The sequence below is a fragment of the Desmodus rotundus genome, chromosome 2, assembly GCF_022682495.2.
Source record: "Desmodus rotundus isolate HL8 chromosome 2, HLdesRot8A.1, whole genome shotgun sequence".
NCBI classification, from domain to species: Eukaryota; Metazoa; Chordata; class Mammalia; order Chiroptera; family Phyllostomidae; genus Desmodus; species Desmodus rotundus.
This window is the reverse complement of record NC_071388.1, coordinates 3,208,718-3,259,776: the sequence shown is the minus strand read 5'-3', so window position 1 is coordinate 3,259,776 and position 51,059 is coordinate 3,208,718. Positions and strand designations below refer to the sequence as shown.

The 51,059-nt window shown below is 54.7% G+C and overlaps 1 protein-coding gene and 1 long non-coding RNA gene across 2 annotated transcripts; one reads left to right on the top strand and one right to left on the bottom strand.

The window, feature by feature from the left end:
- Positions 1-11,534: 11,534 nt before the first annotated feature.
- CLIC6 (chloride intracellular channel 6) lies at positions 11,535-48,274 on the bottom strand. The gene is made up of 6 exons (XM_024559698.4): positions 46,690-48,274; positions 19,517-19,626; positions 18,925-19,050; positions 18,199-18,305; positions 17,526-17,707; positions 11,535-13,691 (listed from the first exon to the last, which is right to left on the bottom strand). The coding sequence occupies exons 1-6, from the start codon at positions 48,127-48,129 to the stop codon at positions 13,530-13,532; spliced, it is 2,127 nt and encodes a 708-aa protein (XP_024415466.3). The 5' UTR covers positions 48,130-48,274; the 3' UTR covers positions 11,535-13,529.
- Positions 27,958-45,701, top strand: LOC123479741 (uncharacterized). Its single transcript, XR_006655465.2, has 5 exons — positions 27,958-28,034; positions 30,834-30,973; positions 41,278-41,519; positions 44,222-44,365; positions 45,325-45,701. It is a non-coding gene; the product is annotated as an uncharacterized lncRNA (long non-coding RNA).
- Positions 48,275-51,059: the final 2,785 nt, after the last annotated feature.

The window sequence follows — 51,059 nt, the reverse complement described above, 5'->3', positions numbered from 1 at the left end:
GTGCGGAGGCAGTGGCCAGAGCAGGCAGTGGGGCCAGTAATATTGCCACGAGTTTGCACAGTGAAGGGGGTGCTACTGGACTTAGCAGAGAGATCACACCGGAAGGCCTGTAAATGTTGCGTCACCATGTTGTGCACCCGAGACTAATATAATGTCCTGTGCCAACTACACTTATTTAAAAATCGTTGTGTTTTAATTAAAGTAATTGAGAAAGTTCGTGGTGAGCCCGATAACTGTCGACAAAATTTGGCGCTGCCCCTTGAAGTTTTCCAAGCGTTGTCCTGCGTCATCACGCTGCTTCATCGTGATCGATTTCCCCAAAGATCCGTTGTCGTGGCTCCCGGTGGCTCACAGCCTCGACGACAAGGAGGGACCATGACGGGCGGGACGGCAGGAAGACGGTCTGCGTCCGGCCGACCTGACCCTGACGAGAGGAAGGGGACCAGGCCGCAGGTGCTCCTGCCCGGCCGGTTCCGAATCGGCCGCACCTGGAGGCCTCCTCCTCCCTGGATCCCAGGTCGGGGGCTCCTTGAGGTGCTTTTCCAGGGACAAAGGGCACCAGAGCCTGGCAGTCAGCCTTAAAAATATTTTTGGAGTGCCATAGCTTCCCTTCACACGGTTTTTTAGACAAAGTCAAAATGGTTTCACTTCCACTTTCTGAAAAAGACCAGTGTGATTCTTCGTATTGGCGCTGGGGAGGAGATGGAGCCGGTTCAAGGCCTCCCGACCAGTGAAGAGCTGGGCTCCCTGCATACCCCTGACTGTGAGGCAGCTCCTCCTTCGGACTCCGAGCCCAACGACCAGGAGGAAACTAGGGCGATCTCAGCTTTTACCTAGCGGGTCCTGTTTTCACGTATTTCCCCGTGCTTTCTCGTGACAGTTCTCAGAGCTAGGCAGCACAAGCCTTTTACAGGGGAGCAACTGAGGTTCAGCAAAGGTCAGTGATGTGGCACCCAAGGCCACACAGCCCTTGCGCAGTTATCTGAAGTCCCAGCTCACGGAGAAGGTAGTGGGGCCGGGTGGAAAGCAGCCGCAGATGGAGACTATGCCGACTGGGAAGGAAAGACCTGGGCGTGAGCTCGGTCTTCAGGAAACAGCTCCCTGGTTTGGTGGACTCAGTGCCAGGCTGGCCACCCTTGCGGTCTTCACTCAGGTAAACCGAGTTACTTCTGAAGTCGCTATGAAAGGGGGGAGGCTTGGGCCTCTCTTGTTATCTTCAAAGGGCTTCGAAAACATTAAATACTGGGCTTGTGATAATTAATTGTCTGAGTTAACCCCGAGTTTCCTGCCTTGACTCCTGGGGCAACCGAAGACCACGTGGAGGGGACCCTCAGGAGCTCATCTCTGCAGGGTTACCGCAGCCAGGGCGACCACGCCCCTGGAAGCGCTCTATTGGTCGCTGTTGGCTACCTCTCTGTGGGCTTCTGATTTGTATTTGCATTTTCTGCCTGACAAAGGAGGTACTGTTCTTCGCTAAGGTGCTAAGATGCCTTGATTAAATATCCAAGTGTTGAGTCATCTTGCTGCTTCCACCCATTCCACACCCTCCCCCATTGCTCAGTTCCCGCCCACTTCCACGCCCCTCCCAGGCCCCCCACACACCCCACCAGAAGGTGGGGCTCCAGGGTCCACCTGTGTGCGGTCTAGCCTCATTCATATACAGACCCGGGGCCAGTGGCAGCCCGAGGCCTCGGGCCGGCGAGCTGGGAACCGCCTTTCTTCTGGTGGTACTCAGTTCTGCAAAAAACGAGCTTCAGGCGCTAACCACTCCCCGGGCTCGGGTTCCAGACCCAAACCGCCTCTGTCGTCGTGGCTCAGGGTGCCAGAGAGCCAGCGCCGGCTCACCTCCTCGGAGCATGCTGGGAAGGCATGCTGTGCCCCCCCCCCCCCCCCCCCCCCCCCCCCGGCAAACCCTGCTGGGTGTCACTGGTAGCCCTCCAGGGGCTGAAGGACCCTGGCCTGGTGTGGTTGAGGGGGTGGCCTCCCAAACTGTCACCTGTGAGTGTCGCTGCGCGTTTGAAAAACCTCTCCTCTTTAGAAGTGGAAACCGGTCTGCAGGCTTCTCAGAAAAACCAAGTAGCAGTCTTTTCACAGGAAAGTCACAGTCACTGACCAGATGATCTAATCCCTTCCGGCTTCCGGGCGGGGCCTCCCCCAGGTGTCCTCCTCCACTGCAGCCCCCCCCACCACCACCAGGGACCCTTCCTCTCCGAAGGGCTTTACGGAGCCAAGTCAAACGCCCCTCTTCCTGTGGAGGGCATGTCTGGGGCCCGGGGCTGAGGATGGGGGAGCATGACCCTCCCCGCAGGCAGGTCACCTTCTCAGGAAAGCCCAGAGCCCGCAGAAAACGTGCTCATCCACCCAGAGAGAAACGACGTCGCCCGTGAAGACGCACTGTGGCTGACGCGGCACACTCATTTCTCACGGGGCAGCTGCTGTGATCTCATTCAGCATTCCGGAGTGAGCGCGCCGCTGAGGGCGCAGTCAGCAGGCCTTGACTGTATTTATCTTCCTCAAAAACAAAATCATTTTGTTCCAAGGACATAAAAATGCAAGAATAAAAATCGACAAAAAACACTTTTTTAATTTTTTAAAATAGTGACATCGTGTCATTTAATTAATACCTCTCAGGAGGAGACAGCCCAGGACAAAGGAGAACCAACCCAAACCTGGAGAGTCAGTCATTTCCGCTCCTCCGGGTGAGATATTCATGATTTATGTGGTGGTGGCCCCTTGTGGAAGTCAGAAAGTCATGTCGGCTCAGGCGACGTGAAAAGTCCAAGGTTACGTAAAATCAGAACATTGGAGATTACACAGGCCAAGCTCCTCTCTTGGGGACAAGACGCCTGAGGCCAGAGGGCCACAGGACGTCTCTCTGCTGACCCGGATTGAGCGCACGTGGTGCCCTGCTCTCACAAGCCCGGAGTGACGCTTTCCCTCCACTCCCCACACAGCGATGCTGTTTGGACAGAGATCTCATGCTCCCGTGGGCCCATGACTCCCGAGTGCCTTACAACACAGGCGACAGAAAGCAAATCCACATCCCCCACCACCTGCGTCGCTTGAAAGACGGCCTGGTTTGCACGGATAAACCAGGAGTGTCCCCAAAAGACAAAATAGAACCTGCATCAAAGTGTGCAGCCTCCGCCCTGATCCACAGGCTCAGCTGGGCGGACGCCGTAACGCAGAGCGAAGGGCACATGCCCCGGTTGCGGGGCTGGTCCCTGGTGGGGGCGCAGAAGGAGGCAACGGAGGGATGTTTCCCTCTCACATCAGTGTTCCTCTCCCATGCTCTCACTCTCTCTGTCTCTCTCTGTCGCTCTCTCTCAAATCAATGAATGTAGCCTCCGGTGAGGATTAAAAAAAGCGCAACCTTCCAACAGGCTTTGGCGAATGACACAGAAAGAAACTCGAAGAGAACGGAGAAGAATTGGCATGTTGTTTTTTTGAACTCCCTGGGACTTCTCTGAGATTACGTGTTTATTTCTAAAGATAGGTTTCCTACCGCAGGAGAAAGTGTAGCCTTTAAAAAAAAAATTCTTCTTTTTAATCTTTACAGCTGGCCTTTGGGCTGAACAGAGGGGAGGCCAAGGGAGGGCAAACTGTCTACCTGTGCCTGGGCCACCTGGCCACCTGGCCACCTGTACGAGGCGGAGTGGAGCCATAACAAAGCGTTGCGTTGACCTGCTGCAAAAGAATCCTTCTTCCTGCCCCACCCTCTCCCAGCCCCTGGGCAAGGGCCTGAGTAAACACATACATTCACTGCCAGGAACTGGAGTCAACAAACTCCTGCTTTGTCACAGGAACCTGGGAATCAAGTCAACGGGCTTCACGGAAACGCGTACCTGCTCACACCACGGGCATCCGAGCCTAAGGGTTAGGAGTAGAGTGTTTCAGGGAAACTGGCCAAGAACATGTGCCACAGACACCCAATGCCACGGGGAGGCTCGGGGCCTCCTGAGAGGTTTGGCAATGCCGTCCCAGCTGACCTCGGCCCACGGGCTGGGCACGGCCAGGCAGTCTTCCCTGGGAATGTCTGTAACAGATCCTCAGACTCACCCGAGGCAGAGTTCTAAGATGCCCCCAAGGTTCCCAGACCCTGGTGGCCAGCCCTGTATCATCTGCCCTCTGTTATGGGGTATGGTGGCGGGAGGCTGGAACTATGATGGACCATCACCCCCATGATTAGGTGAGGGGATTTTGCATACGTCGTTAAAGTCCTTCATCAGCTGACTGTAATTAAGGACAGTGCCCTGTGTGGGCCAAACTTCATCAGGTGACTTGAATCCAAAAGGAGAGGACCCTGGTGGGCTGATTTAATAATCAGATGAGCCCCTTAAAAGAGGGCCTGGAGGTCACAGGTAGAGGAAGTCAGAGAGCCTGGAAGCAGCAGAGACACACTTCTGTCGGCCTCGGTGACGCAAACTGCCGCATCAGGGAGCAGGCCCCCCAGCCAGGAACGGGGGGGTGGGGTCGCTAGAAGTCCCACAATTGTGAGAAGATGGATTCTGCCAACAACCAATGAACTTGGAAGTCCCTGAGCCTGGGACCAGAATCACAGCCCTGGCTGACACCTTGCCTTCAGCTTCCAAGACCCTGAGCAGAGAACCACCTCTGGCTAGATCCCTGGCCCCAGGACATGGCACACGCGTGTTGTGGTAAGCTGCTGGGATGATGGCAATTTGTGAGAAAGCAGAGGACCCTGATGTGTCCACCTAGGAAGTGCGGAGAGAAAACATGCACCCCGCTTTTTCTTGTCAAGGTGAATGGTCAAAGTCAGGACTCATTCTACTTGGGGGGTGGTGGGGGGAGCAGGAGGGGTGGCGGGGGGAGCAGGGTGCCACACAGCTGAGAGGGCGTGGGGCGGGAGGGGTACTGGGAAAGGCTCCTAAGGCCTCTGCACCTGGCGGTTTGGGCTTGTAGCACGTGTTCTGAGAAGAGGCAGCTCCCGAGACCCATGGCCGGTGAATAATTCTGCCTTCGCCATCCGTGCTCAGGTGATGAGAGGTTGCCCACTTGGCCACCAACTGCAGAGATGCCCTAAATTTGGGGAGTGACATCACCAGAAAGGAGCACATTCACCCCAAAACCCTAGAGTAGGTGGCTAACGGGCCTGAACCTAGAATCGGGCTGAGGCCTGGGCTGCTGGGGGGCGGTGATGCCCCTCGGTGCCTGAGAGCCTTAAGCGGTCTCACTGACTCAGGGTTTGTAGCCGAACAGCTGGAAATGACACAGAAGATTGTGCCGCCCAATCCCTGCATTTGACGGGTGAGGAAACTGAGCCCCAGGGCGGTTAGCCATCCTTCCCAAAGCCTCCCGGCCAGAAGCAGCAGGGGAAAGGCTGAAACTCCGGCTTCCAGCTGTTTCCTGTCTGGTCCCCCTCCTCTTGCGCAAAACGCCCCCAGCACTGCCTGGGGGTGAAGCTGCCAGCTCCCTTAGGTAGGATGTTGGCTTCATTCAGATCCGGGTGCCGCGGGCACCGCGCTGTCCCCGCTCTGCTGGGAGCATGACACCCACTCTCCCCACTGGCTGACCCGCCTGCCACTCTCGCTGCTTCGTCCGCTCTAGTCTCTCACGGCTCAGCAGGGCTGAGGTGACCCAGCCACTCTGAGATCCAAGCCGCCCTGGGCAGAGGCGTCTCCTGTGGCCGCAGGAGCAAAGGACTGCGAGGTGGGTGCCTTAAAACAACAGAAATGTGCTCCCTCCCAGTTCTGAGGCCAGGGGTCGGAAATCAGGGTGTCCGCAGGACTGTGCTCCTGCTGGAGGTTCCGGGGAGGGGCCTTCCTGCCTCTCCCGGCCCTTGGCAGCAGCTGGTGCCTCTGGGCCCTTGGCCCTTGGTGGTTGTTGCTGCCTCGCTCCAGCCTCTGCTTCTGCCTCCACTTGGCCTCCTCCCTCTGTGTCTGTGTCTCTGGGTCTTCTCTTCTTACTAGCACACCCGTCACATGGGACTTAGATGGGACTTAGGGCCCACCTGAATCCGGTATGATCGCATCTTCACTCAATGACATCTGCCAAGACCCTAGTTCCAAAAAGGTCGCCTCCTGGGGTTCTGAGTGGCCATGATTTGGAGGGACACTGTTCACCCCAGGTGGATGGGTTTTATAGGCATGCCCATGGCTAGTTCAGCCAAGTGCCTTAGGAGCAGGGTCCCTTAGCGCGCCCCTCGCCCTCACCTGCCTCCCTCCAGGATGTGGGTAACCCAGGACCCAGAAATTAGAGTGTGAGTGCTAGAAACTCCTCCAAGGGTGTCTGGCCACAGCTGAGCAGGAGGACTGCCCGGGGAGAGCAGAAAATGCCGGCATCCAGGCCGATGTGGGAGAGAAACTCAGTTGCCTGCTTCTCACATGTGGGGACTGAACCACAACCCAGGCACGTGCCCTGACTGGGAATCGAACCAGCAACCTTTTGGTACATGGGATGGCACTCCAACCTGCTGGGCCACACCAGCCAGGGCAGCATTGGTAGTTGTTACAGCTACCAGATGATTCTGACGTGCAGTCGAGGTTGGAAAGCCACCCACCCAGCCAAACCCCTCAGTCTTCAGAGGACGGACCTGCAGCAGACAAGCCTTTAGCGATCCCCTCCCTTCGCTCACTGCCGCCTCCAAGCCTGTAAGCTGCCAGCTCCGTGACTACCAGGACCTGCCCCTTCTAAACGGCACCAGGCCCCTGGAGGGGACAGCCCCCTCCACTCATGAGAGAGAAGCAAATACGTCCCCTCCATAACCAGGAGGCAAAACGGCAGCCCCCACTGCTGTCACAGCGTCCTCCTCCACAACCCATGCGCGGCCATGACCTGCGGCACCGCCGCACTCGCTTGCACAGGCTCTGTGAACTGTGAAGTGCCCCGGAAAGGTGCCACATCGCTGCTGAGCCTTCATATGCAGCGGGGGCCCCCGCAGCAGCCCCATGCGGAGCGAGATCCGCAGGGGTGTACTTGGCCCCCCACCCATTTGCTTCCCATCATACGTATTCTTGGGCATCTTCTGGCCGCTATTCTACGTTCTCACTGGAACTATTTTTTAAAGCAAGAAGCGTTGTTTTTGTCTCTCGAGGAAGCGTTGTTTGTTCCTTGAGAGGGAGGAACCTTGTCACCGTGCCCTGTGCTCTTCCTCCGTTTGCTTCTCTCAGCTCAGGCCATGCCACTGGGGCCAGTGCAGCAAGGGTGACGACGACAACGGGCACGTCTCAGCTGCGTGGCCACCCGACGGGACGAGAAGGGGCTGGCGTGGTGACAGTGCCCCCGTTTGCAGACCCAGCACTAGGCCGTTGGGAGCTGCTGCGGTCACCCAGTGTTTTCCTGTCATTTCCCTGGGCTTCCTGAGAGGGCGGGCAGGCACCAGAAAGTTCTCTCACACCCGCGGGGAGTGCCGGTCACCCCGACCCTTCTGGGGGCCTCTCTCTCTCTCTTCCTTCTTGGAGTCCTCTCCCTGGGAAACCCGCGGTCTGTCTCCATTCTGGATTCTTTCTGTTTTTCCCTGAGCGGAAAGACTCGGGGAAGATCTGCCTGTTCCGCTTGCTGTGACAGTGAGGAAGCCGCCCTGGGGCCTGACGTAGGCGGGCGGGTGCCCTGTCTGTGTTCAGGACCATGGTCAAGGTGTCAGAGGGAGGTGGGCTTTGGTGACAGGCTGTCAGAGGGCGCTGCGTCGTCACGATAAGGTCACGGAGCCGTCGTCAGGGTTTCCTTCCTCTCGGGCAGCAAAGAGCTGAGCCCGGGACTGGACAGCAGGCCGAGGCCGGTGACCCTCCAGGGGCCAGATCCAGGCTGCCGACTGCTTTTCCGCACCGTTCTGCAGGGACACCACACGCGTGGATTCATGGATGGCTGGGCAGTTGACTCAGGAACAAGTAAGGAGGCTGAAGTCTCTGTCCCAGCAGGCCCACCAGCCGCAGGAACCGCGCCCCCACCTTCTGCCCTGCTCCCCCCGCCCCGCAGGCGAGGGGCCAGGAGCAGGGGTGGGGGCGCAACCTGGAGACTCCCTCCTGCCACCGGCCCCTGCAAGTGCCCGCCCACCTCCTTCCCGGCCCAGGGCTGCGAGGACAGGTCGGCTCAGGGACCTGTGCCATCCCCAGAGGTCACGGCTTCAGAGGAGCGTGGGCAGGCATCTCAGGTGTCCTGGGATCCAGGAACGTGTCCATGGCGTGGCGAGGGGCTTCTTGTCCTTGTGGCCCTTCCACAGCTGGGGCGGGAGCCCACACAGACGGCCTTCCACCTGACCAACACTGCCACCTGCACTGGGTGTGAGCTTCCTGGAAGCGGGGCTGAGACTGCCCCATTCTACCTATGCTTCTCCGGCCCTGACAAGCCACCCTTGACACATGGCTGCCGTGGATGGAGCCAGAGAAGGCTGGACTGGGTTTGGGTGACGTCCTGAGCCGGTGCCTGCTCAGGCCCACACTGGCACCTGTCCGAAACACGCCGCCCAACCAGAATGGGGGGGGAGCGCCACCTGGTGGTGGAAAGAGCAACCAGGCCTGGGGGGCCCTTGGGGCTCACGTCATACAACTGAAATCAGCACTGGGGAGCCCAATGGGGGCATCCAGAGCCATCTGTCTGCTGGGGCGCCTGCCCAGTGGATAGGTGCCTAGCAGACTGCTGGCCCAGCTCTGGACAGTGCACAGGGACTGACCACGGGGCAGTTAGTGGCCAGCACCCCCCAAGGCAAGGGGTGTGCTCCAGCCGTCAGGGCACACGGGCTTGCCGCTGGCATGACAGGGTTCGGGGTCCTGTACATTCTGACCCACCTCATACAGGAAGACAAACCCCGGGAAACGCCCTTTCCCCCGCCTGGCGCACAGCGCGTTCCAGGCACCTGGAGCTACACTCTCCACTTTCCAGACGGGAAGAGCGAGGCTCGGAGAGACCCAGGGACCGCCAGGCCCCTCAGAGGCGTCAGCGGCAGGTGTAAGACCCACCATCCGCTGCTGTTTGGTTTTTTTGTATTTTTGTTTTTTTAACTTGGACGCTGCCTCAAAGTCGCTTCTAGGGAAGAGCCAGCAACCTGTTCAACCCGGGAGCACCAAGCAGCTGCAAAGCCGGTGAGGAATGAGGAAGCCCCGTGCCCTTTGAGCAGCCCCCTTTTACAAAACCGAGACCCTTCTGAGCGAGGGCTGCTCCCCTGCTCCCAGGGGTGACGCTGCTGCGCCCTGACTGGTCCCAGCGGTGTGGCGGCTTCCCGGGCCTCCAGCAGGTGTTCGTGATGCAGGCAGCCCTGGAGGGGCCGCAGACAGGAGCCTGACTCAGGGTCACAGTGTCAGACAGCTTTGCGGGGCACAGAGCCCAGTCGGGCAGGTGGCCATGGGTAACCCCAGGCCAGTCACTGATGGCCACTCTCCATGTCCACTCGCCCAGCAGTACACAAGGGAAGCCGTTCCCAAAGACAGTGGGTGGAGGGCACAGGGTGTGGTCAAGCAAAGTGGCCTCTCTGCAACATGGCCGTTAGGACAGCTGACACACCCACGGGCTGCAGGAAGAAGACACGGATAAGACAGTGGGGACAGCAGCAAGCAAAAGGGGAGAAGCGAGCAGAGGTTGAATTCGAGCCCCTGGTGCCCCAAGCGCCCTGCCTCGCTCCATCGACAGATGGCTCCCCCCACCACGTCTGTGCTTGCTGCTTGGAACACAATTTCCTGTGGACTGTGCCTGACCCCAAAGTGGCAGCTCCGGGCTCTCCCTGACCGAATGCCCCGCTGTGAGACAAGGGTGTTCAGAGACTCCACAGGGACCCTCTGTGGTGGGACAATGACATTGTTAGATCACAGGCTGCGATGGCAGGCAGCCGCCCCTGCAGGGACCCCGAGCTCACAGACAGGCAGCAGGGTTCCCCTCACCTCCGGGACCTGCAGAGGCCCCGGCAGATCCCGCCATCCCTCTGGGCGCCAGGGCCACCCACCCACATGTGTCTGGCCACATTCAGGGGTCACGCCCTGAAATGCAGTAACATATTAAACCGAAAGTCAACCGTCTGCAAAGAAACTGGCCACGTAGAGGAATTCAGAATTAAACCGCCGTCTGGACAGAGAAGTCGTTTTATAATGAGAGCAAATGTTCCCTCAGTTTGTCCCTTTCACGTGCCCAGGGTTTTATGGGTTATGTTCTGGGATGGTGCATACCTTGGTTCTCTTAAAGGGAAGGAAGGGGTTTTCTTACTTTTTTTAAAGCTATTTTTTAAAATTCTTCCAAAGCCTGATGATGGGCCCCGGGCGCAGTGCAGAGGCGTGGGTGGAGTGTGGCTAAGAGTGAGCTTCTGGTCTGTGCCCAGAGGCGGGCGGGTGAAAGGGAGCCCTGGCCCCACCCTGCAGTGTGGGTGTGACTGTGTGTGACTGTGTGTGTGTGACTGTGTGACTGTGTGTGCGCTGGTGTGTGAATGGGCATGTGTGCATTTGTGTCTGTGTGAGTGTGTTTAGGACAGTGCCATGTGTGTAACTGTGTGTGTGTGTGATTGTGTGTGTGACTGTGTGCACTGGTGTGTGAATGTGCATGTGTGCATTTGTGTCTGTGTTTGGGAGTGTCGTGAGTGTGTCAGTGCATCTGTGTGTGTGTGTGTGTGTGTGTCTGCCAGTCTGCCTGGGGGCCAAGTGCTTGGGCACACATCTGCTCCTGGGGGTGGACCCGGTAGCTCCAAGGTCACCTGTGGAGACCTCCGGTCTCCGGAAGTCCTTCCCTGGGGTAAGTTCCACCACCCATCCCCATGTGCCGGGCAGGGTCCAGAGCGTCTAACACGCCGATGCTGCTGGCCTCTGCTCCCACCCAGATTTGGGACTGTGTATTGAGGAGAAAAGCTGACTATTCTAACTGTCAGGCCTCTCAGGCAGAAGTGAGAAGGGGATCCCCTTCCTCCAGCCTGGAAGGAGGCCTTCCTACCCTGGGTGTCCATATTTGCACTCTGCACGGTGTCTTCTGTTTGTTTGTTTTGTGTGGTGTGTTCTGAAGAGCCGGTGCATTTTGTTTCAAAGTCAACACCGCAGCAAAGACCTTCTGCCAGCCACACAGCCCCGGAGAGTTCTCACGGCCCACCTTCCACAGGCCTGCGAGGGTGATGGGGCAGCTCACTGGGAGGGGCCTGCTGGGAACTGCCCCTTCCCCACAGCTGCCCATGAACCCGGAAGTCTGCGACAGGGTCGAAATACCGTTGTAGGTTTGCAGGTGACAGGTGGTCCCCAGACGTATCCCGGTGGTCACGTCGTGCGGTGCAGGAATGTCACGTCACTACACTGTACACCCGAGGCTACTATAACACCATCTGCCGGCCCGACTCTAAAACATTGTTTTGAACCAAAAGAGCCTGCTGGGCCTCCACGGCAGCCACCCCACCAGGCAAGGCGAGGCCACTGGTCTTCACCGCCCGGTCAGATGGCTTTGTGGGTCACAGTTCAAGGGCAGGTCATGTCTAATTCAAAGGCCACTGATGTCCAGTTCAAAGCCACTCTCCCCACTTTAAAGAACGCGCTTTTCCATTCATTTTATTTCTTGAAATCTTTAAGTGGAGAACTTGAAAAAAATAAATACATACAGACCTTGGTTCCATGTAAACATTTTTATGCTGTATTTAATTTTTAAGGCACATGGAGTTTACGCAGATCATTTTAGCTAAACTACAAAGTGAACACTAGCTACATGTGGTCGCCAACCCATTTGCCGAGTGTAAATGTCACATCACAAAACCAGGCCTAAAAGTCTGACCCCTAAACAGATGGAAACGTGTGGATGCTGAGACGTAGGACGCTGGGACTTCCTCCTCCTTTCTCTTACATGTTCACTGAATCCCACAGCAGTTACGTTAATATGTTTTACTGTCGTTCAAATGAATCGCCACAAGAGCTGACGCAGCCTTTGTTTCAACGTGCGTGTCGGCATGAACCCCTCGCCGCGCCCGGAGGAGGGGCTTCTGTAAGGTGTGTAAATGGCAGAGGAGCCCGGCAGCTCCCGAGGGGTGTCTCCCAGCCTCTGTGCTGTCTTCCAGGCCTTGCAGGGGTGCCTGTCAACACACAGCTGCTGAGAGAGGCTGGCTAGGGGAGCAGGGGAGGGGAAGCCACAGATACACCAAAACACTCTCTGAGTCAATACTTTCCACTTCCTCCCCAACTTGACCGTTTACCAGAACTGCCCAAAAGCAGTCACCGTGAATGAAATCTCTCTGGATTTTCCCATCCTGATCTCGAAATGCCACGACAAAGGGCAGAGGGGCAGCAAGACCCAAGCGAGCCCCGCAGGGCAATGTCTCGGAAGAAGCTCAGCGTTGGGTCTCAGAGAGCATGGCTGTCAGATGGGATGCAGGTGGGCTTGGTCCCTTTCAGGCCAGGGCAGGGAGAGCCTCCCACTTGCAGCTGATGTTGAGCACCCTCCATGAGAGGGGAGGGAGCAGAGAAAACCCGAGGCAGGAGGCCGGAAGGGAAGAGGAAGACAGGCTCTCTTCTGCTGTCCCCCACCCCTGGCACCAGAGACAATGCCAAGGTGGCGACCAGGCAGAATGGGGACCATCCACAGCTTCTGGTCCCTGCCGGTCTGGGGGCCCCACAGTTTTCCAACCCTGTGAAACCAATCCCGAGCATCCTCTCCAGCTCTGCAGTCCCCAACCTGCCGGCTTGCTCCAGGTCCCCTGCAGATGGCCATCGGGGCCTCACCAAGAGGTCCCCTCCCCAGTCCTTTAAAGCAAAGCAGAGCAGCCCCTGGCTGGTGTGGCTCAGTGGACTGAATGCCACCCTGCAAACCAAAGGGTTGCTGGTTCAATTCCCAGTCAGGGCACATGCCTGGGTTGTGGGCCAGGTTCCCAGTAGTGGGCGCATGAGGAGCAACCACACATTGATGTTTCTCTCCCTCTCTTTCTCTCTCCTCCCTTCCCTTCTCTAAAAGCAAATAAATAAATTCCTTATATAAAAAAAAAAAGTAGAGCAAAGCTACATGGGAACAAAACCCTGTGAGAAAGAAGGAGCGAGACACTGCGGGTTTGGAAGGCGTTCATCAGGACGTCATCAGCGGTTACGAACAGCGGTGAGATTTCAGGCGACTTTTCTTCTTCCATCTTGATACTCTCTGACATGGTTTTAAACCATTAAAATTGGCGCATATTACTTTGTGATTACAAAAACAGTGTTTTCATTCTGAAAAAAATTAAAGTACTGTTTTAGAGGAGAAAAGCAAGTTAAACATGATTATGAGAACTATCAGAGACAGACCGTTGTTTTTCAATTGGAGGAGGAATTGGACCCAAACCTAATTTGCTTTAAAACTTAAAACTGCAAAACACGTGCCCTAAATATCACAGATTACGTCAGTGAATGCGAAAGACATCAATTAAGAGGAGCTGGATAATCGGCGTGGACAGCCAGCGAGGCTGGTGCTGTTCAGATGCACCAGAGCTGACAGCGTGCAAAGCCTGGAGCATGCAGTGTTGAGTGGGTCCCCTGTGAGGTGGCATCATTAAAGCGTGAGCGTTCTTTAGCCCAGGATGGGTGTTGCGGGAAATACGAAGAACACTCTTTTCATAGCCTGGCTCGTACAACGGAGGGGTCAGACCGAGACCTTCAGCTTTATTTCATTCTCTTCGCCACATCTGAGTAGGCGCGTTCGATCTCCCGGTCAGCCGGACACGTGTTGGTGAACTCATCTCTGGCGTAGGCATTGTTCAAGTACCTCCAGAGGCCGGTCATTTCAGAGGGAAATTCGAAATCTCTGTACCTCTTGGCCACGATCTGCAAATGGAGAGGAAATCATCAGAGAAGGGGAAACCTCCCAGCTCGATGAGACAATCCACGCATTGAGGTGAGTGATACATTCTCTGGGTCGGGCCCTGATGTCATCCCACAGGCCTCAGGCCACCCGAGTCGCACTTGGACTTGGCATGGGACACATAGGGAGCGGGGGACAGTTACAAAGGAACCAGGTTCAAAGCAGTGGTTCCACACCACGTTGCCCACCCATTTCTCACGGATGGGCCTGGTGAGCTGCAGCCCGACTGTGCCCAGGGTGCCAGCCGGTGGGGATCCCCTGGTGTGTGAGGCAGTTTCCTGTGTGTTTTGCTGCTGGGTGCCTGGGTGCCGGAAGATTCAGGGCGGGTCTTCAGTTTCGCTTGGGCTCAGATCGAGGTGAAGCCCACGCCTCCCCTTGGGGAATCCCGCGTATCTGTTCCGCCATTCTGTCTCTGAGAGGGTCGTTTCACCGTGGTCCGCCGTGTGCACTGGACGGATTCAGGAGCCAAACAGACACAAATCCTCACCCCGGGGAAAACTGGGAGTAAAGACCATGGGCAACGCAACACTGGTGTGTTTCCTTGGGCTGAACGGGGGCTGCTGGGAAACAAGCTACAAAGGGGGGTGTATACTGTTGGGGACTCTTTATCAACTCCCTCGGCCCGCCTTAGCCAAGAGCACAAACTGGGTGGCTGAGGCAATAGAACTGTGGTCTCTCATAGTCCTGGTGGACAGAAGTCCAAGATCAAGGTGTCAGCGGGGCCATGAAGGTTCGAATGGGGGACTGTTTCTGACCTCTGTCAGAGCGGCTGGCAGTTCCTTGTCTTGTGACAGTGTAACTCCAGTCTTCCCATGGTGTTTTCACTGTGTTTGCATCTCTGAGCCCAGACTTCCCCTCTCATAACCGTATTGCATGGGGGCCCCCCACTCCACTATAACCTCAAAGTGATCTCCACTGATCATCTGTGAAGACCCATTTCCCAGTGAGGTCCCGTTCCGAGGTCCTGGGCATTAGGACTTCGGCATGTGAGTTTTGGAGGGACACAATTCACACCCCAACAGGACCTGGGGCTACACAAACCAGTCCGCTTTGCTGCCTCCCATCCCACTGGTTCTGCAATGCCTGAAGTGATGTGGGACCTAACCACAGATGGGACAACCGGGGTGGCACCAGAACAGGACCCTGTGACTTTGAGAAAGCCTCCTACTCTGTTTAACATCTTCCACTTGAAGTCAGCCTTACTGACATTAATGTTAAGAATTCTGCTCTCCTTTTGCTTGCATTTGCCTGGTTTAGGTTTGCCGTCTTTTTTTTTACACCTCTGAGTATATCTATAGTGTGTATGACTCTTACAGATGGAAACTTGACTCGTATTATATTTCCTGAATGTTATACTTAGTTTTTCACCTATCTTCATATATTTGTGTCTATTTCCCTTCTGATGACTTAGAAGGTTCCTGGTCTGATTTAACTCTTCCCATTGTCTCCTGTATAACCTGAAATAGTAGGAATTTTCTATTTCTTGATTTATCAATTTCAGATGGTGTCTCTTCACTCCTGTGTGTGACAAACGAGGGAGTTGGTAGAACCCCACCTCTCACCCTTCCCTCCCCTGTAAACGTCCGCTTCCAGGCGCGTCCGCCCCAACCGACCCGTTTGCTGGGTCCCGTTCTGTTCTGTAATTCCCACTGGGTTCAGTCTCAGTCCTGGTGTTAGATCTAAGGAGGTTTATGTTTCCCTGCAGTCCTTTACGTCACACATCTCTGTGTTCAGAGTCTTATTTCTATTATGACTTTATTATTTCATCATAGAGTAATTCTATCTTTTAAACTGGCGTGGGAGTATTTCTTTTATTGAGATCAGGAGTCTAGATAAAAACAATTTGCCTAGCTATAAAATTCTTACATCACAGCACCTTCCCCTTAATTCTCTGTAATGTTAAGCCATTTTTCTGTTTTGTTTTTGTTTTTGTTTTTAATGTGGTCATGGAGACACACAAGTCCAGTCTGAGTTTCTTCCCTGAGTAGGTGGCTTTGCTCCTTATTTAATTCATCATCATCATCATCATCATCATCATCATCATCGCTGCAGTTGTCATTATTGTCCAGATGCCAAAAGAATTCTTTTCTCATCCTTGGATTTCAATGGTTTGCCAAAGATGTCACAGCGTGTGGACTTAGTGGGGCTCTGGCTTTCTAACCGTGGCGTGCCGTTTGCTCCGAAGGTCAGGGCGTCCTTTCATCCACAATGACTGTCCCGTTGAGCCTCCTTCTCTTCCTTTCTCATCCCCTGTTCTCTTGCACCCGACTGTGTGCACCAGGGGTCTCTCTCGCCTGCTGGTCCTCTTCTGTTTGAGTCGGGGTGGCTTCCTCCCACCCGTGCCCCGCACGCCGACTCATTTCTGCAATGTCTTTTTCTACGTCTTATTACTTCTGATATAACTTTTACTTGTGCAGTCATTTTATTTGCCTTCAAGTTTTCTTCTTGAGCTCTGCCAGCCTGATTTCCATCTTCTTTGTGGTATTACATATACTTTTCGACATCTTGTGTTGCATCTTTGAGTTTTTTCCTTGAAACATCCATGAACCCCCATTTCTTGGAGGCCGTGGAGAAGTATGCATCTGGAGTGTTCTTTCAGTCACTGGAGCAATGCTGCGCCAGATGTGTGTTCCCCGTCTGCCTTGTCCTCTGCTTGCCGTTCTCTTCATCCCTCTCCCCCTCCCCACCCACAGAGGGGTCCCACTTGGATTCTCTCTGCTTATCTATTGCACCTACTGTTTGCTTAAAAATAGGGCCAAGGGCCCTGGCTGGTGTTGCTCAGTTCGTTGGAGTGTCGACCCATAACTGAAAGGTTGTGGGTTCAATTCCCGGTCAGGGTATATGCCTAGGTTACGGGTTCGATTCTCAGTCCGGGCACACACATCCCAGATCTTCTCTGATCTTCTTATTTCCCTGATCTTCTCTCCCCATCCTCTACACCAAAGATGGAGCTCTGGACTGGGCAGGATTTGAATAATAAAGATGCCCCAGCATGAGACCTGGGCTTCTTCCTGGGGCTTCTGAGGTTGCTGAGGGCCAAGGGTATGGCACTAGTAATGGTAACAATAGCAACAGCTGTAGGTGACCGAGAGGCCGGGCACCCCGAGCGACAGCCATAACTAAGGACTCCGGAGAGCACCATCTGCCACAGAGTCTCAGGCTCACTCCCAGAAGCTCTGATGAGGTGGGCTGGGGGGGCTGGATCGAGCAATTTACATTTCTAGAAAGCTCCCCAAACAATTCTTATGCCTTCGCCTGTTAAAGAAGAGCTGCTCTAGGGGGTCTTTAAGCCCTCCCAGTGTACGATCCCTGACTTTCATTTCTTGTTCAACTCTCTGGGAAGACAGGACACCAGACCCGGCAGGGAGGCCCAGCCAAAGAGCCACCTCTGCCCCCGGCTGGCGGGGTGGATGCCACCCTGGCAGGGCTTTGTTTACCTGGACCACCACCAGCCGCTGGCTGTGTGCCCGTTTTAACCCTCGCAGACTCCACTGCTCATATCCAGGCCCTGGGCGCCGGATGCCGGTACGACCCTCAAGGGCTATCATGGTGCTTTTCTTCTGGCTGCGGGGACAAGACCTGGGGGAGCAGGGACGAGACCTGGGGGAGCCAGGTGCCCAGGAGGACGTCAGAAGTCCGCCTGAGACCAGCCACGTTTCTGAAGCCTGGGTGGGGCCACCTCACACAGAAACAGGCCAGACTTCTCAAGTTTTGGATGGTTTTTGCTGTCCGGCCAAAACACACGTCAAAATGAAATAAAACAGACCCCCATTCATGTGGCGGGAGGAGCAATGCACCTTAATAATGTGGAGCTTGGGTAGGAGGTTGCAGTCAGCCAGCGTGAGCTCGTCCCCATCCAGGAACTTCCGTCCGGAAACCGCCACCTCCTCCGTGCTGCCGGCATCAACTTCGTTGGGCAGGGGGCTGTTTAAGTAATTGTCCAGTTTCTTCAGGGCCTTCAGCAGGTTCTTCCCATGAACTGGAACAGGAAGGTGAACGGGACAGGAAGGGCCCCATGAGCGAGCGCCAACCTTTCTCTAGACAGGAGGGAGGGAGGACAACCTGGCCTCGCCCCTCCCTGGAAATAGCTCCGCTGTCCAAATGACCCTGCAGTTTCTAGAACCCACTCGTTCTTTCAAAGCCCTTTAAGGAAACCCTACCACGAAGCAGGCCCAGCGGCAGTGGCATTAAAGCAATTCCCACAATGCAGCTGGGAACACCTGGTGACAATTCTGTCACTGTAAAAAATGTTGTTTTTTAGGCTTCCGACCTCTTGAGGGGGCACTCAGTGTGCTGAAAGCCACCTGCAGGTTTGAAGTTGGAGGCACTTTCTCTTGTTCTATACACAGGTCCCTCCCCACCCTGGGGAATGACACAGAATTCCCAGCATCTCCTATGAAACTGCCCCTGAGGCCGAGGGGGGGGCGGCGAGTATGGAAGATGGAACCTGGGAAGGGGGTAGGTACTCACTCTCATTGGCATCCTTCTTGGTGTTTTTTATAAATGCTGAGAATTTGGCAAACACGTCATTTCCTGCAGAGTTAGATTCAGGGTGCTGGGTCGCCAGCTTGGGGTACCTTGAAAAGTTCAAAACTAGACGGTCACAGATGAGCGATGTTTGAGTTGAGATGAAACAAGGGGGAGCAGGTCTTTGCTGAGTGGGCACGAACATGACTTCCCCTCAAATGTTTCCCTAATCTTTCTTTTATCTTCCAGGTTCACAGCCACACAGTTGAGGGAGAAAGGTCTAGACTGACTGTTCTCATGCTGAGCACAAGGCTCACCTGTCCTCCCTGCTCTGAGTTCCCTCTCTGCTACAATGAAGGTGAAGGACGAAAGGTTCCGTTCCAACCGTGATGTTGCACGCCAACACGCACTCCTTCCCTTCCAGCCGAGAGCCTAAGACGTGGCCCACCCACGCAGCATCAACCAGCCTGTCCCCCCACTTCCTGCCATCAAGCCCCACTTGCCAAACTGTAGGTTCAGAGAAAAGAAATCGGGGCCACCTTCCCTTGAGGCGTCTAATCTCGCCCCGTGTTTTCTGAGGCGCACAGGTATGGTTCGGAAGAGCCTGTCTTGGCCACAGAAAACCAAACACACATGGCCAAGAGCTTCAGAACCATCTGTGAGGGGGGTTAGCGAGGGAGGATGGTGAGGGAGGACGGTGAGGCTGTGGGGCTGGGCTGTGAGGCCTACCTTGGGGGAGCCAATTTCTCCTCCAGGAACTCCTCAATCTTATTCACGTCCATCTTCACCTCCCCATCAAAAGTCACGAAAGGAGGGTTCGTCCCGGGAGCCAGGTTCTGCAGGTCCGCGGGTTTCCTGGGGCGGGGGAGGGGAAGCTGTGTTAGCAGCGGCCAGGGTTTAGACTCATCCCCAAGGCTAAGCATGTCCTCCCAGTCGAAGAGAAACAACCCTGAGAGCATCAAAAGACGCTGTGCCTTTAGAGAATGTCTTACCAGCACCGAGAGTGTGGCCCCTTCTCTGGACCTGGAGGTGGAAAGGTCCACTCTCCCCAGAGCTACCAGCCGGGGTGGGGTTCGGATAGGCTTTGGAGAAGTTCAGGGCTGACCAGTAAGTGGGAGAGGAGGTTCCTCCGGGCGCCCCCAACACCTACTCCTTCCCGATCACGTGGGACTGCTCTTGTAATGCCTGCTCAGCCCACGCTCGGCGACAGTGCAGGGTACCGATGGGGGGTGGACACACCCATGATAACGCCACGTGTCTTGGTGTGTGCACGCATGTGTAATTAAGTAGTTATTTCGACAATGCAGAAGCCTCGTCTTACCTTTTCAGGTCCACTGTTGTTACATTAAATATAACGCCCTTCAGCCAGAGAATCATGAAGAGGCGCTGAGAAAACGGGCAGTTCCCGATACTCTCTCCGTCATAGCCGGCCTGCAGGCAGAAGAAGAGCACTTGAGGGGGCCAGTCTCACCCTCACCGATGCCCGGTGCTGTGGGGCACACACCCAAGACGGCCGTGTGTTTTTGTTCATGGTCACGGTACTGTACATATCCTTCTGAGGCCCCTTCACTCAGCCCCTGTGCCAAGGTGGGTTGGGGGCGGGAAATGGGGAGTGGACACAAAGTACCCTTCCCCGGACCACTTCCTGCTGCATGGGGCCTCTGAGCCAGTTCGCAGAGGGAAACAACGGTAAGAGGCAATTCCCTTTGTCATCAAAGGCAAAGGAGAAAGACACCTCGGTCCCGTCACCCTCTAGCTGTCAGTCCTCTGCTGAAGCCACATTCCTGTCTTTCCAGGACGATCGTGCTTAAACCAGACCAGCAGACACTGCCAGTGAGACAGCACCCCTCCGGGCTGTGCTCGGCCTCGAAGTGGGACCGCGGGATAATACGCACTGTGAGACCCCTGGACACTACCCAACTTTCATGTCCCCCCTCTGATTCACAGGGGGCAGGGAGATGGGGAGCAATTGCACTTGGGAGGTAGATCATTACGCAGTTGGCGTGGAGGGTGGAAGTTTATGAAACGCTTCCCCTCCGATGACAAAACATGTCAGACCCACGCCTGCGTCCCCGGTGTAGGCACGGAGCACGCTGAATGCGCACCGCACCACACCAACAGAGGACACCCGCAGGGGCTGGAGAAGCGAGGGGATGCGGGAAACCACGTGGTGGAGTCGAGGGGGGCAAAGGCAGTTCCAAAACTCGCCTTCCTCGACCATGGTCCTCACGGCACGCAGCTCTGACAGGTCATGGGGCTGATCAAACGGCACTGGAAGGGCAAGGAGGTGGCTTGGACATGCCCCTCCCATCACCAGACTTCAGCGACACAAACAGCCATGTTTGAGCTGGGAAGTCCACTTAGGCCCCATGTCCTTAAAATTAAAAAAAAAAAAAAAAACCCTAAGAAAAGAGCACTCTTTGTAGGACCTGAGTTACAGAAGGACACCAGGCAGAAAGTGACCTGATGTTTGGGGAGCTGAAAACAGAAGCCTCAAAACAACTGGACAACTAAAGGAGGGAGGGCTCCCGAGACAGGCTTCCCTGGCAGAGTGTCCGAAGTCACCAGGAAAGGTCCTTGGGGACCAGATGCCCTGCAAGTAAAGAGTAAGAGACCCACAGCCCGGGGTTAAAAAGACTTGCCTGGCCTCTCCACAGAAGGCGGAACGCAAGGGGCCAAAACGCCCGTGAGCAGGTCTCACCACTGAGAGCCAGCGGGCAGTGCAGGTGGAACCACAGAGAACCCCGCCTCACCTCTACCAGAAAAAGCACTGACCGCGCCATGTGCGGACAAGCACCCAGGGCGGCCGCATCTTCCTTTATCGCTGGTGGGAGTGAAAACGGGCACGACTGGTTTGGAAAACCATTTGTGTTCGCTACCAAGAGCCACGCACGCATGCACCTAGCGACACAGCGATTCCACGGCCAACAGAAATGCATGCATGCGGGTCCCGAAGACACACGTCCCAACGTTCTTAGCAGCACTGGTGTAATAGCCAGACCCGGAGACCACCCAATGCCAGGAGAGCAGAAGGAATCACTCAGCTGCAGGGTGGCCGTGCAGAAGGCCCCTGCCCCACGTGGAAACGCACTGGCTATTACACAGGCAGCCGTGAGGACGGCTCTCCCCCCGCAGAGAAAGAACTCAGGCTGCAAAGAATCCTGCGCAGCTCTGCGCAGGTGAAGTTCGAACGCGGGCAGCCGTCTCTGGGGGATGGAGGGCAGAGCAACAGGCGCCCTGGCAGTGCAGGTGCGTGCGTCTGGGAGGGACGGGAGGGAGCCCTTTCTGGTGGCGGACGCGTCCCATGGCTCAATTTAGGTGGTGGCCACACAGGTATATTCACAAAGTCTTAAGGTTTGGTTATGTGGGTGCATGTTGTACTTAAAAAAGAAAAAAAGTAAAAATATTAATTCAAAAGAATACAAACATTTGGATCCGGTAGGTCTGACGTGGGGCCCAGGAATCTGAATTCTTAATAAGCACCCCCCCCCAAGGTGATGTGATTACAGGGGCCCATGAATGTGATAGGTAGCCTTTAAACACATGAAGAGGCACCAAGGCACCCAGATGACTGAATTCAGAGTCCCCCAAACTCCGGGCACTTGCTTCACACTCTTCCAACCCCTCAGGCACTCCCTTCCTGCCTCCAGCATTTACTGGCCAGTCCACCTGGCAGAGGGGAGTGGCTGAGCATCCCCCCGCCCCCTACTCCAGCTGGAGGCTGTGAAGCTGCTGGAAGTCTGAGGGGCAGGAAAGTGGATGGTAGTCATTACAACTCCCCTGCCACTGGGCCCTGAAACAGCCCGGCCACCTGAGGCCGTGCCCCACCTGGGGGTCCCACCCCCGCATGGCCACTTTGAAGGATGCCTGTCTCCTGCTCACCCTGTTCTAGAGTGAGAAGCAGCACAGAGCAGAGTCTAGAAAGGTCCCAGCAGCTTGGGGCTTGGGATCCAACCAGGCTACTTCCTCACCTGCTGCAGGCTGGGGCAGAGTCAGGCCAAGAAGGGGGGCGGGAGAGATGGGCGCAGGGACACAAAAGCACATATTTTGGCCAGCCCTGACTTGTTCCGCAGCTTCCAAGCCTCTTCTTTTTCTAGTGGTTGCACTGAGCCCAGGAAGGTTTGAGAGAGAAGCCCTGCAGAGCGGGGCTCTGGTTTCCTCTTTCTCTTCCCCCTGCTCTCCGAACCCTCGGGGATCCCCGTACAACGCACCCTACCCTGGGCAGGCCCCCGTGAGCCCTGCCTGGGGTCTGCATGCAGCTGTGTAAGGACGAGCAAGTTCAGGGGAGAACTCCGAGTCCAGGACAGGACGGGGTTCCCGGCAGCAAGCTGCTTTCTTCCCTTTCCGTCTCTTCTATAGTTTTGAGCACACGCCAGAGTTCTCCCCGAACTTGCTCTTGCCACGTCCTGCATCCCAGCAGCCACGTCTTCAGGACAAATAAAGAAGGTAGGAGCAATAACACTCTTTAAAAAATAAAAACAGCCTCTGTCACCTGACTCTCTAAAGTCTTAGACTTCTTAAGAGGCTCCTTCCAGAGCTGCAGCAGGGACCAGGCCTGTGGCCGGGGGTGGGGCAGCGGTCCACAGGGCCACATAACGCACAGCTTAGAAGACACGATGGAAGCTGCTATGGTGCATGTCTCCTGCCCACATCCCCCAAAACACGGCCTTGAAACGGAATTGCTGCCACGCAGCATGGCCGGTGGACTGAGGCTACTACACGTTCTAGAAGAATCAGCCAGCTGTGGGGTCTGCCATTAACACCACATTTACATGTCCCGTGTTGCCTCATCTTCAACTGCTCTTAAATTTTTTTTCTGTCTCGTCTGCTGTAAAGGAGGGAGTTACGGGAACACAGTGGGAGTGATGAGGACGCCTTGCTGCCTGATTTTATTACTTTAATGTGCTTCAGTGCTGGGGTGTGACCGCAGGAAGGAGGTGGGGACGTGCCCGCCAGAGCCCATTACCAACCCGCCCGGGAGAGCGAGCCCAGGTCCTCGTACTCGTGAACCAGACGTGACGGGACAGAGGCGTGCATAGCAGGACTAACTGACAGAGTGGCCGCCGTGGGTGTATTTATCGCACGAGGTTTGCTCTCCGTTGCTGACAATGCTCTCGGGCTAATTCTCGGGCTAATTACTGTCCGGGCGCCATCTCTCAGCAGACTGCGGGGCCTGCGGGGGAAATTTCGTGTGTGTGCCTTTCCGATAACATCAAGGTGAGCTGTTGCGGATCAGGGTGTCTGTGTTTCCAGTGAAGACCCAGGCATGTGGATGACCCAGAACTGTGTGCCTCCCTTCCAAATCCAACTGTTCTGAGCGCCGAAGGTGGCAGTTCTCAGAAGGAAGTGCCGAGGCCTCTGAGGAATGTGCCGAGAAATTCTGTTCGCTGCTGAGTCCCTCTGCGGCATCTGAGACGGGACCCCACCTGTGCCGGCCGCCCCCACACACAACAGGCTGGAGACCCGAGGCCCAGGGGTGAGGCCAAAGGCAGCTACAGAAGCCATCGCCTAGGGCCCTCGTCCAATCAGAGCCTCTCCTACCTTCTCTGCAAGCTCAGCTCCATTCAGAATCCTTTTTTCATTTTCCTTTAGTGTCTTTTGTTTCAGGTAAATGGCCTCTGCCGTGCTGGGCTGGAGTCACAGGTGAGGGGCAGCTCTCACCTCCCCACATTCCAGTCAGGGGCCCCTGGCACCCCAGCCTCGACCCGCCAACCTCAGGGCCAGACACTGCTGGTGGCTTCTCACACCACACACTCTCCTTTGCCCCAGAGCAGGCCACGCATGCACTCAACACCTTCACTTCTCACCTGCTCAGCTCTACCTTCTTTCTAGAAGGTTCTGTGTGGGCCTCCTTGGTAAACACATTCTGTAAAGTAAGTGCTTTTCTTTACCCAAGTGTAATGGAAATCAATTCGGGGGTGGAAAGAAAATAAAAAAGAGGCGATAAACTGATAATATTCTAATTGCCCCTTTTATACTGGCTTCCAGCAAAGGAGGAAAGAAGTGTGTCCTGTGTGCAGGGGAGCAGGCGTTCCAGGCCCTGCAGGAACCGGGAGGGGTCTGGGGGCAGCTGGTCTGGTGGGCTCCATCACAGGGACGCGGAGAGAATCAGTGAGGGGAGGGGGGAGCCCACTCCAGCTCCAGCGTTCTGGAGGGACTGGGCTGAATAACAACAGTAGCTGACCAGGGAGGGCGCAGGTCAGAGGTGGAGCGTGATGTGGGCGGCCTTGGGCAGCCACAGAAGCAGTTCTTCTCTGAGAAGGACAACTCGGCCCCAAGGACGGGCCAGGCCTCTGCTGGCCGCCAGCCCAGCGGAAGGCTGGACACAGCGCGGCCAGGGAGAGAGTCCAAGCCAACCCCGCGGGAGATGACGCCCTCCCTCGATCCACCTACACGTCTCCCTGAGTGCTTCCTGTGTCCTCTGCTGCAGGCACAGTGGCCTCAGCCACTTTGGGAGCGGGCCATCAGATACGCGCATTGTGGCCGGGCACAGCAACCTTGGCCTTCCTCAGAACAGCCACCCTCCCAGGTTCTGTAGGGTCTTCCCTGCGCGTGTGCACAGAGGCCGGGCCCTTCTCTCAGCAGACAATTCTATGGCACGTACAACCGACTCTGGAGTTGAGGAACACCCCAGGTGGCACATGAGGCCCCAAGGGTCATCTGCCACCAGCATGTGGCAAGTGGAATAGCTGTGCTTGCAACAGAAAATGGGGGAGCAGGGACTGTTCACCACAGCACCTGGCCTGCACCTGGGTCTCTGCCCCTGGGGTCTCTGCACTGGGCCTGCCATCGGGAACAGGTCAGGACGGGAAATGGTGTGCCCCCCACCACACAGCAAGCAGACCCAAAGGCGGGGGGGAGGGCCCTCTCACTGGGACTTTTCTTGCTGGGATCTCTCTAACCTTGGAACCCACGGTGTTGGGAGCTAGGGCACAGCTGCATTCACCCGGGGGCTCACCCAGGCCCTGGCAGAGGTCCCAGCCCGCAGGAATCACTCCAAAGTGACCGGGGCCCCACACCAATGGCTCCCGTGCACCTGGAGCCTGGTCACTCTGGACCGTGCCGCGGCCCTGCCAGCTCCTCCTGGTCTGGACCCATGTCCTCGAGCTTCCCTGTCAGAGGCTCATGGATTCTCAGTACCAAGAGCTCCAGAGAGTGACATCTAAGCGGGGGGGAGAGGAGATGGTGGAGGAGAGAGGGAGGGGTATGGGGAGGGGGAGGAGGAAAGTAGAAGCAGGAGGGGAAGCGGGGCGGGGTGGGGGGCAGGAAGGGTCAGGGGAGGGGGAGATATGGAGAAAATGCAAAGGGCCTGAGTCAGGGCATCAGCATCTTCCCCCAGCCTCTTGGTCTCCTGGTTTGACTTCAAATGCAGTCTTTAAATAGATCTGAGACTTCCTGCTTTTGAATAATTCTGTAAGTTAAAAAAAATGTATCATTCTTTCCATTTGCCTGATAAGTTGAAGTTTCCACTTCAAAGTAGCATCAGTTGTCTCTGAGGCAACAGTGTGCGTGGGGGCAGGGGGGGGTGGGGGTGGGGAGCTGGAGTCAGGCAGGGCCGTGGGCGTCACTCGGGCCCCACTTCTCCCTAATTGTGGGGCCCTGAGCAATTCACTTGTTCTCCCTGCACCTCCGTCTGCATGGTAAACATGGGGTGAAGATCCTGACCCCTCGTGGGGCTCCGTGTGGTACAGGTGAGTCTCCTGGGCACCCAATGAAGGCTGCGATTATTGTCAGCATCACCACCGTCACTCCCCCCACCCTGCGCACACCAGAACAGGCAAGTGTGGAATTCAGGCAACTCTATAGCAAGGCTTGGTCCGTCTGATTTTCATGCCAAACCAGATAGTCCTTAAGAACCACTGATTTCCCCCCACCCCACCGCAAAAAAGTATCGCCTCCGATACCTATTCCAAAGGGAAAATTAGCAACCAAAGTCATTCTCTTAATTGCAAAAGCAAACTCATCTTCAGCCAGGAGGCAAAAAGGCAGGGCCCTGACCTGGCCTCATGTCCGGGAGTCACCCCAGCCGGGGGGCAAAGGTCCAAAGGACAGGACACCCAGAGAGCTCTGGGCCCCGCCCCAGGGCAGGGCTGACAGCCCAAGGGACCTGCTTTCTTGCAGGAAATGACACCAAAAGACTCTGCTGGTCAAAGGTAAAGGCAGGTCTCCTTTCTGCCTTTGCAGTTGGCGCTAGGGGACCTAAGCAGTCACCAGCCGTCTGCTGTCCCATCACTGGGGGAGAGAACTCCATGCAGCGGGGGAGAAGGGAACAGCACCCCCCTCCCCCCATCCGTATCTGAAGGTCAGCAACTCGCTGGAATTGCAGATCCACACGGAGCAAGGTGATTGTAACAGACGGGGGTGGGGGGCAGCAAACAGCCTAGCTCATCCCTTCATCGTCCAACAGGAATGTTTTTGATGGAAATCTCCTCCAAAATCAGTAATTTCTAAGCTGATTTCTCAGAGCCAGTAACAGTGAACACTCCTTACTTAGCTTTCAAGGGCGGTTCCAAAGGATGCTGGACCTTACGGGATTCAATCCTCCCAGACTCCCAGAAGATGGTCCATCATGAGTCCCATTTCACAGATGAGGAAACTGAGGCTCAGGGAGACCATGGCACCTGCCCAAAGCCTCACACAGGGTTAGATGAACAGAGCCCCCTCTGGTTCTCCCAGGCTGGATCCCAGTAATACTCCCAACTTCTGTCCGGGTCCTTAAGGTGGAAAGCGGGCTCTTTCCCAGCCTTTACTGGAACATCGGTCTGTCCCCCATGGGTGCTTCCTCCTTTCACACCACCCGCCCTGGTCTCAGAGCCCAGGGTGCACCCCCGGCAGCCTCCTGTCAGGTCTGTTTCGAATCTCTGGCCCCCCCTTATCTTTCCCAAACCCCGCTCTGGTGCACCCGGGTCGAAGGCCATTGCCTCAGACCTCCACAGAATGGGACGCAGGCACAAGCTGGGATTGCGCTGCTCTCCAGCAGTGGGTGCCCAGCCTCTAACGCGGGCCTTTCCTCCTCCACAGTGCAGGGACCAAGGCGCTGCCCCTCGGCGTGGGTGTCACACAGAACGAGGCCTGGCAGGAAGCTCGATGGTCGCTGCCTTCCCCTCCTTAGCCCGCCCTCCCTCATCTGTCCATCAGTCCTCAGCCTGTATTTCCTTCTGTCCTTCCTTCCCACCTTTCTTCCTTTCCTTTCCACTTTCCATATATATGCCAGTCAAGCCAGTCACTCTCTCCAATTGCTGCTGTGTCCTTAACTGTCCCGTGTCCCCTCCCTGGGATAATTTTATCCGCCCCCCCCCCCCAAGGAGCTCCCACGTCAGGCCTGATTGGTGAGTGCCCCTGAGTCCCTGTCTGTGATTCCCTGGTCTGCGTTCTGCCTCCCTTTCCTGAGATCCAGTCTGGTCAGCTCTGCCTGTTTTAGCACCAAATTGTTTGCTAATTATTTCCTGTCGGTTACATTCCTTCAGGGCGGACCTCTGTCCCGAACGAGTGACTAACTGTTCCCTCGAGCGCCTGCAACATGCTCATTCCTTCCCACTCCCCTGGCAGGGCCCACGGCACAGGCCAGTGGACCAGGTCCCTCCCTAAACACTCTCACCAGGGAGCAACAGAGTCCCTTTAACAACAAAACCAGGCCCCTCCCTGCAGAGAACGCCAGGCCTAGCAGCAGCCTTGCGTTTCTGGCCTGATCTGCCCCCAAATCCTACCCCCTGCCCCCGCCTTGGGGCTCCTTTCCCACCTACCCCAAATGACTCGCTCTGAGTGACCGGCCCACCCTGCTTCGCCTGGACTGTCCTGAGTGTCAAACCGGAAATCCACATCCTCCCCCCAAGTCCCAGGTGAGCTGGGAGTGTTGGTCACCCTATCGTCTGCCCGGATAAGAGCCTATTTTTACAGGAGGGGCAGGTTACTAACGTTCTCGCAGGTCATCCAGACGCAGGGCGTTGCCCCGCCCTCACCAGAACAGTGGCACAGGAGAATCTGTGATCAGTCAGATGATGTCCTGGCACGTGCGCTGCTGAGGACATGGACCCGCCAGCTGCCTGGGTCCGGCCAAGGCTGCGGGCGGGGGACAAGGGGATCCAAGACAAGCCTGGTGAACACCCCGAGTGGCTCAGAGGCCCTGACACAGGACAGCCCTCGCCCTCCCGCTGGGAGGCCACCTCTGGGAAAGATGGGCAGTTAAATTCAGTGCAGGTGGCAGATGCCCCACAGTGGCGCATCTCTGGTGACAGACACTGCAGACCAGCAGCCAGGGCCACCTCATTTTCTAGTCCCCACTTGCTCTCGACAAAAGCCACAGTTTCTCTCTGACCTCCAGGTTTCTTTCCCCTGGGACTGAAGAGCAGAGCACAAGCCCCTGTCCCATTTCGAACAGGAAAGCCTACCAGGGGCCCCCCAAGTCGGCAGCAGCCGGGAGACACCCTGGCCCCCCTGAGTGTCTGCCTCCCCGAGGTCGAGGGATCAGCCTGGAGGATTATTACCCTGGGATTCAGCTCCCACCTCTCATTGTAAAAAGAAGACAGAGAATCTTCTCAAAATAATTCCCTGAAGGCCTTAAGATCACAGATGCCAGTTCTGTCTTTTACAAATGTCGGTACAAACAAGATGGCTGTTATGAAACTGATGATGGTGATGATGATGATGATATAGTGCTGGTGATAACAGCCACTATCTCTTACGTGGTAGTTACTCTCAACTACTCACTGTTGTAAACGCTTTCCTTACACTAACTCAGTTTCCCCTGACAGCAAGCAGCAACCGGGAGTCCCGCACAGCACGCACCGCAGAGGGCAGGCCCACCCCTTCCTCCAGCGGAGCATGCAGGGCCAAGGCGCTACTTGATGGAGCCTGCTGGGTCTGCTCTACCCAGGCCACCACAGCCCGAGAAGCATGCTCCATGTTGTGTGGCTGGGAGTTTGGGTCTGGAACTTTTTTAAGGCAGGTAAAACCAGAAGCCTGACCTTGGCCATGAAGTGCTTTCAATAAAAGCACCCAGAGGGCTGGGAGCCCTAAGCAAGGACCTTTCCTGCTGCCAAAAAAGGGCTTTTCAGACCTGCTCCTCCCAGCTCAGACCCGGTGGGCATTGCCGGCGGGACACTCTCAGAGCAGCCGGGACAATGCCACCAGCTGACTCCCCAGGTAGGTCTCCCTTGACCACAGCGTGTTGTGGCCGTGGCCTGGGGTGACGGTGACAGAATGGGAAAGGACAAGTTCCGAGACTGTTTACTGGTGGCAGAAGGCCCAGTAATAGCCCCCAAAGCTGTCCACACCCCAATATTCAGACCTGGGGACATGACCCCTTACATGGGGCACAGGAGTTTGGATTTGAGGTGGGGCGATGGTCCTGGATTGTCAGGTGGGCCCAGCCTGATCATACGCATCCTTGAAAGTGAGAACCTTCCCCCGCTGTGCTCAGGGAAGACTGGACCCAAGGAACAGTGGTCAAAGAGGAACCTTAAAGGTGGAGGAAGGAGCCACAAGCCAAGGAATGCAGGGGATCTCTTGAAGCTGGAAAGATACAGGCATGGATTCTTCCCTAGAGCCCCCAGAAAAAGACAGAGGCCTGCTGATGCCTTAATTTCAGCCCAGCGAGACCCACGTCAAGCTTCTGACCAGTATAACTATAGGATAATAAACAGGAGCTAATTTTCCACTACCAGATTTGTGGTGATTCTTACTCGTTTGCTGTTGGCGCCCCCTAGTGGCGGCCTTGAGATGCACGTTCAGATCACCACTTCTACCTCGTCTATCCCTAAGCAGGTTCTGTTAGAGAATGTCACCAGTTAGCTTTTAGCCCCTCTCAGAGCTAACCCTTCCCAGTCTGCACAGGACTGGGGTTTCCTACAACCCAGGATCTTACGTTTTAAAACCAGGGAAGTCCTGGAAAGACGAGGGCACGTTGGTCTCCATACCCGAGTCCCCACTTCAACCCTAGGGGAAGACTAGTCGAGGAAGTCTCTCTGTCCCAGGCACTGCACTCACGGAGCCCCAGACACAGCGGGGCCCGGACAGTATGCCTTTAAACATGCACCCCGACTTCAGATCAGCAGCGGAGGTGCAGACTTCGCTCTGGTAGGAAATTAGCAATGGAAGGTGCGTGATTTGTTTCTCAACTTTCAGAGAAATGGAATAGGGGGGCAGGGTGAGCGGGATGGAGAGACCATGGGAAAGAAATCCTAGTTCTCACTAAAAGTGTTCACACTCAGCTTTCTCAATTTGTTCGGAATTCTCTAGCTGTTCTGCAAAATCCTTTAGAAACAGGTAGCTTCCAGAAAAAAATAAAAAAGGTACCTTCTTTCTCTCTATTTTGTTTGAAATGTTCCTAAGTTCTAAGGAGGCCAAAGGCCTGGAACTGCCTATTTCACAAAAAAGTCTAGTGCCTTGAAGATGACCAGGTTGGTTTCAATGACCGACTTAGGACTGTTCCATGGGTCAGGATGGGAGGGGGTGGGGGTGGGGCTTGGTGTTTCTATAACACTTTCTGCTCAGACCGAAACTAGTCAGCTAATCAGAAATATCTTTAAGTCACTCAGGGAATTCTTAAGAGATCGGGTTTAGGGTCAACGTGAATTTTTAGCGTGTTTCCCTTTTAATAAAGACGGCAGAAACCAGAGGCTTGATGGTTAACTTTTCAGATAGAATCTGGCAGGAGTCACCAGTTGGGCATGATATGAAGGATCTCGAAGCATCCACCTGCCTGAAAATGCCTTCACCAGCCTTCCGTGAAAGCCTGGATCTCCAAGGACTGTCTAGGAAAAAGCCACGGTCTGTCAAGGTAAGTGGTGGCGGTGACTCCTATCTTCCCCGGGGTCAACCCAGGACAGTCCAACAACCCCTCACCTCCCCACAAGCTGTCCACTTCCTCATAGACGGCACAAAAGGGTCGCTTTGGTGACTCTGCAGCTGCCTACAGGTGTTTGATGAAGTGGCAAAGCCAGATGAACTCTCATGTCTTATTTTAGTAAAGTTCACTTTGTAAATGTATACTTGTCAGCTCTCTTTCCAAAAAGCTTAAGGCACTTTTGAGAATCTGTATTAATTAGTACTGCTAGTCACTATAGCTATGAAAGATATCCAAAATCTAAAATTAAATCCAGAAGACCCAAAATAGCCAAAGCAATCTTAAGAACAAAGCTGAAGGCATCATGCTCCCTGATTTCAAACTATCTTACAAAGCTATAGTCATCAAAACAGTATACCATTGGCATAAAAACAGGAGCACAACTCAAGTGAACAGAATAGAGAGCCTAGAAACAAATGCACAAATTAATTTACAACAAAAGAGCCAGAAATATACAATAACGCAGTCAGGACAGTCTCTTCAATAAACAACGTTGGGAAAACTGGACTGCCACATGCAAAAGAATGAAACTGGACCTCCATCTACACTACACCCAAAAAGTAACTCAAAAATTATCAAAGACTTGAATGTAAAATCTCAAATAATAAAAAATTGTAGAAGAAAACGTAGGCGGTAAGTTCCTTGGCATCAGTCATGGCGATGACGTTTTTGGATTTGACACCAAAAACTGAGGCAACCAAAGCAAAAATAAACAAGTAGGACTACACCCAACTAAAAAGCTTGTGCGCAAAGGAAACCATCAACAAAGTGAAAAGGCAACAAACTGAATGGGAGAAGATATTTACAAATCAAATATCTGATAAAGGGTTGATATGCAAAATATATAAAGAACTCATATAACGTAGTGAAAAAAATCCAATAAAAAAAATGGGCAAAGGATCTGTACATTTTCCAAAGATGTACAGATGGCCAACGTGTGCGTGAAAAGATGCTCAATATAACTGACCTTCAGGGAGATGCAAATCTATACGCCAGTGAGCTGCCATCGCACACCTGTCAGACTAGTTGTTATCAAAAATGCAAGAGATAGCAAGTGTTGGTTAAGATGTAAAGAAATGGAAACCCTTGTACCCTGTTGGTGGGAATGTAAACTGGTGCAGCCACTATGGGAAACAATACGAAGTTTCCTTTAAAAATTAAAAATAGAATGACCATAAGGTCTAGCAATTCCATTTCTGGGTATCTATCTGTAAAAAAAACAACCTAACTTGAAAAGGTGTACATGCCCCCATGTTTGTTGCGGCATTATTTACAGCAGGCGAGACACAGAGAGAACCTAAGTGTCCGTCAGTGGATGGATGCGCAAAGAAACTGCGGCATCTATATGCAGGGGAATATTACTCGGCCACAGGAAAGGAAATCTTGCCATTTGCGACAACTTGGATAGACCTCGAAACATTATGTTAAGGGAAATGAGTCAGAACGAGAAAGATAAGTACTCACTGTTTCACTTATATGCGGAATCTAAAAACAAAAACCAAAAAACCAAGCTCATAGATACAGAGAACAGGTTGGGGTTGCCGGAGGCAGGGGTTGGGGGCTGGCAAGAGGAGTGATGGGTTCAAAGCTGTAAGCTTCCAGTATTCAGTGAATAAGTCACAGAGATATAATGTGCGGCGTGGTGACTAGTGTTCATAATACCGTGTTGTACATTCAAAAGTTGCTAAGAGAACAAATCTTGAAAGTTCTCATCACAAAAAATAAAAAATTCTGTAACTGTGGGGTGATAAGTGTTAACTAGACTTATCGTGGTCATCATCTCACAATATATATCTAACACCGAATCATTAAGTTGTACATCTGAAGCTACTATAGTGTTGTGTATCAATTATACCTCAATAAAAACACATACAATAAACACATTGACACACACAACATTAAATCACCTGGTATACCGAAAAATAGCAACCTAGGGTAGGTACTAAGTAGATTTGATTTTCTAAGTTCAAGTTTGTAACAGGTCTCATGGATGACGCGCTCATTGAAAACGTTTGCTTCGGGGTCAAGGGCAAACAGAGCAGAGCCATTTCTAGCCAATGAGGTGGCCAGCGTCTCCCACGGTGGCCTCAGTGGAATTTCCTCTGAAGGGTGTTAACTGGGCAGTTAAGAACTTAAGATCCTTGAGGACTGCCGCACTTCAGTGCCATGTTCTGGGCTGAGGAGCAAGGCTTGGAAACTGGAATTCAAAAAGGAGGTGACAAAACGTCGCTTTTTGTATAGAATAACGTGACAATATTGTACAGGAGAGTGCCTATCGGCGGAGAACTACGTGGGAAAAGACGGGCCTACTCAGGACGAAAATGGTGCGTGAGATTCTGCGAATGCTCTCACGTACCTGTCGCTGACATAAAGGCATCCACACCCAGGAAAATAAGAAGTTTGGAGGAGTTAAAGGAAGGGGGAGACTCACTGCGTCTTAGGTGTTTTCGACCCTAAGGAGGCTACATGCCTTAGCTTGTCCAGCCCCCGCTGACACCATCTACATGGGATCTGCTCTGCCCCTCTGCACCCCGTCTCTGTCCAGATCCACGATAACTGGTAACGGTAAGGAACCACGGGACGGTGGGCACAGAGACCCCCAACCAACGCCAGGAGGGGGCAACGCTGAGAGGGGCTGGCCCCATGCCATCTCCTCTGCGAGTCTACCCAGTCAAGGTCGACTTGACAAAGTAGGGTACAGAGTGAAAAGGGCAAAAAGCATGGGGTGCCCCAAACCAGGAACACAACCCCTCACTCTGAAAGATAAAATTGTGCAAAAATGATAAAGGATTTTCCTTAATGGAATTTTGAATACGTGTCAATGCTTGCCGAATCAGTGAATGAACACATGAGCCAATCAACCCATCAATCGCCTGGGCAGCCAGCACCCCACAGCACTGTGAACAGAAGCATCCGGTGGTTTTGATATGTCGGGGATGGTGCCAAGGGGCAGGGCACAGGTCCACCCAGAGAAGAGCCAGCTTCCAGGGCTTCACAAGTGTCGCTCTCTTCCTGGCCTAGTTTGGGTTACTGGTTGTGTTGAGAACATTGAAAACCACCTACATCAGGGAAATCTAGAGCCATAAACTCACTTCAAACAGTATCCTCTGTGCAGAAGTTGAATAATTTCAGGGGATTTTTACCTGTTTCCACCTTTATTCAGATGCCACTGGTGCCGTAAGTAAGATCTCAGTAATATTCCACAAACCTTGAAAAGCTAATTCACCTAATTAGCCAAAGTATGCCACAGGCTTCGAGTTCTAAAAATCTGGACTAGGGATTTTAAAAACTTCTGTTTCTGAAATATCAGTGGCTGATACCTGTTTAGAGGAAAGACATTCTTTGTAAGTGGCCTATGTCCCTGAGAAAGATGATGTGAGTTGAATTGATACATTGATTAATTGTCCCATGGAAACAGTGATACAACAGATTATTTTCTTTGCCAAGAGCTAAGGGAACAATGTTCACAGAAATGTCCCATCAGCCCCAAAACTGGGGGAAGAGTCACCTATGGAAGGTGCCATGTTCCAAAAGATGTTATGCACCCCCTTAGCGGATGACAGCGATGACATGGGGGAAAGCCAGTAGCAACGTGACAGAGAAGCCAGTCCCTGAAGCACTCAGCTAATGTCACAATCTCTGTGAGAGGCAAGGAATGCCGGAAAGCAACTTTCTTTGGGGAGGAGATTCTGACAACAAAATCTGGAACCTCAGGCCCAGAGACCTGTCTCCTCCCCTCGCAGCCATGAGCGTGCCACTTAACGTAGTAGGAGCATCCTTCCACGCCACCCTCTGAGCAAGCTGTCTCGGCTCAGTGCCCCCTCCGCTCTGCTTCCTGCACTTGGCACGGGGGAAGGCGCGGTCCTCAGGGGTCCTGCCCACACTTCTTGGTGAGGTGCAGGATGAGACTAGGGCCAGTGGGGTGTGGCGGGGACAGGCCACCCTCGACTTGCGAGGGAGGAAGGCCCATGGTGAGCAAGCTGAAAGCAGAGGGCGCCCCGCCAGACCCCTGGTATTCCGCGATTGTAGTGCAGGGGTGACCGCCATGGTCCAGAGGGGCTGCTGGCGGGTAACAGGCCAGCGATTCCAGCTGCGCCATCCCACCAGCGGATCGCCTGTCATGCTTCTCTGCTTCTTTACCTTTCCTGCGAGGCAGAGGAAAGGCTACCTGGGCAGGAAGCCACCTAGCTGGCCCTTGTCCCTGCTGTCTCTTGCCTGCCCTCTTCTGCCCTCTAGTGGAGCCACAAACACCCAGCGAGGACAGCAGCTCCAACACATAGAGCCCGGACCGAATGAGGCTCCATGTAGCGCAGATGTCCACCCCTCAGTGCCAGGTCTCACAGGGGTCGCTTATGGATACTGTACCAGCGTCTCCGGGGACGCAAACATCATGCATCACTCTTCTTGTGAGCTTATCATGGAAAAATGTATCCTAAGTGCAGCTAGGCCTATTTTAGAAAAGTTTAGTATTCTTTCTTAGATTAATAAAAGCGTGCACAGTAGGTAACACTTTCCATACGGACTTTGATCGCAGAGCCGACCAGTGGTTCAGGCCGTCCGCCCACGCGTGTGGACGGGGTCGGTGCCCACTGCGTGCCGTCATTAACGCGGCTGATTAGGTTCCTCACCCCAGACCACAAGGGGGCTTCTGCTCCATCTTGGGACGTGCTTCTCGCTCTCCCACATGCTCCGAACTGAAGAATAACTTCATCCACCATTACACCTCAGTCCCAAGAAACATAGTGTCGGCCTTAGATTTGAAACATAGCTCTGAACTATTCAATAAGCCTATTAATCCTAAAGGCATCCCCAATGCTGACAGTATTTACTCTTTTCTGCCATAGTAACAATCAGCGTATTATCAGATGGATTAGGTGGCTGGTCACCCTTGACCCACATAGCTTAGTCATTCAACCAAACTGCTCTTAGCTTTGAATCCTGGCCCAAGGCCCAAGTCCTGTCCACTGTCACAGCGGGCGGGATCGAGTCACGAGAAGTACGTGGACGACCAGAATGGAACTTGCCGTTTATCCTCCTGTGTGAATTATGCTTTAAAAACTCCAGGGCTATTTTTAATCCTTGTTTAATAATATGGCCTCACACCAACTGAAGCTTTTACACAGAGATGAAAAGCATATTTCCTTGTAAAATTCTCACGAGGAATTATTACAACAAAGGACCGTCTTGTTCTAGAAAGCCAGCTTAATAACACAGCCTGTTTTTATAGGCCCTGGTGGTTTGCATTCCGGAGTGACTGGGAGGGTTCCAGCAGCGACTCAGAGGGAGAAACCAGGAAAGCGCCCTCACCAAACCCCAGGCCTGGCCGCAGGGAGTCCTCCTTCCGCCTGCCCTGGTCCCGCCTTTGAACTTCTGCAAACAACTCCGTGCCTCTGACCTTGACCCTGTCTTTTCACTCACCCAGATCTCACAGCTTAAAAGAGACGGGAGCCACATGTCCCCCTTACCTATCGCCTCAAAACAACCTACCCCAAATGCAGCAGCCTAACGTGCTGGTTTCATCTCAGCTTGTGGTTCCGGGAGTCAGGGGCTGGGATGAGGCTTGACCAGCTGACCCTTCTGCTCCATGTGGCATCTCTGAGTGTGGGCTCTGCCCTCTGCTGTGTCCCCTTCTCTTTTGGGGACACAGCACAATCGACAGATAAATGAAGGACGACAGCATACAAGCAGGGCTGCTGGAGCAGGTGGGAGGCATGGAGTGGTCCGATGTAACGATACGTTTTGCACAATGCAACGATACGTCTTTTGCAGAATGGAACTTCCCGTGAGCTCACTCCATCCGAGCCAGCGCTGACTCACCCGCCAGACCCGGCTTGCGTCTGAGCACAGTCCTGCAGCAACTGTTCAAGTCCCCTGCCTGGGGAACACCACGCTCGCCTCTCCGCTTCTATGGCAGGAGAGAGACTATGGCGGGGATGTAGGTGCTGACCAGTGTGGGGGAGGGTGACAAAGGTCACTCCATGGTGGCCAGCTGGTGGACAGGCTGGTCTGAGGGGCCCAGGGCGGGGTCTGGGTAGGATGTCTGGGGGGCTGGGCTCAGCTGGGACTGTTGACTGGGGCACCTTCAGGTGGCCCCTGCAGCGTGGTGGCCTCAGACAGACAGGGGAATGGAGGGGGTTGGGACACTGGGTGAAAAAGGTGAAGGGATTAAGAAGTACAAATTGTCTGTTACAAAAACAGCCTCAGGGATGCAGAGGGAACACAGTCAGTGGCACTGCGATAACTGGATGGTGTTGGTTGGGTGCCGGCCTCACCAGGCCAGCCCTTTCTTAGGTGACACAGGTGCCCGATAACCATGTCGTACACCTGAAACTAGTGTAACCTGCCTGTCAGCTGTAATTCAGACATTTTTAAAGTTTCTTTAAAAGGTGGTCAGGGGACCAGGCAGACGCTGCAGCACTGAAGGGGGAAAAGCACAGCTGCACCCCCGCTGGATTCAGCGCACCCCCAAGCAGTCAGGCTGGTCGGGGCCAGATCCGCTTCTCCATGGGGGGAAGGCAGAGTGTCCGAGGCACACTGCACTGCATTTTGCTGCACTTTGCACCAAAATGCTCTGAGCATTTATTTATAGAATCTATTCTTTAGTCACTTGAGAAAATGTCGGCAGTGTGTAGAAGCAATGGCGTACACACACACACGTACACATATTATATGTGATATATACACACATACAATATAATATATATGCATGCCTACAATGTGCATGCATGCACATGCATGTATATATACATAGAGGGTGTGCGTGCACATATATATTACACATGGGTGCACACACATGTAGTGATGGGCCACGCAGCATGTCTACCACAGACCCTGGTGTCTGGGCGCCGGCAGCTCGATGTTGCCGCGTCGCTGCCGTTTCTGGCAAGAAGAACCATAGCCCATTGGTTGAAGTGTCTCCCTCCGTGTCTGCTGTGTCCATAGTGCTTAGGGTTTCTAGCGCACTGGAATTTCGGTTCAGAAAATTAAATGACAAAGAAGCCATTGAGTGCGGCCCAGAACTTCACTTCACCCAGTCTGGCCGCTCGCGCGTGGGAGCAGAGCTGAGGACATGGGCCTGGAGTTCAGGCAAAGGGAACAAAGCTGGGGAGAGATGAAGCCTTTCTAAGAGCCTTTGAACTCGCCGCCTCGGAGACCCTGACACTGAAGGCACCAAAAAGGCATGAATTTTCCTCACTCAAGGAGAAAGCCTGCTATGCCCGGATCCCAGACCCGTAACTCCGCGATCCCGTGCAGCCTTCAGCTCCTGGCAGCCACGGTCTGCTCAGGGCGTGTGCATGTGGAGTGGCAGTTGTCCCGGGAGCCCCCTCAGGACCCCCGTGGACCCCCACCAAGGCAGCAAAGACGTCCCCCACCCTGAGCTCTTGTCCCCCACCCGACTGAGGCTAAAGGTGGACCTGGGCTTGGTGGGAGCTGCCGCGGGTACCTAATGAGGGTCTTCCTACTGGACCGCAGCATCCTAGCCCCCCCACCCTGACCCCGGAAGGTTAGAAACTACAGACAGAAAGCCTCAGGCAGAACGGGTCCAGGTCCCCTCCCCGCCCAGCAGCCCCACACGGGCTTGTGGAGGGGACCGACCTCAAGGACAGCTGTGCACTTGCACACTCAGAGACGAGGGGGCAGTGGGTGGCAGGCATCACCTCATGGGTCTGTCTCCTGCTTCTCAGGGAGGACAGAGAAGTGACTGCCTAAGGGCATGTGGCGTAGCCAGACTGGCCCCCGGCCCGTGTGCTGGAGTCACATGGCTGTGGGTGACTTCGTGTCTCTGGGCTTGGCACCAGTAGTTAATACGGCAGACACGCTGCTCTGCCCGTCACTGAATATATATATATTTTTAAACACCTCCATTGCTTTTAGACACTGCTAAATTTTTCTTAGGCCAGTTCAAGCTCGTAAAGAACTGGATCTATAAGTAAATGACTTGTGCACTCGGCACATCCTAAAATCATACAGTGTGTGGCCGCGCACCCCCTGACATTGGCCCCACGGAGAAGCGGGCCTGGTTCTCCAGGCCGTGCAGGGCTGGGCTGAGTCCGGTGGGAGTGAGCCGTGTGCTCTTCCTCCTTCAGGGCTGTGTGCTTTCTGCCTGGTCCCCTGCCCATCCAGGCCACCACGCCACAGGGGCCACCTGAAGGTGCCCCAGTCAACAGTCCCAGCTGAGCCCAGCCCCCTAGACATCCTACCCAGACCCCGCCCTGGGCCCCTCAGACCAGCCTGTCCACCAGCTGGCCACCATGGAGTGACCTTTGTCACCCTCCCCCACACTGGTCAGCACCTACATCCCCGCCATAGTCTCTCTCCTGCCATAGAAGCGGAGAGGCGAGCGTGGTGTTCCCCAGGCAGGGGACTTGAACAGTTGCTGCAGGACTGTGCTCAGACGCAAGCCGGGTCTGGCGGGTGAGTCAGCGCTGGCTCGGATGGAGTGAGCTCACGGGAAGTTCCATTCTGCAAAAGACGTATCGTTGCATTGTGCAAAATATGTATCGTTACATCGGACCACCCCATGCCTCCCACCTGCTCCAGCAGCTACGCCTGTACATCGTCTTCAGTCATTGGTCCATCCCTTGTGCGCACGGCACAATCTTCCAAAGAGAAGGGGGCGCAGCAGAGGGCAGAGCCCTCGCTCACAGATTGAGAAGCCAAATCTCGGTTGTCACCTCCCAGCTGTCACTGCCTGCCGGCCACTCTACCCTTCCATGGTATTTACTTCCAGGCAATGGCTTCCTAAGTGGTATTTTAGTGGTTTCCTCCTGGGTCGTTCGCTAGGCGAAGGCTCCAGGAAAGCTGCCTTCATCACTGCTGGTGGCTGTTGTAACCCCAGCCTCACACTCCTTGTCTGACATCCGGCAGGTAGTCAATAAATTATTCGCTTTAAATAGTCTCTTGGGTCCCAGATACTAACTCTGTAAACGGAAGGCGAAAAAGCCGCTCTTACTTCTCCGCACATCAAAGACTCAACCTTCACGTGGACGACCGCATGCAGAGGGAAGACAAAGAGTGAGTTAGGGGCAGAGTCCACCACCTAGTAAACACCTGGAAGGGGAGAAGTTCAATCTGCTCTTTCCTCGTGGGCACGTACAGCCCCGGGCGCACCCTGGCAGACTGAAGAAGTCCACTCGTGTGTCAACACAGCCTGTGTTTCTCCACAGAGCCGCCTTCTCAGAAGACCCAAAAGCACCTTCCCGGACGATGTTCGAGGCTTGCGTCTTTCAGTTCAGTCACTGACCACAAGCTTCCACGTCCCGCCAGACCTCCACACACAGGGTTTGCGGACATGCTCTCTAAGTCTCGGGTAATTCGTTCAACGAGCTGCGAGCAGACACACCCTCACAGACAGCACTGTGGTCTCACTCACCACAGGTGACTGCTTTTCACGGCGCTTTGTAGTTGTGGGAATCAAATTCATCCGACAGGTGGCCAGGCAAGATCAAAGATGGAGCAGCCCCTGCATCTACACATCTGAAACTTTATTTTGAATAGGAATTCTCACAGTGTAAAAAGGAGTCTGATCCTGAAAGGCTACGTGCTTGATAAAATGTAACCTGCCAATTAAAAGAAAGGGAGAGCTCTGGACGGTGTGGCTCAGGTGGTTGGAGCGTTGGCCTGTAACCGAAAGGTTGCAGGTTTGATTCCTGGTCTGGGCGCACACCGAGGTCGCAGGTTCGATCCCCTGTCCGGGCATGTGTGAGAGATAACCAATCAAAGTTTCTCTCTCACATCCACGTCTCTCTTTCTCCCTTCCTCTCTCTGTAGAAGCAATGGGGAAAAAAAATGTCCTCGAAACATTTAATCCAAGGGTGTGGATTAAAAATAAAAAGAAAGTGAGAACGGCAAGACTTGAAAGACATACTCCCTCAGGACAAAAGTTATAGAATATAAAGTTAAACAGCATTTCAAGATTCCAGTAAGCGCAAGTGACATTTCTGAGTGTGTATCACAGCACACATCCTGTTTCCCCATGAATTAATTCCAAGAAATTACTAAGACTACAGGGATAAATTACTCCAGTACAAACAGAGCAGCCCCATAAAAATACCTGAAACTCACATCACCGACAAAGGTTTATGTTTCTTGATGTAAAAACCAGGAAGAGTAAGTAAGGCTAAAAGGCAAATAGGGACCAGCAGCATTTGAATGTTTACGTGTAAAGGTTTGCTCGATCTCACGCATACGGAAAAAGACGTGAATTAAACGACAAGGGGCATCTGTTTTCCTCTTAGATTCAGCAAGTTGGGGAAAGCTGGGGAAGCAGCTGTGCCCAGGCCCAGAGCCCGGGGTGTGAATCACCACTGGGTCCAAAACGGAACAGAGAAAATTAACGATGGGAGAGGCTCAGCAGATTCGAACGTCTGCCTCCCAGGCCCTCAGAGGACAACGATCTTTGCTGAACGTCACAGAAGCTCAGAGAATGGCCAGAGCAGAGCCAGCCTGGTTTAGAGAATCCTGAAGAATCTACAGCAAGGTGAGCAAAGGGTCCCGCTCTCTCAGTGTCCCCAGCACGGCTAGTCAGTCAGTGACTGCCACTGCACCCCGTGCTCTCACAGCCTCCCGCCCACGCCCCGGCTCCCACTTCCCCTTCCTCTCAGCATTAACTGGGTGCCGTTCTGTGCCACACCCTGTGCTGAGGACCGGGGGCTGGGGACAGGGGAGTGACGGCAAGCAGCCTGTGTAGTCCCTGCCACCACGCTCTCGGCCCCGAGGTCGTGTTCCAGCCACTCCAGGGAACACACGGCTCCATCTCTGCCCCGCGTGCTGGATGGCAGGCTCCGGGAGGGCAGGCGCCTGCCAGTCTGGCTTGACCCTGTGTCCCTAGACCCTCACGCAGTGCCTGGCGTGCAGGACGTGACAGTCCCTCCTGCACCGAGGGAGCAGACCAGTCCCTAGCACTACGATCCACCTGAACCGACCGTGGATCAGAGCTTTGGATGTTACACATTCCTTCAAGTCCTGAGTCTTGTTTGTCAACGTGTCTGAAACAGAAGGGTAAACTGATGCGCTTGGCGGGCCCGGCGTGGCGCTCCTGAAGATTTCTTCTGATACTCGAGGAGGTGGGCTATCTGAGTGGACCTAGTCGGGGAGAGTGGGCCACAGGAAAGCCATGAGAGAATGAGGACACGGGGAGGAGGAGGAGGAGGAGGGGCTCACGCTGGAGCCACCCCCTTCCGTCCAGAGCATGTGACCCCTCGGCCCTGACAGGGACACTGCAGGAGGGGCCACAAGTCCCCGCAGCCCCATGGGCTCCAATGTCTGCAGCCTGCTGACCGGGTGTCTTCACGGAGAAGCGTGGCTCTCGCCTTCCACAAGGGGACACTGGGCCAGGACAGTCGGGGGACAGGTCTGGTGTCCTGCTCCTCACTGGCTGAGTCACCTTGACCCAGTCCCCACCGGAAAGTGCTGATTGACAGCCCACCACGACCACTGCCGGGCCAGGCGGCGAGGATGCCGCAAGGTTCTCACTTGGTGCTCACGCGCTGTGTGTGCACGCGTGTGTGAGAGCCGAGCAAAGCGTGAGGTTCCACCTCGGTGTCCACCCTAACCAACCCTCTGCAAACGCCGTGCACGTCATTGTACACAAGTTGCAAAGCCACTCAGAAAACCAGCGACAAAAACTACCATTTTGAGGGGAGACTCAGAGTCACAGAAGTGCATTTTCACTCACTTCCCTTCAGAATACATAGCCCACACGTAGTCATGAAAGTAACACCCCCTTCCAAGCTCCTTGGAGACCAAGGCCCGCGGAACAGGTCTCAGCATGCTCTCTCCCAGGGAAACGTGCAGAGAGAGCCGCGGCCTACTGGTCTACCAGAGGTCACTCAGCTGCTGGTCCCAGCGGGTCTCTGACCCACTCCCATCCTGCCACCGGCTGGGTGGTGTGACAAAGCTCGGACGCCTTGATTGATGACTGATTGGGAAGGCATTTCTTGGTGACAAATATTCAAAGCCCATGTCTTTCTTGACTTTTCCTCATCCTAGTCCTAGCTTCACCTCTCTGACGAACCCGTGTGATGGCAAGTTTCTGAGCTCAGTGGTAGCTCTACGTAAACACTTAAATGCACACTGTCCAGAACGGAACTGGGGAGATCCTTGGACCCTGGCCCAGGACTATGCTCTGATCACGGGGTTGGGAGTTTAAGTCATGAGAAATTTTCCGGGAAACCCGTAGTCAGACTGTCCCACCCCTGGGCCCAGCCCCCAGGGATAGGCCCTGGATTAGGAGAGCCACACCTGTAAGTGAGACTTCCTTGGCGACCAAATCCCCACAGCTCCCAAAGGCCTTACTTCATTCTTCCTGGTTAGCCTTCTGTCCTGAGTTGCCATTATGTTGGTGTGCGGTTCTATTGTTGACCTTTGTTGTTACGAGTACAGAAAGAAAGAATCTTTCTTACTGCATGTACTGCAAGGTCACCCTATTATCTGATGACGAATTAACACTTCTTTGAGGAAACAAAACTAAAAATGAGCACGATCAGCCACTGGCTCACCACACAATAACTCAAGGGCGCTGCCTTCGGCCTGTTCTAGACGTCCCTGGTCCTTTCACATCCAAGAATGCAGCCTCCCATACTTAACAGGGTAACAAAAGATGATGACTCTCGCTAAGATGGGGGATGCCAACCACACAGGTGGCTAAAATATGAAGCCGATTTTATTAATATTAGTAGTTTATGTAATATTAGTAATATTACATATTACCGGGTCCTATGCGGTGACTTGCTGGCATATTTGGGGCCGTGCCATTTACTTCTAATACTAGAAAGAAGTGTGAATGCGAAAGTTCACAGTAGAGCAGGGGCTAATGAATCGCACGCTGTGTTTACTGGGCTGTCGCCGGGAGGCTAGGGCCGTGTTCGGGAGAACACCGCAGCACCCTCCCTAAGGCACCGCTCTGTGAGCGCCACGCGCCAGCGGTGGCGGAGCAAACACCGTGACACACCTGCCCGGACCTGTCGGCAACACCCAGGAGGTCAGAAGGCCCCTCTGGAAGAGAGTGCAAATGAAATGGAGCCCAAAGGACGGACCGAGAAAAGGCGGGCAGGGGCAAAGAAATCCTACTCTGAGCTCACGCAAGGATTTCGAACCAAGTATTACGAACTCAAAAGGTATACCAGCCTAATGGGCTTTTGCTTGTTTCTTTGCTCTGGGCCTTTTGTTTTGTTTTTAAAGGGAATGATTTGTAGGATAAGAAGAAAGGGAGAGGCCTCGGCCGTTCCATGAGACACATCTTAGGTGACCCTCAGAAGCTGGATCAGGCAGCAGATGCTTGAAAATCGAGCTCCCTGTTTGGAGAGCTGTTTGTTTCCTGAGAGGGTAAGCTGCCCGCAATATGCCCCCGCCTCTGCCAACACGAACCGCTCCCAAGCAGAGTCTGAGAAAACAACTTCCTTTTACTTTTCCTCACATTCTTCTCCCCAGGGAATTGAGCTAATTAGGTAGCCAGGGGGATTTTCCCTTTAAAAAAAAAAAAAAAGCAGGGATGGAATAGGAAGGGGATTGCTTGTAGGCAAAAGCAGGGTGAGAGCTTGCAGATGCAACAGTAACAACTCCCGCTGACACTATGCTTATTTCAAGCCACTACTATTCTAAGTCCTGTATGTAATTCTTGAATCCCCACACCAGCCTCACTGGGCAGGTACTAGTAGAGTCCCCACTTTATCTATAAGCAACAAAGGCACAGGGAAGGCTAAGTAACTTGCCCAAGGCCACACAGCAAGCAAGTAGCAGAGCCAGGATGTGATCCGGGACACCCTCTCACTCTGAGGTCCGTGCTGTTGAGGACCCCGGCCCACTCCGTGGTGCAGGCAGCCTCCCACCCACACCTTCACTGCATCCTGGACCAGTGCTCCACACAGGGGCTGGGAGATGGGCTCCAAACAGCCGAGGGAGGAGACAGAACATGTGGGGGTAGTGTTGGGTGCAGGGGCGCTTCCGCAGAGGACACCCAGCCCAGAGTGGGGTGGAGACAACTTCCCAGAGGGGCCGATGCCTGCTCTGAATCTCGGACACACGGATAAGGGGATGTGGGGCAGTCAAAACCTAAAGGCTGGGAGAATGTGTTCTCTCAAAGGACAGCCAGTAGTTCCATACAGTTGGCAGAGCGCTAAGCAGGTGACCAAGGATGGGGACACCCAGGCGATGCCCAGGAGGCAGGAATTACCTCAGAAAGGGCCATGTGGCCTGACTAAGCAGTGTGGGTTTACCCAAAATTCTTCAATAAACAACCAAAGAACTGAACACTGAGAAACAAAACCATCTGATCTTTTCCCCAGGCCACTATCACCAAGGGACTAGATTAGAGAGGGCCAGGAGGGAAGCAGGAACACTGTTCGGAAAGCAGTTTCTGCATTTCAGCGGTACCCAGAGGCCGGCATCCTGCAGCCATGCATACAGCAGCTTCCTCCACTGAGCGGCAGGTGCAGACGCCCGCCACAGCGCCCTGATCCAGCCTCCCCCTCCCTGGACCTCCCTGCAGCCCTCCTGGGGGTGTGTCCTCAGGTCCTGTCCCCCAACAGAATCTTCAGCTGTGCCAGGGTCTTAAAGAAGGCTCAGCACAGCACCTTCTCACCAGGGAAGAAGCGAACGCATGTCCTTGCCTTCCTGACGCCCTTGCCACGCAGGCAATCGCTGAAATTCTGAAGTTAATCACTTTGGGAACGTTTGGGTTTTTTTTTTTTCTTATTAGTATTTGCTTACATTTTAACTGGCTTTTATAAGCCTGCAGTATTTTGGAGGGATTATGGGTCAACATCACTGCACATTCTTGATCTTATTATGTACCTGCTGCTTGTTACCTTATTACCTAAGTACCTGCTGCTTCCTCAGTCTGGCTGAAGGGCCTTGCACAGAGGGCCCTTTGAACAAAGATCCCCGTGTGAGCGGCCGAGACCTCCTCCCCCGTTTGCCAATGCCTTGTAACAACGCGCATTTAAACTCGCAGCTTCCTCAGTCCTGTCTCACAGAGCGGTCAACAAAATTCACTCTCATCCCATCTGAAACGAGGTTGAAAATGTGACCTGAAGGCAGACTCTATGGAAGTCACCAGCACCCCGTCTTCCTCCAAAATAGACGTTAACATGCTCCATAAATAGTGTAATTTAAAGGAAATTCTACTTTCCTCCCAAACATACTTTATCTACTCTCCCCAAGGGACTCCTTGTCGGAGCTGATAGCATTGGCCAAGGCTCCGGAGGGGCCTCTGGGGTGAGTCCTGGGTGCGTCTCCCAGGACAACTCCCGGTGTGCGTTTTTTTCACGTCCAGTACCAGAGCTTCCTTAGGCAGAGCTCGTTCTGTGCATCAGTGGGGCTTGTGGCTTTTTAGCTGAATTCTTTAATCACCTCTTGACCAGCAGGGCCAGTGGGATTTTCAGGACAAAGGACAGAGGGGAGGCCAGGCAGCCTGGCTTCCCACCACCGCCACCCCAGCCTCCGCTTCCAAACCAGCCTGTCCTCCCCAAACGCTTCTCTGGGCTCCCTCCCAGGAAACCCAGGCTGTCCCGTCTCCCTCTGGGGCTGAAAGCGCTGGGTGACCATCAGGACGCCTAGGTCAGGCCTCTTGTTGGCCCCTCTGGGACCAGAAAAGACCAAGACTAAGGATGGGAGGGGACGTCTTACAAGTTGGGTAGAGTGAGATTTACCTTCACGAAGAGCGTGATGTCGTGGTCTTGGCCGGGGACCCCCTCCTCGGACGCCTCGCCGTCGTCCCCACGGCCGTTCACGCCCACCGTCTCATCCGCGCCCTCGGCGCTGCCCTCCTCCGCCAGGTGGTTGCTCAGCTCCATGGCCCCAGTCTCCCCCGCCACGCTACCATCAGGGGGCCCCTCCTCGCCTGTCCCGTCCGGGCTGCGCTCTCGCTTCTCCTCCGCGGGGTCCTCCACCTTCTCCTGGGGGCCCTCCTGGTCCCCGCCCTCGTCAGCATCTGCCCTCGGGTCCCCGGGGGCCGCTTCCTCTGATTCCTGTATCCCCGAGGCCCCAGCCTCCTCCACAGCTCCCACCTCTGCACCCTGAAGCTCCCCTGCAAGCTCCCCGCGGCTGCAGCCCCCACTCTCCGCCACTGCAGCCTCAGTCGACTCCACCTGAGGCTGTGGGCTGCGGTCCGCTTGGTCCTGGGGCTCCCCTTCGGCCCCGGGCGCCCCACCCGGCAGCCCCTCGGCCTCCATGCAGGCCCCCCGCGGCCCCTCGGAGTCCTCGCTGGCCCCGGGCGCGCTGCTTCCCGGTTCCTCTGGCCCGCGCTCCGCCTCCTCCTCCTCCTTGGGGACCGCGGGCTCCCCGGGCTCCCCCTGAGTCTGTTCCAGGGCCCCACTCTGCGAGTCACACCCGGGGCGCACCTGCTCCGCGCCGCTCGCCTCCTCCCCTCCCCGGGGGGCGCTCTCGCCTTCGCCCTCCCGGGCTCCCTCCCGGGCCTCCGCCTCGCCCTGCGCTCCGCTCGCGCCCGGCGTCTCGCCCCCCGACTCACTGTCGGAACTGGGCTCCAGCTCGCTCCCGCGCCCTCCGTCTGGCCCCGTGTCTTCTCCCTCCTTCAGCGCGGCCGTCGCGGCTGCGCCCACCCCCTCGCCCCCTGGTGTCCCCGTGGGGTCCTCGCTTGCTTCCTCCCCCTGCGCCTCCGGGTCCGCGGCCCCCGCCTCCCTGGGTCTCTCTGCCAGAAGCGCTGGGCCCTCCAGCGGCTCCTGGGCGCCCCGGTCTGGCTCTGTGGCCTCGGCCATGGCCGCAGATTCCTGTCCTTGGCTGAAGACCCTTCCTTGAGGCTGCTGAGAGCAGGTGGCAAGGGCGGCGGGGCCGAGGGCCACTGCCCCCCACCGGAGAGGACGCTCCGCTCCGCGCTCGGCGGCTCCGGGGCGGTGCGCTGGACGCGCGGGTGGAATCCGCTCAGTCCAAGACACTGCGCTCCTTCCTCTGGGTTTAAGCTCTCTGGACTCTCCCTCTACGCTAGTGCTTCTCCCCGGTTCCGCGTCTGCTCCCCGCCCGGACCCCAATTTCCTTTGCGGTTCCCTGGATGCGCGGGCAGCTTTGCAGCTGCACCGTTCAGTGCCTGGCGCGCCGTCCTGGGGCTGACCAGAAGTCCTTGGTGCTAACTCCATCCTCTGGGGCTTGGGCGGGGTTTGCTTCCCCACCTCTCCCCCGTCTGAGTGGCCTGGGAGCCTGACCAATAGCAGCCTTTCTCATGGGCCTTGTGGATTGCAGTGAAAAAATCCCGGTCCTGCTGGCCACTCTGGTGTTTTCTGAAGCAACTCTAAGTTCCAGAGATATTTAAATCACTCCCCCCAAACACACCCCACACTCAACTACCTAATCCCCACCTTGCCAGGAAGCAGGCAGTAAGCTTCTCCGCTGGTCCCCAACGGCAGAATCCAGTGTCCTGCGGGGGCATCCAGGAGGGAGGGGCGTTATTCCTGGAGGAAAGAGGAGCGGCCACGGGGCGCCTGCCCCTGCGGATTTACCCCCTTATCCCGCCGCGGGGACCCGTTTACTCAGAGCGGTACTGGCTCTCGGGGGGCATCGCTCCACCTGGAACGTGAAAGTAGAGTCTTTCACTTTCCAAAGGCAGTCTCAGGAAGAAAGTTTTAACTTTTATATAATTCTGCACATTTTTTTTATTTCCTGTAATTAAACAAAATGTATTGTTTTGAAATGATTGTAGGCTCAAAGCTAAAACTAGGGAGGAAAGAAAATAACGATTTCTGTAGATATACAATAAAATATCACATACATCGTGGAATACATATTTTACATTTTCTTTATCCATTCACCCGTCGAAGGACGCTGAGGTTGTCCCCATGCCCTGGCTCCTGTGGAAAATGCTGCCATGAACATGGATAAACAGCCAGTTTTAAAACACAGTTCCTACTCCCCGTCGTCACCCTCTTCCACCTCACATTTCCCCGGAGCAGTCGTCTCTCTGCGACACAGAATGTACTTTGTTTGTGGCTGCCTGGAGCAGTGTTGGGCGCAGGGGAGAAGCTCAGCGGACGTGTGCTGAATGAGTGAATACGTGTGAGCTTCCGTCCACAGACGGGTCGACCCGAGCCGGTTTTCGAGAACATGTGTCTCAGCTGGTTTTATACGTTGGGGGACAAGCGAATGTCACGGGGCACAGCGCTCACAGAAATCCTTAGCTACAGACTTTGGTGACTACTTCAGCGGCTACTTTTAATTATTAGCAAAAGCCGAGTCAGTCCACGTGCAGGCAACACCAAATAAATAGAACCGTGAAGGTCACGGTGGAGCCACTTGGAGATTTGCACATTGCCACCCGGGCAGCCGGCCCCAGATTAGCTATTTAAATACCAAGGAGGGTTCCACAGGGGTGACACAGTCAAGGGTGGGAGGCAGGAGGCAAAAGTGCCGGTGCTTAGTGAGCTTCATGCCACACATCACACGGAGCAATGAAGCAGACTAACTGGGGGGTCACAAAGAAAACCTCGGGGACTTATAAATAAATGATTTGAAGGTCTGCTGTTTTGGCTGGTTTTCCAGCATGAGGGGCCTCATTTCTGCAGAGATGCCCTCTCTCTGCGGGGTCTCCTCCCAGCAGCACCCGAGGGGCAATGGCGAGTCTATAACATGCAGATTGCATTTCAGGGCTGACCCAGAGTCCCTGCTTCCCTGCTTTCCCTTCCAACAGGCCTTCCTGCTCTCCGAAGACAGCGCCTCCTCCCACGCCTACCTATCTGCCTGGCTTTGCTCAGTTCCTTGAAAAGGTACATTTTTCAGTTTAAAGGAGGCTTCCGCTGCAGAGGTGGCCTAAACGAGGAGGCGGGGCCTGAGGCACAGGTGGAGCGTCATGCAGGTTAATAAGGACAAGACACAGACCAACGTGAAGAACGCCGTGGGCGACGCATGGGTTCCAGGTCACGCTGCCTGATTTAAGTCCCGCTCTATCCTGTGTTGAATCTGGTCCTTTGTCATCGACAACACGGGAGTGTGACGTGAAGACCGCCGTCACTGTGGGTTTCCCATCAGAGCACACGTGTCACACTCAGCCCAGCGTTTGTTCCCGTTGACAGTCCGACCTCATGGTCGGTGTTGTCCCAGAGGGCAGAGCGGTCACATCTGGGCGGGAGCGTCAGGGAGAACTGGGGGACACTCTGTCTCACCCAGCCGGTGACAGCTCTGGGTGACGCCTGTCGTCTCAGCAGCATGATCACCCGAGCATCCACTGTCACTCTTGGAAGTGTCCTAGTCTGGACGACGAGTTACACGGTCACTCTACCACGAAGCCATAGAGCTCATGAGGAGAGTGTCGTCTGTTTTCTTCCCACGAGATCGTGCGCTGTTCCCAAAACCAACCAGATTTTGAACGAGTACGGTTTTTTTAAACTTTTTTTTTATTGTTGTTCAAGTACAGTTGTCTCCATTCTACCCCCACCTCTGAATCACTGCTTGTTGGATGATGGGAGGGATTTTTTAAAAATAGAGGAAGAAGGTGGGGGAGAAGTAGGGGAGGAGGAGGAGGAGCCTCCAAAACTCTCCGACCAACCCCTTGCTGGAAGCCCTTCTGGAAAGGCAGCCTGAATCCCGAAGGGCACGCATATCCTGGGCCTGCGACCTCACAGGGTCAGCCCCGGGGACAGGGCTGGAAGGGTGTGTGACCCTCACACCAAGCAGGCTGCCTCACTCCAGAGGCTGCAGTTCGAGCCTCTTCTGCTCACGTCACCTCCCTTGTGGCCCCAAGGCAGCGGTCAGCCCAGGCGACAGAAACCATCCTGAAACTCAGGCCAAAAGTCAGCGTTAGACCCGCCGCCCCTACCTGTCACGCTCCCCCTGAGCACCTTGGCGTTTTCCTAAAACGGACCAGCATTCTGTACGTGCTCCCCACATGCTTTAGGAGCTTGAGTTCCTTCTCATTCTTTTAAACTCCAGGTTTTGATCTCCTCCCTCCAGTCCTCAGAGCCCCGAAATCTCTGGTGCTGAGTGATGGCCACACAAAGCAGACCTGTGGGCGCAGGTGTGAGCAGGTGGGTTTCAAACGGGGCAAGTGCACCCCTGGTGGGACGTTTGCAGTGTCTGA

What these genes read in the sequence shown, in the direction of transcription:
- CLIC6 (XM_024559698.4), bottom strand. Translation starts at nt 48,129, where the DNA reads ATGGAGTTAGCACCAAGGACTTCTGGTCAGCCCCAGGACGGCGCGCCA. An exon ending in CAAGAAGGATGCCAATGAGA is followed by an intron (nt 17,708 to 18,198) that starts GTGAGTACCTAC and finishes TTCCTGTTCCAG; the next exon opens with TTCATGGGAAGAACCTGCTG. An exon ending in CCAAGCTCCACATTATTAAG is followed by an intron (nt 13,692 to 17,525) that starts GTGCATTGCTCC and finishes CTCCATTTGCAG; the next exon opens with ATCGTGGCCAAGAGGTACAG.